The following is a 70,714-nucleotide window of genomic DNA, read 5'->3' on the forward strand; positions in this document are numbered from 1 at the left end:
ACTCTTGTTTCAGGTTATTTGAAAATAAATTCCATATTGTACTTCTATCTTCTTGCCTTTCTGTCTTTTTATTCTCTGCATGGATCATCAGCAGGTGTTTCCTGTTGATCACCTCAGACAGGTGAGACACTTTAGCAGCTGAATTCTGAGTCCTCAGGTTATTTTCTGCACACAAATGTTCATATTTAAGCACCAAAATCCTCCATGTGACTGACAGCAGCATCCATGCAGTGAAATATTCCCTCAGATTTATCATCTAATAGGTTTTTATAACACGCTGCTGTTCCTATTATTGTGGTGCATCAGTGGGAGATGCTAACGCAGACAAATAAAGAGGATCCTGGTATTTTTATTTTATTTTATTATATTATATTTTATCTGACCTTCTAGGCTTTGGTCAGATAGCAGCAGATAAATAAAGAGGATCCTGGTATTTTATTGTATTTTATCTGATCTTCTAGGCTTTGGTCAGATAGCAGCAGATAAATAAAGAGGATCCTGGTATTTTATTGTATTTTATCTGATCTTCTAGGCTTTGGTCTGTGTGGGTGTGAAGCTGCAGATAAAGAGGTTGTTGTGGATAAGTGCAGGGTGGAGGGTCTACAGGGGACAGATGTTTATGGAACACCACTAATCTCTCTTATTATCTGCAGCACCACTCCTTACCACACCATTAACTCAAACTGCATCGTCATAGCAACCAGCCAACCTGGATGGATGTGACCTTATATGGTCCATTCTGACTGCAGCGTTTATCTTCTTCATTCAGTTTATCACTGCTCCCTGTTTGACTCATTTAGATAATGAAAGAAAAATATTCATTTCCCTTTTTCTGGACCAGTTTAAACTCAGATATCAGAGAATGAAGCGTTTTCTCGTCTGTGATTGAACCGACTGGTTTTAAATGACAGTTAAATGAAAGTATGAGCGCTTCGTTTTGTCGGTTCTTTCCTCCAGTCTGTGTTTGTCTCAGAAAGTGGAGCTTTATTTCTGATGGGTGTTGGATCTGCAAACAGGAAGTCACTCTGGCAGGAAATGCTGCAGCTCAACGTGACATTTGAGGGAAATTCAGCCACAAAAATCATTTCAGAACATCCTGGTTTCCTCAGCTACAAACAGAAAATATGTGCACCATATTTACTGAACAGATGAGTTTAAATCCTCCGGATAAAACAGGACACCTGCAGTGGAACTAAACCCAATAAATCACTTCCTGGACAGACCTTCATGCACAGAGACATTCAGATCTAAAGTTTATTTTATTTTCAGCATTAAATGGATGACATGAGGACGGACCCGCTGGTTTAGGTTTCTTTAAGCATTAAAAACATTTAAACGGTTTTAAACTGAAGCTTCACTGCTTTCATTGTTTTAATATTTCTGGTTTTAACGAAGCATCAGGAGTCGGATTCTAATAAAGTAATTAATAAGGAGAGGAAAGTTTTCTTTCTGCTGTGAAGTCTGTAAGTTTATCAGGTTTCCTTCAGTGCAAAACATTAATTCCAACACTGAACTGAGATAAATAATAATAATAAAGCAAGCAGACATCAGCTGCAGGAAGCATTCAGGGCAGTTTAAAATAAAAAATAAACCATGACACAGAAATCTAATTCACATGAAAAAGGCTTTTTTTAAAATAAATTATTAAGTTCAGAATCCGTGTGAGGAAAACTTTTACAGGCTCTGGAAGCTGTTGATGATATATTTATTCACATTTATTAACAGTTATTAATCTTTATTATTGATTCTTGTCTGTTCTATGTGAGCACTGGACGTATTTAACGTCTTAAAATATTTAAGACCACAGAAATTTAAGCTGAGAAGGACTTGAGGAGTAATAAAATAACGTCTGTACAGATGTTTGAGTCCACTTCCAGGGTGTAATAAAATAAATTAACTCATTCTTTCTGCTGTATTTGGCCTCACATCAGTGTTTTTTAGTTTTTCTGTAGTTTCAGCTGATTTAAACACAAACTGATCTGAAGATGGTTTACAGGAGAATTCCCAGAAAATGGAGCTGAACAATGAATTCAGAACAAAACGCCTGTTTAGCATTTAAATGGACTGAAACCTGAGACTGTGGACCGACAGTACATAAATATTAAATATGATATTAAATATCAAGTACTTACTATTCAAAATGTAATATTAAATCCATGTTAAATATGAACCGTGTGTCTGATAACAGTTGAATAAATCTGTGTTTTCTGAGCAGAAACTCTGCATTGAACCGCCAGCAGCTTCTCCCTGCTCACCAGAGGGGGCAGTAGAGCGCATGATCCAATAGGAGAAGAAGAAGGAGGCGGACCGGGTTTATACCAACGAAGAAGAAGCTGTTGTTGTCGGTGAGAGTGAGATCTAGGATTAAAACTTTAAATTCCGGATTTAAACTCCACATTCTGTCCAACAGCGGAGGTAATAAATCCTCACAATGCTGCGTTTTAACCGCGGCTGCGTTTCTGTGTTTTTAGAATGTGACTTGATAAATATTTAACATTAGCGGCTAACGTTAGCATCCAGCTAACCACTGTTTGTTTCCGTCCAGGTTCTCCTTAAACCAGCCGCTACATGACCCGCCACGGGAAGAACTGCACGGCTGGAGCTGTGTACACCTACCACGAGAAGAAGAAGGACACAGGTGAGACCAGGAACCTCCTTCAGAACATACAGCTGATCCACCTCACTGGAGCTTCAGGTTCCTCCAGCAGAACCCTGCTGTTTTCTTCAGTCTGTCCAGTGGTTCTGGTCCTTCAGACTGAGGTCACATTAAGGTTCTTCCAGCACCTTCAGACCAGAACCCGGTGCTGCAGTAGAACCCGGTATTGATCAGTGATTAATTAAACGTTAGAAACTAACAGCAGCCAATCGGAGTCCAGAAAACCAACAGTTTACCTCTGATTCCATGGAGAGTTCTGTGTTTAACTGCAGCTGGTAAAGAGTTAATAAACAGTTAATAAACAGCTGGTGAACAGCTAATAAACAGTTAATAAACGGCTAATAAACAGCTGGTGAACAGCTGACCTGTCTGAGGTGACCAGATGTTCCAGCAGCTGTTAGTTGGATCGTTGATACTCAGGCTGATCAGTGAAGTTATTTTTAGTGTTTTTCTTTAATTTGTTTCTTTAATTTATTTGAAAGCAGAATGAAGTTATTGTTCAGTATTTAGTAATTTATTACTTTTAAATTAAAAAGCAGCCGCTCCGTTTGGATCCTCCAGATGTTAAAGTGCTGGAAGAACCAAACTTCAGCTCCTGTAAACATCTGAGAGAAGAAACTTTTCTTTATCTTCTCTTCCTGATGGTAGTAGAGTCATTTTTGGGGGTTTCGTGACCAACCTCTCCGAACCTTTTTTTTTCTTTATTATGGATTTGGCATTCTAGACCATTTTGAAGGAAAATTAGCTCCTATATACCTGCCAAAAATGACGGCTAACATTTCTACAGCCCAAAATTCAAAATGACCGCCAAAGTCGCTGTCACTGCCTATATCTCAGTAACTAATTGAGCTAGGAGGTTGATTTTGGTGTCTAGACATAGATTTTTGGGGTCAAGCATTCCAGTACTACCATTGCTTTACTTGTAAAACATGTCCATTACAGCGAAATCCAATATGGCCGCCAATATGGCCACCGATATACATTTTTTTTGTTTCTCGACTACCATGTGGCCTAGAAAGCTGTTGTTGGAATCAAAACAGAGGTTTTGGGGCTCAAGCTATCTTTTCATGTCAATTGTAGTCTGTTAAACTGATTACATAATCAAGAAATCCAAGATGGCCGCTGGCTGCTATTTTCAAATGCAATGAAATTCATCATATCTGGCTCCAAATGAGCTAAAATGACCTGTGAGGTGTCATTTCTTGCTATTCTCACCCTGATATGAATCCGTAGTGGCCATTACTGTCCAGATCAACATCAATTTTGAAATGGCCACCGGCCGCCATCTTCTGGACCCTCCACTTTGCGGCTCTTGCTTCTCCAGGTGTCTTGCTTTTGGTATTACCAGCTGCAAAGACACCCTTCACCGATATACAGACTATAATTGACATGAAAAGATAGCTTGAGCCCCAAAACCTCTGTTTTGATTCCAACAACAGCTTTCTAGGCCACATGGTAGTCGAGAAACAAAAAAAAATGTATATCGGTGGCCATATTGGCGGCCATATTGGATTTCGCTGTAATGGACATGTTTTACAAGTAAAGCAATGGCAGTATTGGAATGCTTGACCCCAAAAACCTATGTCTAGACACCAAAATCAACCTCCTAGCTCAATTAGTTACTGAGATATAGGCAGTGGCATCGACTTTGGCGGTCATTTTGAATTTTGGGCTGTAAAAAAGTTAGCCGTCATTTTTGGCAGGTATATAGGAGCTAATTTTCCTTCAAAATGGTCTAGAATGCCAAATCCATAAAGAAAAAAAGGTTCGGAGAGGTTGGTGACAAAACCCCCAAAAATGACTCTCCTATGGTGCTGATGTTTGGAGCTCCTCTGCAGTGGTTAGGGGGTATGTTCTCCCAGTGTTACCCCAGCGTTTGTTATAACGTTAGCCGTCTATCAGTGAGTTAAATCCTGCCGATGAAGGTCCAGAGCTGTGAATGTGTTGAACTCAGTCCTCTGTTGGATTCAAGAAGAAGCTTTGATGTGAATGTAGGAGAGCAGGTGTACAGTTCCTTGTGAAAGTATTCGGCCCCCTTGAACTTTTCAACCTTTCGCCACATTTCAGGCTTCAAACATAAAGATATAAAATTTTAATTTTTTTGCCAAGAATCAACAACAATTGGGACATAATCGTGAAGTCGAATGAAATTTTTTGGATATTTTAAACTTTTTTAACAAATAAAAACCTGAAAAGTGGGGTGTGAAATATTATTCGGCCCCTTTACTTTCAGTGCAGCAAACTCACTCCAGAAGTTCAGTGAGGATCTCTGAATGATCCAATGTTGTCCTAAATGACTGATGATGATAAATAGAATCCACCTGTGTGTAATCAAGTCTCCGTATAAATGCACCTGCTCTGTGATAGTCTCAGGGTTCTGTTTAAAGTGCAGAGAGCATCATGAAGACCAAGGAACACACCAGGCAGGTCCCAGATACTGTTGTGGAGAAGTTTAAAGCCGGATTTGGATACAAAAAGATTTCCCAAGCTTTAAACATCTCAAGGAGCACTGTGCAAGCAATCATATTGAAATGGAAGGAGTATCAGACCACTGCAAATCTACCAAGACCCGGCCGTCCCTCTAAACTTTCACCTCCAACAAGGAGAAGACTGATCAGAGATGCAGCCAAGAGGCCCATGATCACTCTGGATGAACTGCAGAGATCTACAGCTGAGGTGGGAGAGTCTGTCCATAGGACAACAATCAGTCGTACACTGCACAAATCTGGCCTTTATGGAAGAGTGGCAAGAAGAAAGCCATTTCTCAAAGATATCCATAAAAAGTCTGGTTTGAAGTTTGCCACAAGCCACCTGGGAGACACACCAAACATGTGGAAGAAGGTGCTCTGGTCAGATGGAACCAAAATCCAACTTTTTGGCCACAATGCAAAACGATATGTTTGGCGTAAAAGCAACACAGCTCATCACCCTGAACACACCATCCCCACTGTCAAACATGGTGGTGGCAGCCTCATGGTTTGGGCCTGCTTTTCTTCAGCAGGGACAGGGAAGATGGTTCAAATTGATGGGAAGATGAATGGAGCCAAATACAGGAGCATTCTGGAAGAAAACCTGTTGGAGTCTGCAAAAGACCTGAGACTGGGACGGAGATTTATCTTCCAACAGGACAATGATCCAAAACATAAAGCCAAATCTACAATGGAATGGTTCACAAATAAACGTATCCAGGTGTTAGAATGGCCAAGTCAAAGTCCAGACCTGAATCCAATCCAGAATCTGTGGGCAGAGCTGAAGACTGCTGTTCACAAACGCTCTCCATCCAACCTCACTGAGCTCCAGCTGTTTTGCAGGAAGAATGGGCAAGAATTTCAGTCTCTGGATGTGCAAAACTGATAGAGACATACCCCAAGAGACTTGCAGCTGTAATTGCAGCAAAAGGTGGCGCTACAAAGTATTAATGCAAGGGGGCCGAATAATATTGGACGCCCCACTTTTCAGGTTTTTATTTGTTAAAAAAGTTTAAAATATCCAATACATTTCATTTCACTTCACGATTGTGTCCCACTTGTTGTTGATTCTTGACAAAAAATTAAAATTTTATATCTTTATGTTTGAAGCCTGAAATGTGGCGAAAGGTTGAAAAGTTCAAGGGGGCCAAATACTTTCACAAGGCACTGTAGATGTGGTGGAGGAGGAGGAGGTGATCTTGTGTCTAATCTCGTGTCGTTCTGCTCAGCGGCTTCTGGTTACGGGACTCAGAGCATCCGTCTGGGTAAAGATGCCATCAAAGACTTTGACTGCTGCTGTCTGTCGCTGCAGCCCTGCAAGGATCCTGTGGTGACGTAAGTTCAACCTCCAGAGGTCCATCAGGAGGGAGCAGATGAAGCTCCTCCTGATCCATCAGCTGGAGTACTTGATAGATAGATAGACTGTAGATAGATGGACATCTTCAATGTTGTCCTTTAAACATAAAACTTTTCTCCACACATTCAGGTCAGTTTATTTAGTGATTCTTGACTGTAGTAACATCAGTCCAGCTGCTCAGAGTTCCAGGTTTCATCAGAACATTCATGCATTCATACTCTGATAGACTTCATCACTTTGGGCTAAATAATTCAGGAAACTTGTAGAGTTAGAGTCCTGCTGTCCTTGAATATGACCATGTGTTTCTTCATCTGGAGCCTCCGACTGATCAGGTCCAGAGGAATGTTCACAAGTTTACTGTTTGTCTGTTAAACCTCTTCAGGGAGACTCCTGTTTCAGAAATAATCCTTCTGATGTGATCTTTGCTCTGTAGGATTCTTCTTCCTTCTGGAATTCTGCTCGTCCTGCTTCATTTCCAGTAGAACAAAACAGAACAGAACAGAACAGAACAGAACAGAACAGAACAGAACAGAATCAAATGTCTTTATTGTGGTCCTACATGAGGTCATGATGAAAATAAAAAACTAAAGCTTAATGTCGTGTTCAGGAAACCGCTGCTGTTGGTTCTGATTAATGATGAATATCTCACAGAGAATAGAGACGCGACAATGAAAGGCCGTCAGAAACAGCTGTGACGGTGCCACCATGTGGCCAATCATAAAACTACAGCGTGTGAAACTTGCTGCTGTCAGACATGAATCCTTCCAATGCTCAGTTGCAAAACTGATGAATCTCATGATTTAGGAGTCTTTATTTGTCTGACAGAAGGCTAGAAAAAAGAAGACATGCAGAGAAGTCCATCTGAAGCTTTCTGAAATGCTTTATTAATCCAGAGGGAACGTCAAGAGTCTTCTGTCACACAGTTTCCATTAATCTGATTCACAGTGAGAGGGTTCGGGCTCCATCTACTGGTCCTCAGATTAATATATCGTTCATCTAAACTCAGTTATTAATGATCAAACAGCCTACATAAATGAACTATAAATGATTTTAAATACTTATTATTGAACATTCTGTGTTTGTGTTCAGTCCAGACGGATTCCTGTATGAGAAACAGGCCATCCTGGAATATATTCTCCACCAGAAGACAGAAATCGCCAAAAAAATGAAGGTGAGGCTGTAGTTTCATGTGATAAGTTCTCTGTAATGTTTTTCCTCTTTCTCTGATGGATAATGTGATATTTCGGTGTTTTCCTGTCCTTCAGGCGTATGAGAAGCAGAAACAGGCCCAGAAGAGCAGCAGCCAGCTGGAGTCCAGGTCTGAGGAGAGAGAACGAGTGGAACGATTTAAAAGCAGAGAGAACAGCATTGTGTCCAAGCCCATCAACCCGTTCTCCTCTGGTCCGTTCCTCTCAGAAACACTCAGTACAACCAGATAACTGAAATCATACGTGTAGAATGTGACTGCAGCTCATTGGTCCAGTGAAGGAACCTCCATCTGTTGTTAGATCTTCATCAGGTCTTCTTCTGTCCAAAACACATCTGTGTAGTTTAAACCAACCAGTCTGTGGAGACAAACAGTTTGTTATTCTTCTGTTGAAGTTCCTTCAGGTTCAGGGGTTCTACCGTGGTTTCATGTTCTTTGCAGCAGCTCTTTGTGACGTAAAATCACTGCTGTTTGTGGCCTTCAGGACCCGGCAAAGAGGGCGAGAAGATCCAGACCCAGAGGAGCTCAGGAGAGCCTTCCACTGGCGGGTCGGCTTCCACGTCCAGCCAGAATCTGCCCAGTTTCTGGATCCCGTCTCTGACACCAGAGGCCAAACCCACCCTTCTCAAGAAACCGGTGAGTTCTCCTGCAAACACTCTGGACTTCATGGACCATAATGGAGCTCCTCTTAGACAGGAACCATGAAAGTCCTGCTCAGTGTAGAAGTCAGCATGAGTCCAGGTCTAAGGAGGAAGTTTCAGATCTTTAAATAACAGCTTGTTAGTTCATTAACTGCTCAATAAATCTGTGTTAAAGAACACAAACAGGAAGTTAAGATCAGCTGTTTAGAACCTCTGAGAACACTCAGAAACTGTTCCGTCACTGAGTAAGTCCATCATGACGTCTTCATGCTTTTCCTTCTTGGTTTGGAGACTTTCTAATCAGGGTTGGAGATGATAATGACCCCAGATCTTCATTTTATTTAAACAGAGCAGGTGTAGCTAACGTTCAGAGTTCATCTGGAGCTGCTGCCAGGCCCATCTGTTGACTCTGGAGGTCATCATGTTCTCTGTTTGTCTGTTGAAGGCAGGTTGACCTCAGATCCTTCCACTGCTGGATTCTGATGTTGGTCCTGGACAGACTTTCTCTAATAAATCTTCTTTCTCTGTGTTTCTGCGTCCATCAGAGTAAAGCCGTGTTGTGTCCGATGTCCGGTCGTCCCATCAAGATGAACGAGTTGATCTCCGTCCGCTTCACTCCTCTGGACTCCAGCCTGGACCGAGTGGCTCTTCTCAACCGCCAGGTAGGTTTACCGTCCAACTGTCCACTGTCCATCAGGTCAGTTTGTTGTCCATCAGGTCAGTTTGTTGTCCATCAGGTCAGCTTGTTGTCCATCAGATCAGTTTGTTGTCCATCAGGTCAGCTTGTTGTCCATCAGGTCAGCTTGTTGTCCATCAGGTCAGCTTGTTGTCCATCAGATCAGTTTGTTGTCCATCAGATCAGCTTGTTGTCCATCAGATCAGCTTGTTGTCCATCAGGTCAGCTTGTTGTCCATCAGGTCAGCTTGTTGTCCATCAGATCAGCTTGTTGTCCATCAGATCAGTTTGTTGTCCATCAGGTCAGTTTGTTGTCCATCAGGTCAGCTTGTTGTCCATCAGGTCAGCTTGTTGTCCATCAGGTCAGTTTGTTGTCCATCAGATCAGCTTGTTGTCCATCAGATCAGTTTGTTGTCCATCAGGTCAGTTTGTTGTCCATCAGATCAGCTTGTTGTCCATCAGATCAGCTTGTTGTCCATCAGGTCAGCTTGTTGTCCATCAGATCAATTTGTTGTCCATCAGATCAGCTTGTTGTCCATCAGTTCAGCTTGTTGTCCAACCATCAGATCAGTTTGTTGTCCATCAGGTCAGTTTGTTGTCCATCAGGTCAGTTTGTTGTCCATCAGGTCAGTTTGTTGTCCATCAGATCAGTTTGTTGTCCATCAGGTCAGCTTGTTGTCCAACCATCAGGTCAGTTTGTTGTCCATCAGGTCAGTTTGTTGTCCATCAGGTCAGCTTGTTGTCCATCAGGTCAGCTTGTTGTCCATCAGATCAGCTTGTTGTCCATCAGGTCAGCTTGTTGTCCATCAGGTCAGCTTGTTGTCCATCAGGTCAGCTTGTTGTCCAACCATCAGATCAGTTTGTTGTCCATCAGGTCAGTTTGTTGTCCATCAGGTCAGTTTGTTGTCCATCAGGTCAGTTTGTTGTCCATCAGGTCAGCTTGTTGTCCATCAGATCAGCTTGTTGTCCATCAGATCAGTTTGTTGTCCATCAGATCAGTTTGTTGTCCATCAGATCAGTTTGTTGTCCATCAGATCAGCTTGTTGTCCATCAGATCAGCTTGTTGTCCATCAGGTCAGCTTGTTGTCCATCAGATCAGCTTGTTGTCCATCAGTTCAGCTTGTTGTCCAACCATCAGATCAGTTTGTTGTCCATCAGGTCAGCTTGTTGTCCATCAGATCAGTTTGTTGTCCATCAGGTCAGTTTGTTGTCCAACCATCAGATCAGTTTGTTGTCCATCAGGTCAGTTTGTTGTCCAACCATCAGATCAGTTTGTTGTCCAACCATCAGATCAGTTTGTTGTCCAACCATCAGGTCAATTTGTTGTCCATCAGGTCAGCTTGTTGTCCATCAGGTCAGCTTGTTGTCCATCAGGTCAGCTTGTTGTCCATCAGATCAGCTTGTTGTCCATCAGATCAGCTTGTTGTCCATCAGGTCAGCTTGTTGTCCAACCATCAGGTCAATTTGTTGTCCATCAGGTCAATTTGTTGTCCATCAGGTCAGCTTGTTGTCCATCAGATCAGCTTGTTGTCCATCAGGTCAGCTTGTTGTCCATCAGGTCAGCTTGTTGTCCATCAGGTCAGCTTGTTGTCCATCAGGTCAGCTTGTTGTCCAACCATCAGGTCAGTTTGTTGTCCATCAGGTCAGTTTGTTGTCCATCAGGTCAGTTTGTTGTCCATCAGGTCAGCTTGTTGTCCATCAGGTCAGCTTGTTGTCCATCAGATCAGCTTGTTGTCCATCAGATCAGTTTGTTGTCCATCAGATCAGTTTGTTGTCCATCAGATCAGCTTGTTGTCCATCAGGTCAGCTTGTTGTCCAACCATCAGATCAGCTTGTTGTCCAACCATCAGATCAGCTTGTTGTCCATCAGATCAGTTTGTTGTCCATCAGATCAGTTTGTTGTCCATCAGATCAGCTTGTTGTCCATCAGATCAGCTTGTTGTCCATCAGATCAGCTTGTTGTCCATCAGATCAGCTTGTTGTCCATCAGATCAGTTTGTTGTCCATCAGGTCAGTTTGTTGTCCATCAGGTCAGCTTGTTGTCCATCAGGTCAGCTTGTTGTCCATCAGATCAGCTTGTTGTCCATCAGATCAGCTTGTTGTCCAACCATCAGATCAGTTTGTTGTCCATCAGATCAGCTTGTTGTCCATCAGGTCAGCTTGTTGTCCATCAGATCAGTTTGTTGTCCATCAGATCAGCTTGTTGTCCATCAGGTCAGCTTGTCCAACCATCAGATCAGTTTGTCCGTCCATCAGGTCAGTTTGTTGTCCATCAGATCAGCTTGTTGTCCAACCATCAGATCAGTTTGTTGTCCATCAGATCAGTTTGTTGTCCATCAGATCAGCTTGTTGTCCATCAGGTCAGCTTGTTGTCCAACCATCAGATCAGTTTGTTGTCCATCAGGTCAGTTTGTTGTCCATCAGGTCAGTTTGTTGTCCATCAGGTCAGTTTGTTGTCCATCAGGTCAGCAGCTGGAATGTGATATCAGAACAGCAGGATTCATGTTGGTTGTAAAAACTTTTCTTTGGTCAATTTATTTTTGGCTTTTTGGACTAAATCTACAGAAAAGACTGTTTGGTGTGAAACTGAAAGCAGATTCCTGTGAAGTTAGTAGGTGACAGTAAACCAGGTCCAGTTCTGAACATGCAGCTTTGATCTGATTCAGTGATTAATGTGGAATAAAAGCAGCTTCGTTTCACTTTAACGTGTGTCTCTGATGATCTCTGGAGGTCTGTCAGCTTCAGTTCATCACATCTGGGAGGTTTCAGTTGGTCTTTGTTGAGTTGGTGCAGCTGATCAACCCTGAAGATCAGTCACCTGCAGCTCTATGTGAAGACCAGTGAGGAGCTCTGTAGAGCAGATAGAAGTTTACTATTAGAACTCTTTACCTTCAGGATGTTGATTTCTAGTGAAGAACTGCAGCATGAAGCATTTATTCTGCTGAAAGGGAGAAAATAACTAAAACCTGATGGAACCTGATATCTGCTGTGGTTACTGATGGACTCAGTGAGCAGATGAACGGTGACCTTCTCCAGGATCTTCAGCTGTGTTCAAGGTCCTGTGTTCTCCTCAGGACAGATACGTCTGTGCCGTTACCAGAGATGTTCTAGGAAACAGCGTTCCTTGTGCTGTTCTCAGACCTTCGTGAGTTTCAGCCTCAACTTCTCATCCAGATGTTAGATATTGGTGTTCCTCTGCTGCTCTCTAACTCTGAATGTTCTTCAGAGGGACGGTGGTCACTCAGGAGTGTGTGGAGAAGCTGATCAAGAAGGACATGATGGATCCAGAGACCGGAGACCAGCTGACGGAAAGAGACATCATCCCACTGCAGAGGGTCAGTAGATGGATGGATGGATGGATAGATAGGTAGACTATAGGATGGATGGATGGATGGATGGATGGATGGATAGGTAGACTATAGGATGGATGGATGGATGGATGGATGGATAGGTAGACTATAGGATGGATGGATGGATGGATGGATGGATGGATGGATGGATAGATAGGTAGACTATAGTATGGATGTATGGATGGATGGATGGATAGATAGGTAGACTATAGGATGGATGGATGGATAGATAGGTAGACTATAGGATGGATGGATGGATGGATGGATGGATGGATGGATAGATAGGTAGACTATAGTATGGATGTATGGATAGATAGGTAGACTATAGTATGGATGGATGGATGGATAGATAGGTAGACTATAGTATGGATGTATGGATAGATAGGTAGACTATAGTATGGATGGATGGATAGATAGGTAGACTATAGGATGGATGGATGGATGGATGGATAGGTAGACTATAGGATGGATGGATGGATAGATAGGTAGACTATAGGATGGATGGATGGATGGATAGATAGGTAGACTATAGGATGGATGGATGGATGGATAGATAGGTAGACTATAGGATGGATGGATGGATGGATAGATAGGTAGACTATAGGATGGATGGATGGATGGATAGATAGGTAGACTATAGGATGGATGGATGGATGGATAGATAGGTAGACTATAGGATGGATGGATGGATAGATAGGTAGACTATAGGATGGATGGATGGATAGATAGGTAGACTATAGGATGGATGGATGGATGGATAGATAGGTAGACTATAGGATGGATGGATGGATGGATAGATAGGTAGACTATAGGATGGATGGATGGATGGATAGATAGGTAGACTATAGGATGGATGGATGGATGGATAGATAGGTAGACTGATGGATGGATGGATGGATGGATAGATAGGTAGACTATAGGATGGATGGATGGATGGATGGATAGATAGGTAGACTATAGGATGGATGGATGGATGGATGGATAGATAGGTAGACTATAGGATGGATGGATGGATGGATGGATAGATAGGTAGACTATAGGATGGATGGATGGATGGATGGATAGATAGGTAGACTATAGGATGGATGGATGGATGGATGGATAGATAGGTAGACTATAGGATGGATGGATGGATAGATAGGTAGACTATAGTATGGATGGATGGATAGATAGGTAGACTATAGTATGGATGGATGGATGGATAGGTAGACTATAGTATGGATGGATGGATGGATAGATAGATAGGTAGACTATAGGATGGATGGATGGATGGATAGATAGATAGGTAGACTATAGGATGGATGGAGCGATGGATAGATAGGTAGACTATAGGATGGATGGAGCGATGGATAGATAGGTAGACTATAGTATGGAAGGATGGATAGATAGGTAGACTATAGCATGGATGGATGGATGGATAGGTAGACTATAGGATGGATGGAGCGATGGATAGATAGGTAGACTATAGGATGGATGGAGCGATGGATAGACAGGTAGACTATAGTATGGAAGGATGGATAGATAGGTAGACTATAGCATGGATGGATGGATGGATAGGTAGACTATAGGATGGATGGATGGATGGATAGGTAGACTATAGGATGGATGGATGGATGGATGGATAGATAGGGAGACTATAGGATGGATGGATGGATGGATGGATGGATAGATAGGGAGATGATTTTATGGTTTTGTGGTTCAAAGTGGGGCTGCACAGTGGTGCAGTGGTTAGCATTTTGGCCTTGCAGCAAGAAGATCCCCGGTTCAAATCCCGGCCTGGGATCTTTCTGCATGGAGTTTGCATGTTCTCCCTGTGCATGCGTGGGTTTTCTCCGGGTACTCCGGCTTCCTCCCACAGTCCAAAAACATGCTGAGGTTAATTGGTTACTCTAAATTGTCCGTAGGTGTGAATGTGAGTGTGATTGTGTGTCTGTATATGTAGCCCTGTGACAGACTGGTGACCTGTCCAGGGTGTCCCCTGCCTTCACCAGAGTCAGCTGGGATAGACTCCAGCACCCCCCATGACCCTAGTGAGGATAAAGCGGTGGATAGAGAATGGATGGATGGATGTAAATAAAGATTTCGACACAGAAATAATCATAAACGTAAAGTGTCCTCTTACACATGTGGACTAAATTATTGGCAGCCCTCGGTTAATGAAAGAAAAACCCACAGTGGTCACAGAAATAATTTTGAATCTGACAAAAGTCAAAAAAAATTCTATGAAAATTAACCAGTGAAAGTCAGACATTGCTTTTGAACCGTGGTTCAACAGAATTTTAAACAATAAACTCTTTCATGTGAACTCTTCCATAAACTGGGTTCATGGTAATAAAACGGAATGGCCTGCTTGATATGAAATTCAGTTGATGAACTTTCATTTGTATTTTGTTAAAGAATTATTGAATAAATATATTTTATGAAGGATTTTTGAATTGTTGCTAGTTTTAATATATATATTTTTTAAATCTCATGTACCCCCATTTGAGAACCGCTGGTATACTGTGGCGTTTTTTTTGGACAAAATTCATGATGATTTTTATTTTCAAAGAAAACTGCTCTACAGTGTTTTTCACTGCCTACTTTACATTATTTCATCATATGGCATGTTTTTACCACATGTTGAAAAAATGGCATTTTTTTCGACATACACTGCTCAAAAAAATTAAAGGAACACTTTGAAAATACATCATATTTCAATACGGGGAAAAAACAAACTGGATATTTACATTGATATGGACTGGATAATGTGTTAGGAATGAAAAGTGCCACATTGTTTGATGGAAATGAAAATGATCAACCCCCCAGGAGGGCTAAATTCAAGACACCCCAAAATCAAAGTGAAAAACTGATGTGGCAGGCTGGTCCATCTTTCTGAAATTCCTTGGCAGCAGCTCAAAATGGTATTCAGTAGTTTGTATGGCCTCCATGTGCTTGTATGCATGACTGACGATGTCAGGATAAGCTCTGAATGAGACGATGGATGGTGTCCTGAGGTATCTCCTCCCAGAACTGGACCAGGGCATCGCTGAGCTCCTGGACAGTCTGAGGAGCAACCTGATGGTGTCTGATGGAACAAAACATAATGTTCCAAAGGTGTTCTATTGGATTCAGGTCAGGTGAGCATGGGGGCCAGCTAATGGTATCAGTTCCTTCATCCTCCAGGAACTGCATGAGTTCTCTTACCACATAAGACTGGGCATTGTCTACACCAGAAGGAATCCAGGACCACTGCACCAATGTAGGGTCTGACAATGGATCCAAGGATTTCATCCTGATACCTAAAGCCAGTCAGAATGCCATTGTCCAGCCTGTAGAGGTCTGTGCGTCCCTCCATGGATATGCCTCCCCACACCATCACTGACCCACCACCAAACCGGTCACACTGAACAATGTTACAGGCAGCATAACGTTCTCCACGGCTTCTCCAGACCCTTTCATGTCTGTCACATGTGCTCAGGGTGAACCTGCTCTCATCTGTGAAAAGCACAGGGCACCAGTGGTGGACCTGCAGATTCCTGTGTTCTATGGCAAATGCCAGCCGAGCTCCACGGTGCCGGTCAGCGAGCACAGCGGGCACTAGAGGACGCTGGGCCCTCAGACCACTCTCATTACATCTCTTTCTGATTGTTTGATCAGAGACATTCACACCAGTGGTCTGCTGGAGGTCATTTTGTAGAGCTGTTGCAGTGCTCATCCTGGTCCTCCTTGCACAAAGGAGCAGATACCTGTCCTGCTGATGGGTTGAGGACCTTCTACAGTCCTGTCCAGCTCTCCCAGACTAACTGCCTGTCTCCTGGAATCTCCTCCATGTGCTTGAGAATGTGCTGGGAGACACAGCAAACCTTCTGGTGATGGCACGCATTGATGTTTCATCCTGGAGGAGTTGGACTGTCTGTGGAACCTCTGTAGGGTCCAGGTATCGCCTCATGCTACCAGAAGTGACTCTGACCCTAGCCAAATGCAAAACTAGTGAAAAACAGTCAGAAAACATTAGGAAGGAAGAAATGTCAGTGGCCTTCACCTGTAAACTCATTCCTGTTTTGGGGGTTGTCTCATTGTTACCCCTCTAGTGCATCTGTTGTTAATTTTATGAACACCAAAGCAGCTGAAACTGACTAAAAAAACCTCCTCAGTTACTTACCTAACCTGATCAGTATCCCACATGTTTGACTGATTTGATGCTGTACTTAGATTAAAAAGTGTTCCTTTAATTTTTTGAGCAGTGTAGTAAATGGTAAATATAGTATAGTATGGATAGATAGATAGATAGATAGACAGCCAGACTATAGGTACTTTATCTATGGAAGTAGGAAAGCTTCCATGTTTATTATAAGGTTCAAATAGTCAGAGGAGCTCCATCAGAATGATGACATCATCAGTATGTTCTAACCAAGAAACCAGTCATCAGAGTAGATGATGATGTCATCAACATGTTCTAACCATGAACCAATCATCATGTAGACCTCCAACACATTCTGAGCTCTAATTAAAACCTCAACACAGAGCTGCTTTAAAGATTTCAGTTTGATTAAAAAGGAACTGGATCATCTTCAGCTGAGAATTTCAGACCAGCCAGATGTTTCTGAGCTGAGATGTTCCTCAGGTTTCTACAGACAGAGGGAAGCTGGTACATCAAAACCAAAACAACCAAAGAACCAGAAATCGATTTAAAGAATGTTAGTGTTTAATATGTGTTGGTTCATTGATGAGCAAACTGATGGAGATCATAGGAGGAGCTCAGACAGAACCTGGACCTTCTCTGGTTCAGGACCAGGATTCTCTGCTTTCTTCTGTTTTGTACTGTGATAATTCTGAAGTGGTTCTGACAGACTCTGGTTCTGACAGGGTGGAACCGGGTTTGCAGCTTCTGGAGTGGACCTCAGCGCTAAAGAAGCTCGTCCAGTGATGCAGGTGTAGCTGGAGGCTGCAGGTCTTCAGGAGATCTTCTGTTAAAGCTCATTCATTCTCTAATTGTTCCCACTGATTGATGAGATGAATGTCTAAAAGCTTTAAACTGTTTTGTTTTTTCATTCTGAATAAATTTAAACTCTTCACATGCTGGTGGTGTTCACTGAGTGTTTCTAGAACCAACAGAACATTTCAGGCTGAGATGATAAATCTGATCCCACACGTTAAAATCCAGAAACCACTTTATTCTGATGAGAACAGAACATCAACTGGTAGCCACCATCTATACAGGAAACAGAACCTGTTCTCCTGCAGCTCCTACCAGGCCCGGGGTGGCTAATCGGGAGGACCGGGACAGTTCCCGGTGGGCCGGTCTGATGTTTGGGCCGTGAGGTCCGGTCTTCAGTCATGGCTCTGGGTTGATCATTCTGCTGCTGCCGCTGTTCCTGGACCGTCTCCACTGGCCTCTCTCTCTTTTTTTGGTTTGTTTTTGCAGACGTAACACGTCCGTGCACACGGTCAGAGGTGTTTGAAAGATGAAAACAGGAAGAGCAAGGATGGTGAGGGGGGCTGAATCCCAAACCCCCCCTACACACTCCCCCTCCACTACCGAGTGTCACTCCAAAAGAAGTCACACTCACAGCTGTGGAGGGCACCTATTATTGAAGGGGGAGGGTATAAATACGATCGTCAGGAATGGGACGCCCTGTCGCCTCACCGGAAATAAAATGCCTCTAAAATCCACATATCTATTGTGTATTTTGGCAGAATTATGATTCATATTACAGGAAATCTCCTAGTTTCCTTTTTTTCTTTCGTGTTTAATTGACATCATGTAATTCAAAATCAGTTTTGTCGTATACTGCTCAAATTCATTGCAGTATACGAATTGCAGTTAATTCATTGCAATTTTAGAGGCATTTTATTTTGAAATGCCACATCAGATTGACCCCAAATTGAGTGGGGGTCTTCCTGGGGTGGTCTACTACAAGACTGAGGTGGAATGAGTCTGTGGAAACTAGCAGTTTTCCCGCAGTTCTATATTACCGTAATGTCAAGTATAGACAGGCTCCCCTAAATACGAGCGATTGCTCACTTCACACCTTTCTCGGTGATGGTGGACTGCTTCACACCAGTAAAATTTGAACACAATTGACAGAATTAATTTATTTATTCATTTGTTGGATCTGAAATGCCAGATAATAGGATTGGAAAACATGTGAGTGAAAAAAAGTGGGACGCTTTCGTCTTCTGGAAGCAGCAGCGATCCTTGTTAGTTGCAACCTGTGCCACAGCGCTACAGCCATGACAGTAGGCGTCTTTGTGTTACCATGGCGATGACGTCTTCCGTTTTCCGGTAAGGCGACAGGGCGTCCCATTCCTGACGATCGTATTTATACCCTCCCCCTTCAATAATAGGTGCCCTCCACAGCTGTGAGTGTGACTTCTTTTGGAGTGACACTCGGTAGTGGAGGGGTGTGTGTAGGGGGCGGTTTGGGATTCAGCCGAGAAGTCAGAAATTGAAGTCATATTGTGCAGAAACTGGAAACTTTTTCACTAAAGCTCGCGGTTTGAAACTACAAATGAGGCCGAGGAAACGGATACGGACTTTGTTGAACTTTGCAAACCACCGTTCCAGTTAATTATCAAATCAATTAGTTGTGTGTCATTATGGCGTAAAACATAACTTTATATAATGTAAATAATAGTATGATGGGACCACATAACTGGCAAACTTTCTGCAGCCCCTCAGTCAGAAGAAAGATCCAGAACCAAGCAGCAGCCAAGAGCCACAAGTCCAGAGTGGGAGGTAGGATTGTTCATGGAGTGAATATTATTAGAATGAATCAAATGAAGAGTCTGGTGTAGAGCTGCTCTATGTGAGAAGATGATTCAGCTCTACATTCATGAAACGGACCTGACGGCTTTGTAAAAAGGGGAGATTTGTGCTGAGAGTTTTGACCATTTTAAAAATGTGATTTCGTGTCAGAGGCAGAGCCAGCAGTGATGAGAGGATTACTGCTGTAGTATGAAGGAACAGGTGAGCTGTTGGAACAGAGTGAACAAGCAAACATTAGTTCCAATACTTTCTATGCCCAAACCATAGTAGTGATCCATTTTATTTTTATCATTAAAAGATAATAAATACAGGTTTTCAAGATGGCGGCGTGAAGTAAGGTCGGGCTCGGGAGTGTCAGCATAGAATTTTATTTTTTAATTAATTAATTTTATTTTTGCTCTTAAAACCCACTGATTTGCAGCAAGGCTGGCATTTCCACTGCTTAGCTCACAATGAGCCTTAATAACTACTTTTTAAGGCAGTCTGATGGCAGGGTATGCAATAAAAGTCCTGCATCAGATACGGCTGAAGCTTCCAATAGCGAAGGTACCAGTGAGGCTACTAGCATCCTTGCTAGCGACACCGAAGCAATGACACCAGCCCTTCAGGAGGTGATTCGTGCTGTAACGGCCAATCTCACTAAAGTTTTTGAAGACAAACTTGAGCCGATTAACCAGTTCCTATAATCTCAACAAGAACAGCTGCAGAGACCCGCATCAACGAAGCAGAGACACGGATCTCAGCCATAGAAGACGCCTCAGCGCCTACGCACGCCAAGCTTAAGTTGCTAGAGAAAAGGTGGCACAGCTCGAGGAATACGTTGATGGTCTGGAGAATCGAGGCAGACGCAAGAACATCGGCATTCTCAATCTCCCAGAGCGGGCGGAAAATGGTGGTGACCCCACGCTTTGTTTTTGAGAGGTGGCTCCCCAAACTTTTGAACATTGAGACGAAGTCAGAGCGCACCGCACAGGTTTGCTCACAACTCGTGACCAGAGACCGCGACCCGTCCTCGTGAGGCTTCATAATTACCAAGATAAGCAAAGGATTATGGCTGCATCGTGGGAGAAAAACAAGAAGAACCAGCCACTGAAACATGGTGATGCAACAGTGATGATCTTTCAAGATTTCTCCGCTGCTGTGATCCGTAAGCGTAAAAGCTTCAACGCTGTGAAGAAGCGCCTGAAGTGCGTGGGAGCTGTGTACAGAAAGCTGTACCCCGCCCTGCTTAAAGTCACTCACCGCGGGACCACCGAGGTGTACTCTGATCCGGTCGACGTGGATAAATACTTGGAGTCGGTGGGACAGTCTGAAGAGGAGAACTGTCCGGATTGAAGCCTGCCCTTATGACGCCCATGAGCCAATACTTTCATGTCTCTGAGCAGCAGCCTGCTGCACACTGACGTTTTCATTCATAATATGGCTGAAACAGGTTTAATATAGTCACAAACTTTTGTTTATAAGTAGTGGTGTTTTTTTTTTATTATTATTGTTACTATTTTACATTTTCCTCAAGCTTCACCACTCCTTCCTGTTAGTTAGGTTTTCATTAATTTCTTATTTCTGCAAGAGCTTACTCAGGAAACCCTTTCACTTGCGCTCCTACAGGTTAGGAGATGAAAAGTGTTTTCTGTTCTTTGCCAGTTTTAGGCAGGGTTTATTTCTTTTTTATTTGTCATGTTTGTAATATGTTTTTCCGGCCGGTTTTGTTGAATAGTTTGACAGATAGATGTAATTATGGGAACATTATACGTGAATAAGTAATACCATGTTGACATTAAACATGTACTTGGATGAATGGGATTCACACACCAATTAAACGGAGAAAGGTCTTGAATTATATTCAGAGGGAACAGGTTCATATTGCCTTATTACAAGAAACACACTTAAATGATCAAGAACATGCTAAATTACAACAGGGTGTCTTTAACTATGTCTATTTCTCCTCTTTCTCATCCCAAAGTAGAGGAGTGGCAATTGTAGTCAGGAAAAATGTGCCTTTTGTACTGGTGGGCTGTATTAAGGACACAGGAGGACGCTATGTGACTGTGAGAGGCATCTTATATGGAGAGGAAATTGCATTTATGAGTCTGTACTGCCCCCTCCCCCGGGCTGCCGGGAGACTACGTGACTTCAGCTTTCACAAAATTAGTGAATCTTAATATTAAAAATGTAGTTGTTGGAGGAGATTTTAATTGTCATTTAAACCCACTCATAGACAAATCCCCGGTAGGTAGACAACAGTTACTACCCCGAGCCAAATTAATCACGACGCTGTGAAGAGCTGGCATTTGTAGATGTGTGGAGGACACAACACCTGACGGAGAAGGAATTTACCTTTTTTCAAAGGTACATAAATGTTATACTCGGATTGACTATTTTTTTGTTCCTAAAACGCTACAACCATCCATCACATCAAGCTCTATTGGTAATATAGTCATATCGGACCACGCTGTGGTCTTTATTAGATGTGGCATTGGGAGTATGGCTAATCGGGTCAAAAGGTGGCATTTTGATTCTTCTGTATAATATGATCAAAAATTTGTGTCATACTTCATAGAGGAATTCAAACAGTTCTTTTCAATAAACGAAGCTTCCACAGATAACCCATCATTATTATGGGAGACATCTAAAGCTTATTCTAGAGGTATAATCACCTCCTACACTAAAAGTAAACGGCGAAGACAAGCAGAACAGAGAGCCATATTAGAATCCAAATTGAAAAAAGCTGAGCAAGACTACATTACTAAATCTTCAAATAAGAAACTCAAAGAAATTACTGCGCTAGACTGTATGTTAACAAATGAAGCAGAATGTAAAATGAGATTCGCTAAACAAAAATTATATGAACATGGTGATAAGCCAGGCAAATATTTGGCTTATCTTACGAAAAGGAAGCCAGATTCTCAAAACATTTCTTCAATTAAAGACGTGAATGGCATGCTTTTTTTTGACACTGCAAAAATCAATGACACATTTAGAAGTTTCTACGAGACACTATACGATTCACAGGTGTACACCAATACTTCTGGTTTAATGGACAGCTTTTTCTCACATCTTGACCTTCCTAGTTTGTCGGATGATCAAAGATCTAACTTAAATTCCCCTATATCTAGGAAAGGCGTTTTGGAGGCTATAAAAGGGTTGCAGTCCGGAAAAGCGGCAGGACCTGACGGACTTAGTTCCGAATTCTATAAAGAATTCTCAGAAATATTAGTAGATCCACTTCTAAATATGTATAATGATTCATTTGCGAAAGGTCTTCTGCCTTCATCTTTGAGAGAAGTCAATATTTCATTGATTCTTAAAAAAGAAAAACCGCCTGAAGACTGTGCTTCATATCGGCCAAGTTCTTTATTAAATGTTGATTTGAAAATTCTCTCTAAGGTACTAGCAAAACGTCTTGAAGGTCTGCTCCCTCTGCTCATTAACCAAAACCAAACTGGTTTCGTTAAAGGCCACAATTCATACAATAACATGGGTAGACTGCTTAATGTAATACAAGTATTTAAAAAAAATCAATGCAGGGTCTGGTCGCTTCTCTCGATGCTGAAAAGGCATTCGACCGTGTTGAATGGCCTTATCTCTTTTACACTCTACACAAATTTGGTTTGGGTAACACCTTTATAAACTGGATTAAGCTTCTCTATAGTAGCCCTTGTTCGGCGGTTCTAACAAATGGTTTGCGATCCCCCAGCTTTCAGGTTCGACGGGGTACACGCCAAGGTTGTCCCCTCTCCCCACCGCTCTTTGCCTTAGCCATCGAGCCCTTAGCAGAAGCAGTACGAGTCAATAAAGACATACATGGTCTGACTGTTGGTGAGAGGCATCAGAAGATTACTTTATACGCTGATGACATCCTTATTTTCTTGACTGAACCTGAGGTATCCATTGCCACTCTAATCGAGACTATTAGCAGATTCAGCGTCATCTCAGGCTACAAAATTAATTTGGAGAAATCAGAGGTAATGCCTTTGGGCACTTTTAAAGAAAAACCTAAAGCTCCCTCCCCATTCCCTTTCAGATGGTCTCCAGAAGGATTGAAATATCTGGGAATAAATGTAACACCCAGTTTTGACAAAATGTACAGATGTAATTTCATCCCTCTTTTTGATTGTATTAAGATAGACCTTGAGAGATGGAAGAATTTAGCTCTCTCCTGGTTGGGCCGTGTATCACTCCTGAAGATGAATGTCCTCCCCGACTATTATACCCACTTCAAATGATCCCAATTATTTTTACGCACAAAACAATAAAAATCTTAAACGGTTGGATGAGTTCATTCATCTGGGCTGGAAGGAAACCTCGTTTAAAAAACTCCACATTGTGCCTCCCATCTCCAAAGAGAGGCCTTGACCTCCCAGACATAAGAGAATACCAGCTCGGTGCTCATATGCGCGCTGTAGTTGACTGGGTTCAAAATCCTGTCTCTCTCTGGCTCGATATAGAGGGTTCTATGTCTAAAATCCCTTTGAAAAATTTATTATTTCTTAAAAAGTTGAAGCATTTGAAATTGTTGTGCAGTAATCCGCTCCCAATTCTCACTGTGAAGGCGTGGAATATAGTTCAAAAGTTGGAAGGGCGATCCCTACTGACTTCATCATTTACACCTCTGTGTGATAACCCCCTTTTTCCTCCTGGAATGACAGATCCTGGATTTCGTGTTTGGGTGTCCAGAGGGATCTTTACTCTGTCAGATTTAATGAATGGACCCTCGATGTGGTCCTCTGATCAAATGATTGATAAACATCAAATAAAGAGACAGGATTTTTTCTGCTACTTACAAGTGAGAGATTATGTTCAAAGAAAAACAACATTACTTTCGGATCAATCCATCTCTGATTTTGAAAGGCAAATATTCTTACCCAAAGCCAAAGCCACTATTAAGTCATCTTATAATTCACTTAGAGAATATCCAAACACCACCAATCCCCATTTGCGAGGACTATGGGAAAAAGAATTGGGAATGGAAATCAGTAATGAGGACTGGGACATGGAGTAATGCTAACTCCCTAAGTGTATGCAACCGGGTAAAAGCTCTACAACTTAAAATTTTACATCGTGCTCATATTTCCCCATCCCAGCGTCATAAATTTAATTCTGACCTCTCTCCATTATGTCTCAAGTGTAAAACTGAACTGGACACCCTTACACATTGTTATTGGTCATGTGAAAAAATGAAATATTTCTGGTATGATGTACAATGTGAATTAGGTAAAATGATGTTACAGTGTGTAATCCATTGACTATGCTACTTGGAATAACTGATGTTACCATTGCTGGTAAATATGAAAGACGACTTTATAGAATGCTTAAACTTTGTGCGAGGAAATGTGTTCTTGTGAACTGGATTTCAGATAAAGTACCATGTAAAAGTCAGTGGCATCGGAGAATATTAGAATATGTCTCTCTGGACTATCTAACCTGCAAACTGCATGGTAAAGATGATCATTTTCGCAAAATCTGGGACCCCTTTATGTCATACGTTGGTATGGACATCTCAGCCTTTTTTTTATAGAGGTTCTTTGTAAACCTCTCAAACCTCTACTGCAGGCATGTCCAAAGTCCGGCCCGGGGTCCAATCACGGCCCGCGGTAGGATTTCATACGGCCCGCAACTTCGGTCTTATAATGTATTGTTTATGGCCCGCTAGCACTGTCTAACAGAATAAATAAATCACAAAACTTTAAAATGTAATTCCTCCTTTCACCACATGGTGGCAGCACCACTTTAATGTTATCTGGCTCTGCATCCTTGGCAAACCCTTCTCTGATCATTGCTGCAATGGCGACTGCAAAGAAAAAGAGGAAAGTTGACAGTGAGGGCTGCCGCTTTCAGGAAAGATGGGAATTACAGTACTTCTTCACTGAAGATCGAGGCAATTGCATTTGTCTTATTTGTGAAGAGACTGTTGCCTTGTTTAAAGATTTTAACATAAAGAGACACAACCAAACTAAACATGCTAACACATACGACAAGCTAACAGGGAGTGACCGCGCTGAAAAAGTGAACCAACTCCAAGCTGCTCTGGCATCACAACAGCGATTCTTCATGCGGGTCTGTGAGTCAACGGAAAGTATCACCAAAGCAAGCTACGAAGTGACCATGTTAATAGCTAAACATGGGAAACCTTTTACTGAAGGTACATTTATTAAAGACTGTGTCATGAAAATGGTGGAGAATGTTTGCCCCGAGAAGAAGCAAGAATTTATGAACGTTTGTCTGGCACTTTACACTGTGGCACGGAGAGTCGAGGACATATCACCAGATATTCAGAGACAACTGGGGGAAAGGGGAGTGGCTTTTGATTATTTCTCATTAGCCTGCGATGAAAGCACCGATGCATCTGACACTGCACAGCTCTTGATTTTTTTAAGAGGAGTTGATGACAACATGAGCGTAACAGAGGAGCTGCTTGACCTCCAAAGCCTTAAAGGCCAAACCAGAGGAACGGATTTTTTCCTTTCTGTTTGTGAAGCTGTTGATGATCTGAAACTACCGTGGAGTAAAGTTTCTGGGATCATTACCGACGGTGCGCCTGCCATGGCTGGTGAGCGAAGTGGATTGTCCACACTGATCTGCAATAAAGTCAGCGAAGAAGGAGGTAACGCTATTAAACTTCACTGTATAATTCACCAGCAGGCTCTCTGCGCCAAACATCTCAAATTTGATCACGTTATGAAACCAGTGGTAAAGGCAATCAGTTCTATTCGCTCTAAAGCTCTACACCACCGACAGTTTCTGCAGTTCTTGCTTGACATTCAGGCTGAATACGGAGACGTAATATATCACAGCGATGTGAGGGTGGATCAGTCGGGGGTCCGCAGTGCAGCGATTTTTCTCTCTCAGAGAGGAAATTGGACTTTTTTTGGGTGAAAAGGGGCAACCGATGGAAGAACTGTCCGATCCTGTATGGCTGGCAGATTTGGCTTTTGTGGTTGACATGACGAAGCATCTGAATGCGCTGAATGTTAATCTGCAAGGACAAGATGCAGTGGTGAGCCAGCTGTACGCTCACATCAAGGCCTTTGGAACCAAGCTGCAACTTTTCCAGAGACACTAGTCCCAAACGGAGCCCTGCACCATTCCAGCTTTGAAAGAGGTCATCGACAGTTTCCCACAGGACAACATCGGTGCGCAAATGATGAGTTATGCAACAGCTATTGCATCTCTTTCTATGGAATTTAACAAACCCTTTCGGGATTTTGCAGTTATTGAAAAGGACATGTGGCTTTTCTCTTCTCCCTTCTCCGTAGACCCTGATGATTCTCCTCCACAGCTGCAGCTGGAGCTCATTGAGCTGCAGGGTGATGATGAGCGGCAGGTAAACACCAGCAGCTTTCTCTTGTTGACTTTTATGGGCAGCTGGATAAAGGCAGGTTTCCAGAAATGCGAACATTTCCCAAGAAAATGCTGAGCCTATTCGGCTCCACATCTTTGTGTGACCTCGTCATGAACTTAAACAAGAACAGACTGAGGTCAAGACTACGTGACTCCCACTTACGGGACATTTTACGCATCTCAACCGCTTCCCTCAAACCAGACCTGGCCTCTTTACTGAAATCCAAATCTCAGTACCACTCTTCTCATAAGTGTCAGCAAGTTATTGGTTTCTTGTTCAATCTGAAACTGAATGTTTTGAACGGTAACATCTGTCACTATTAACAGTGAAAAGCCAAAAGCATACTTATGCACTTGGACTAATGGCACCTTTTTTTATTACACATCTTGAATAAGATTTGTTTAAACTGTTGATGTTGTGTACCTGTAGATGTGACACAAACTATTACTCTCTGAAAGATCTTGTAAAAGACAGGAGAAAAATTCACTTGTTTTAAACTTTAATGATAACAGGCAACTTTGCATTACATAGAACTCCTGTTTAAAATGTTCATGAGGAAAAGATGTTTATCAAACTCATGGAAATTTAAAGTATTCCTACAGTTCAATGTTATCTGACTCTCCAGATATGAATTAAAGGCAGAATTGTGTTTGTAGAGTTGTTCATGTCTGCTTGAGTGGCTTATATTTGGTTACACTGCCATTTGAACAATAAAGAGAATTGTGACAATGAAAATTGTTTTATAATAGTGTACATTTGCATAGAACTTTTGTGCTTTAAAAAACATCAGAAGGAAGTACTGGCCCCCAGGCATCTTCACTTTATCAAATCTGGCCCTCTTTGCAAAAAGTTTGGACACCCCTGCTCTACTGTCCGTTTGTATATCTACTCTATTTGCTTAGACCTCTTGTCTGTCTAAACTGTGCCGGAATGTTGTGTTGTGTTCTGTTTTGGTTTTCTTTGTAATGAAAAAAAATCCAATAAATATATCTTGAAAAAAAAGATAATAAATACACAAAGCCCACAATTGAAAGGGAACAGGATGAGATAAAAACATTTACTTTCATTACTGATGTCCAGTTTTAATAAAGTTCATGCTACTTTTATAAAATGATGAAAGTGAATAAATTGTATTTGTGTGATCTGTGTTTGATTTCTGTCTTTTCTCCTCATCCAGATGTTCAGAGGAGCTGATGCCACATCTGGTCCAGCCGATGGAAGGTCCTGAAGTTCTCTGACTGAAGATGGTCCTCTGACTGGATTTAAGGTTCAGATGCTCAGGAACAAACTCCACCAATGAGCCAACAGGGAAGCTTTAGGTTTATTAAATGTTGCTATGAAGCAGGAAGACTAAACTCTCCACAGTGATCCAAAAGAAGTTGGACTTCTACATGAGAGCTTTAATTATTCTTCATCTACTTCCTGAAAAGTTTGGTCAATAAAAAAGACAAAAACTAATATTTTCAGCTGAACTAAAGACAGACTTTGTGATTTTTCTGCTCACATGTTGTGTTGTTCTAAACTTACTCTATCAACCCCCTGAAACCAGCGTTTGTCCTGTTTTTGCTCCTTAGTGACCCTAGACAGCCGGTCATAATGTTTTCTGATCAACACACCATACTGTGATGTTTTTACAGTGAAGGTTCTACTATGGAACCAGTTTGACATGTTCAGGTGTTCTTTGTGTGAAAACTCAGAGATTTCAGGGATCAGAAGGTGGTTTTCAACTTTCTCTGTTAACTTTCTGCTTCAACTTTAAACTAAATTTCCTTCACTAAGCAGCCCTCTGGACTTCCAGTAAGCTGTGTTCCTATTGGCTGTCCAGGTGGCTGCTTGGTGTCATCAGGAACACCTGAGCAGCTCAGTGTCTTCCTGCTTTATGTCTGCAGTCAAACATTTCCTCTGCTTCTCTTCACTGAACCAGGTTTGGCTCCGTTGCTTTAGTTTGTTCTTTAGGCGTTGGCTTGCAGCTTCCAGCAGTAAAATCCTCTTTAATGTGTTTCTTGGTGTGTTTTAGGGCTTTGTACTGGATAGTTGTCTTGGTAAATGTGGTTCTTTAGCCACAGTTAGCACATGGTGCTAATGTGTGCAGTGATTAGTGGGTTTGGTGCAGCTGAGTTGTGTCTTTATCTTGGCTGTAGTGAGTCTTTAGAGGTTTTTGGTTGTTTGGGAACCAACGTTGGTTGTCCAGAAGGTCAGAGTTCCTGTCCTGATTCTGTTTAAAGAGCTTCTCTGGTAGGCTGCAGGAGACTTTAGCGTTTGGGTTGTGCTAGTTTGGTTTTTGTACGGTTTCATTTGGACGACTATCTTGAGGCCCCTCCATGTGGTTTAGTGAGGTTTTCTGGAACAGTTCTACAAAGCAACCTGCAGCAGAAGAGACTTTGAGAGTTTTTAGGAAGTTCTGGAGAGCAGACTTTAGAGCAGCACAAACATTTGTCAGCAGTTTGAGCAGGAGAAGGTGAGCTTCAGAGTAGAAATGAGAAGGAAACCTTGTTGACCCGTGTGGTGAGGTCCTGTACCAAGAGTTTGAGCAGGTTGTGAAGAGTCTGTAGTTCTTTGGTCTGAAAGCACCAGAAGAGTCGAGTCCTTAAAGGAGAAAACAGGAGATATTGTTGGTTCTTCTGTCGCTCTGCAGTTTCCTTAGACTGAATATCAAGTTTCTATTTTGAATGATTTACTGTGTGAGCCCAAGAAGACTTCAATAAACTCCCTCCATCCCCTGAACAATTCAATTCAATTTTATTTATATAGCGTCAATTACAGTCAAATCGTCTCAAGACGCTTTACAGAACCCAAATGCCTGACCCCCAGAGCAGCCCAAAGGAGACAGTGGCAGGAAAACACCCTTTTAACAGGGAAGAAACCTCGAGCAGAACCCGGCTCTATATAGGGGGGACCCATCTGCCTGCTGGCCGGGGGGGTTGAGAAGGACAGAAGAGGGCAAGGGGGAGGGATGGGAGAAGAGGGAGGGGTGGGAAAGCAAGGAAAACACAACACACATTTGGATACATGTATGACAGGATATGTGACACAGACAAAGTATAAGCTAACATTGAAAACTGACTCATAGTTTACTCTGATGATGTACGGCTCTGACATTAAACATACTCCATATATAGCTAGCAGTAAAATTCAAACAGTATGTAAGTTAGCATAACAGTATAGTGAAGGCGATGCAGAGTTGACTGGTGGAAAAAGGGAGTTGGAAGCAGAGGGCTGGAGGAAGGTCAGCAGCAGCATCCCACAGTGGACATGATGGAGACTGGACCAGCTGGTGGAACATCAACCACAGATCTGAAGCATCCAGCTCTGGGACCAGGGACACTCGGAGAAATAGCACAGGGGGAAACAGAGTGAATGTACTGCAATAACGGTATACATATTAAATGTAAAGGTAGATAGAGAAGGGCTCAGTGCGTCAAGAGAAGTCCCCCAGCAGCCTATAGGCCTATAGCAGCATGACTAGAGGCAGAACGAAGGGACGACCAAGAGGGAGTCAGCTGTGCAATGAAGACACAAGCCGAACCCCTGTGGGTCACCCAGTCAGCCCCAACTATAAGATTTGTCAAAAAGGAAGGTTTTAAGCCTGGTCTTAAAAATAGAGAGGGTGTCTGCCTCCAGAACCCAAACTGGGAGCAGGTTCCACAGGAGAGGAGCTGATAACTGAAGGCTCTGCCTCCCATTCTACTTTTAGAAATTCTAGGAACAACAAGTAAGCCTGCAGCTTGAGAGCGAAGAGTTCTACTAGGATAATAAGGTACTATCAGATCTTTAAGATATGATGGAGATTGGTTATTAAGAGCTTTATATGTCAGAAGAAGGATTTTAAATTCTATTCTGGATTTAACAGGAAGCCAGTGAAGAGAAGCAAGTATAGGGGAAATATGATCTCTTTTGCTAACTCCTGTCAGTACTCTCGCAGCAGCGTTTTGGATCAACTGTAGATGTTTGAGAGAACTATTTGGACAACCCGATAATAAGGAATTGCAATAGTCAAGCCTGGAAGTAACAAAAGCATGAACTAATTTTTCTGCATCACTCTGAGACAGAATGTTCCTGATTTTTACAATATTACGCAGGTGAAAAAAGGAAGTCCTACAGACTTGCTTTATGTGTGAGTTAAAGGACATGTCCTGGTCAAAAATAACTCCAAGATTCCTCACAGTAGTACTGGAGGCCAATGTGATGCCATCCAGAGTAACTATTTGCTTTGAAAGCGAGTTTCTAAGATGTTTGGGGCCAAATACAATGACTTCAGTTTTGTCTGAATTTAGCAGTAGGAAGTTAAAAGTCATCCAGGTTTTAATGTCCTTAAGACAATCTTGCAGTCTAGCTAACTGATCAGTTTCATCTGGCTTCATAGATAAATACAATTGTGTGTCATCTGCATAACAATGGAAGTTAATACAATGCTTCCTAATAATATTGCCTAAAGGAAGCATGTATAATGTGAAAAGTATCGGTCCTAAGACAGAACCCTGAGGAACTCCATGGTTAACTTTCGTATGCTCAGAAGAGTTATTGTTGACATGCACAAACTGGAACCTATCTGATAAGTAGGATTTAAACCAGTCCAGTGCTGTCCCTTTAATGCCAATTGAATGTTCTGGACGCTGTAATAAAATGTTGTGGTCGATTGTGTCAAACGCTGCACTAAGATCTAACAAAACAAGTATAGAGACTAGTCCATTATCTGATGCTATGAGAAGGTCATTAGTAACTTTCACCAGAGCTGTTTCTGTGCTATGATGCACTCTGAAGCCTGACTGAAACATTTCAAACAAATTATTCCTTTGTAAGTGTTCACATAATTGATTTGCAACTGTTCTTTCCAGAATTTTAGAGAGAAATGGTAGGTTGGATATCGGTCTATAGTTAGCTAACACATCTGGATCTAAAGTGGGCTTTTTAAGCAAAGGTTTGATGACAGCAACCTTAAAAGCCTGTGGTACATAGCCTGTTACTAGAGAGAGATTAATCAGATCTAACATTGAAGAATTAATTAAAGGTAAAATCTCCTTGAAGAGTCTAGTTGGGATAGGATCTAAAAGACATGTTGATGGTTTGGATGTACACAACACATTTTATTACCATAAGTCTTTTTAAATGTTTTTGAGTTTGAATCATGTTTTTTCTCTTTGCTTGTTTAGTTTTGTCGTCTGTGTGAAAGGTGCTAAACAAATAAAGTTGAATTGATAAACTGAATAAGTGACTAACTCATGATTGTGACAACAGAAGTATTTTATTAGAAGTATTTTATTGTGATTTAAGGGTTTGTTTCATTTTTAAGGTTGGGATTAAAATCTTGGCAGAAAAAACATTAAAGAAATAAACTACATTTAAAAAAAGCAATGAAATCAAAGGAAAAAACATTTAATACAATAAAACTTTTAAAAAGAAAATGAATCATTAAATACAATTAAATTATAATAAACAAAATATTTAATTAGATAAACAGAAGATACAAAACATGTAATTATGAAATTAAACATTTTCAGACAAAAATATTAAACATTAAAAATGAAATATTTTAGATAATTAAACATTCAAAAAATACAATTTGACATAAATAATTAGAAAATAAATATTAAAGACTAAATAGGAATTAAACAGAAAATACAATGAAGCATTTAAAAATAAAATTAAACAATAAAAGGTGGTAAAACATTTAGAAAGTAAAACCTTAAAGATTTATTTAAAAAATTAAACGTTGGGAAAGAAAAGTAAATTTTTCAAACAAACCGATAAAACATTGGAAAAAAAACAATTAAACATTAAAAAGACAAAACATTTGAAAATCAAATCAGACATTAGAAAAGAATAAAAGGTGAGAAAAAAGCAAAACTAAACATTTAAGAAGAATCAAACTAAAGACAAACATTTGAAAAGACACCAGTTAGACTTTAGAAGATCAAATTAAACAGAAGAGACGATAAAACGATGAAAAAGAGCAAAAACAGATAAAGGTCACACACACACACCTCCCTCCACTGCCCCCCCTCTACTCTACCACACCTTCCCCCGCCCGACGAATTTTTTGAAAATCCGAGTCTTGACGGGTTTTCCCAAATTTCTGGAGTTTCCACCAGGTTGGAGGCAGAACAAGTTGTCATGAAGAGGAGTTTTTACAGCGACTAGAAGGAAGACGACGAGAAGAGCAGGGGCCTCATTTAAACAGCTTGCGCACGCACAAAACAGGGCTAGAAACTTTCTATGCAAAGGTTGTGATTTCTAAAAACAAACTTAGTGTGAGAATGTGCACACCGGTGCTCCAACTTTGATGCTTGCTTAAGCACATTTTGGAGACAGAGGGAACGGCAGTGCCGGAGGATGAAGTGGTGAATTGAACCCAGATTGATCTCAAACCTTTATTGTTATCACATATTAGACTTGTAGAGCCGATAATCATAAACCCTCACTGTTGTAGATGTTCATATAGTGCGTCATTCGGCCTACGACTGTATTTGCAGAACTATGTTCATATATCAAACTTCCATCTTCAAATGATACAGAGCGGTGAGTGGCACTGATTGATTACTGATTTGGAAAAGGCCTGTGACAATCAGTCCAGTCGCTGATCAAGTGGATAAATAGCGGGTCACAGCTGTGTGTAATGTGGCACAATGGATGCGCTGGCATTGCTGGAAGATCACGTTAAGAATGGAGAAAGATTTTAGGGTCACGGGGATTTCCTGGACGATGACTGGCTAATAAGCAGATTCAGATTCCCTAGAGCAGTACTCTTGGATCTTTGTGCTGAACTGGGCCGTCTTAGACAGACCCCCCCCCCACCCAAGCCATCCCGGTACAGACACAGAAGCTGACGACTCGGGGGTTTCTGGTGACACCGGCTCCTTCCAGCGTTAAGTGGCCGACAGGTCTGTGTTTTATATGAAGAATATATGAGGTTACATTTGTTGTCTAAATCCTATCTGGGTCTGATATACAGTTAAATGATGTCCTTTAGGTCTGGAATATCACAACCATCCCTCAGTGCAATAATGCCAGCTGTTTGGATGACATTATAAACATGACCAGTCAGTACATCAGGTTTCCTTACACTGTGGGTGAACAGGCCAACATTAAACGGCAATTTGCAGCAATGTCCGGTTTCCCAAATGTAATCGGCGTAACTGACTGCACTCATGTTGCTGTAAGGGCTCCAAGTGAAAATGAATTTGTCCATGTGAACCGAAAAAATGTACATTCAATCAGTGTACAAATTATTTGTACATCGGACATGATCATAAGAAATTTAGTGTCAGGGTGTCCTGGGTCAACACATGATTCATTCATCCTGATGCACAGCAGTGAAAAGACTGCAGGGGGCGCTGTGTGAAATGCCGTGGATCAGCAGCTTATTTATATACAGATACATTCATGAGTTACTTTGCATTGACCATTCATGGTAAAATGTGGGTGTGTTGTGGGGGGGATGTGAGGTGGATCCAGCTGTGCAATCTTCCAGCTGGTGTGTGTTTATAAAGAAATTGTGTGCAGCTGTGCTTACGCACAGTTTTATAAATCAGGGGCCAAGGGCATACGTCCATTTCAGATTTTCGGCGTACGCAAACTTTTAATATGGATCCTACGCAAAGTTTTATAAATGAGGCCCCTGGACTTTAAGCAGCATCCCTAAAATCCATGGAGCTCCAGAGAAATGAAGGGAGGTCAACTTTTATCAGCCTCCATCCAGATGTTACACTTGATATCTTTACTTTGACATTTTTAGCTCCACAAACCTTTATTATCACACTTTATGATCATCGCCTTCACTATACTGTTATGCTAACTTACATACTGTTTGAATTTTACTGCTAGCTATATATGGAGTATGTTTTATGTCAGAGCCGTACATCATAAGAGTAAACTATGAGTCAGTTTTCAATGTTAGCTTATACTTTGTGTCACATATCCTGTCATGCATGTATCCAAATGTGTGTTGTGTTTTCCTTGCTTTCCCACCCCTCCCTCTTCTCCCATCCCTCCCCCTTGCCCTCCTCTGTCCCTCTCAACCCCCCGGCCAGCAGGCAGATGGGTCCCCCCTATATAGAGCCGGGTTCTGCTCGAGGTTTCTTCCCTGTTAAAAGGGTGTTTTCTTGCCACTGTCTCCTTTGGGCTGCTCTGGGGGTCAGGCATATGGGTTCTGTAAAGCGTCTTGAGACGATTTGACTGTAATTGATGCTATATAAATAAAATTGAATTGAAGTTATTAGGACTTTAATGGAATCCAGCAGCAGATTTAGTTTTTGTTCACAAACTTTATTCTTGTCGTCGTGGGACTGCAGGATTTAAAACTGTTCCTTCTATTTGACCTCATGTTTATTAGTTTTAATGGAGAAAGTTATTTTAATCGTCCATTAATATTTTAATATAACAATATAATTTAATATTTTAATATTATTTTAATAGTCTCTTAAAAACCAAATAATAAATTAGTCAAGAGGTTTAAATTTCTTACTTTGTTATATTTTAAATATGACAAAATATAAAAATAAAGCGTCTTGAGACAGTTTGACCTGTAATTGGTGTTCTATAAATAAAATGTAATTTAAATTGTGAGTATCTTGTAATGTTGGAGGAATTCAGCCATAGATGCTGGAAAACACATTTTCTTTGTCCATTAATCTGCTGATTGTTTTCTCCACTAATTCATTTCTTGTTTTGGTTTATAAAATGTCAAACCCAAATATATTCAGTTTATTGTCATAAAAACCAAACAGATTTACATTCATGATGCAGGAATCAGACAGTTTTTCACGTTTTATCTTCGTTTAGTCACAAAGATAGTTGATAATGTGTGAACTGTTGCAGCTTGTGATCCGTAGAAGGTTTTAATGTTTGGGGCCGAGTGTCAGAAAACATTTAGAAACCAACATCAACAAAATAAAGATTTGAACATCATTAAAGGGAAATCCAACTTTTGCATGACAATGTCTAATTAAAGGACATTTATTTCCAACATAAATGTGTGATCTTCATCCTCTGGAGCTTCTCTTCTCATCGTCTTCCACCTGGACTGGTTTGGTCGGGAGCATGAGCAACAAACATGAAAAACTGCACTTTAACATCAATGAATGACACTGAAGTTTAATCTCTACATAAATGAGTCTGGATGTGCTGCTCTGTCATTAACTCCTAAGTTTAGAGAAAGTTCAAACTAAAGAGGACAGTTCAGATCAGACTTGACAATGAGCTGATTCTGAACAAACATCTCAGACTTTCTGAGCTTCAGCACCTCTGCCATTATCTGCTTCTCTAACATATATTAGTGTGTGTGTGTTTACAGTGTTTGCAAAATACCTGTCTACAGTCGAGCTTAATATCAGAATATTCTATTACTGTTAATCCCGCTATGAATATTAAAATACGCCGAACCATTTGTCCTGTATCATAGCTACATGTATGACGTTTGCAGCAAAACATAAAAATAAAAACGCATGAAAATCAGTTTAATATTCAGAGTTACGATGGATTAAATGCGCTGTCAAACAGCGCTGAGTGGAGCGGATGACCAGACCAAGATGGCGGCCGTATTTCTCACTGCTCAGCAGCCCGAGCGTCCACTCTGTTGTGCGAGCAAAGCACATTGGGAAATGTGTACCAATAATAGCTAAATTAGAGTTATTATTCTAACCCTGTTATCTGTTTTGTCCATTTTCCAATTGTGCACAAAATCGGAAAAAAGATTCGTTATCCGTTTTTTCGTTTTGGGTCTGGAAACAAATATTGAAAAAAACGAGTCGTTATTTCGTTTTTTTGGTTTTGGTTTTATTTTGAAAAACTAATGAATGAATGATACACGGATTCCTGTCGACTGTTGTGACAGGGGGACATAAACAATAATGTGGCTGGAGTTGCCGCCGTACAGGTGCAGTTTGCTGTGTATGTAGTTCTCCACTTTGTTGATCACCCATGCCTCATACATCGTAGGCTTCTGCCCTTTGGCTGGGTAGGATTTCAGACATCAAAACACAAAACTCTTAGTCAGTGTCCTTGTATAAATTGCATAATCAAAGACCTCTATAGATTTGTATGCTCGCAGCTTCTCTCTAGTGTACATGCTAGGTTTTTCAACTAAATATAAATAAATATCAGGCCACTGAATATTGGGCCACTTACTAACGTCATAGTCCCATTTGGTAAGTGTACAGGGATGTGGGAGCCTCTTGCCATTTGTTAAAGTGAGTTTTTTGAAGTATTTTTCACGATCTTTTACTGATAATGCACCCACATGGCTTGACAAGCCACTGCGAGCCGCCATACTTCTGGCTCCAGGGTGAGCAGCCCTCTTTATTTACCAACAGTAAATGGGTCTATCAGAGTCCATTCAGCGTCTGCTGGTAGAATCAGCTGAAGGGAGAAAACTGGTTAAAACAAGCCAAGAAAAACTGTTTGTGGAAGAGGTTCTGCTGCTCCACCGATAAATAAACCAACAGTTATTCAGGGTTCTCGCCAGCGCATTTCAGCGTAACGGCCCGTAGCGTAACGAGTCGTTACACTGTCGTAACGGGCCGTTACGCTGTCGGTTTAAAAGATTACGCTGTGATTAGTTCCGCTGCGCTGTTATTTTGACAGATAACGCCATGTGCGTTTGTTTTTATTGACTGGGTGCCTATCTTGGTTAATTTATGTCTCCCCACCTCAGCCGTACTTTCCTGTCGATTGACCCGTTCCCGTCTAAAATTAAGAGTCGCTTCCAAACTCGGGGTTACAGTTAGCATGTCTTGGTTGTTTCCGTGATGCCATGTTTGGTGAATAGTGACCTAAATCATGAGCATTTGGAGCATCTGCGTGACGCTCATTGGCTGACATCTGGGCCGGCCGCTTGTGAGATTTAATGAAGGCTATTGCGCATGCGGGAGGACCTTCCGTTACGCTGTAAAAAAATCCTGGTGAGAACCCTGAACAGTCTCTACTGCCTCCTCCATAGGACCTGTCAATCAAGTAGCCCCGGCCCCTGGCTCCGCAAAAACTTTAACAATCTATAAAAAATTCAATATTGATTTATTTTAAGATCAGCCACCTGATCTCTCATTTTGACCATGAAAACTAACGAAAAATGTGCACACAGTCTCTGCACCGTACTCTGTTCGGCTGATGATCACTTCTGGTCTCAGAAAATGAAAAAACTGACCTTTTTTCATTTCTGTCTCTTACTGATTTAATTTTCTTGTTGTAAATATAAAATGAAAATCACAGCATTTTAAAAATTTCATTAGCAAGTTATGTTATACTGTGAATAACAAACTTGCAGACAACAGGTCAATAATTATTCCTTATTCATGGTGATTAGATATCTGTGAACACTGATTTGCTTGATATTTGATATTGCATTGTGATGTTGTAAAGAACAGTGCTGGAGATCAGCCCTTTAACTGATGTTCTCATGTTTGTGAAATCTAATTTGTGATGGAACTGTTTCCTTGCAGAGGAAAAAGAGATGATAGTGTTGTTAGTGTATTTTTTATTTTATTTCATTTTTAAGGTTTGGATGTCCTATTTGAGCAGAATGTAGATTCTGATATTGTTGTAAAGAATAATGTTGGAGATGTGCACTCATGTTGGAATAAATGCTCATTGTAAAGCAACCCTTACTGCACTGAATTGGAAACATTTTAGAAAAACACACTGAATTACAAGACAAGGCTAGAATTACATGACTTTAATAGTAATAGGTCGTGATCTAAAGTGGGCCGGTCTGAGACATGAAAGTCCAGGGCTGAAAATGAGTCCCACTCCGGCCCTGGCTCCTACTGACCCCTTCCATCCATCAGACTCACTAACAGGAGTCACAGCTCATCATGGTCCTCCACCTTCATCCCTCCGTAGTCTGTGATGCTGCTGATGCTGATGTTCTCCATGTGGTCCAGCATCTCCAAGAGGGTCAGACGTCCGTCCTGAAGAATGCAGAAGATTCAGATATCTCAGAGTAAAAGTACAGCTGAGGGGTAAAAGTACTCTGATTACTTGGTCTACTGTGAGGCTCCTAACCAGGACCAGGTTCTCCTGCTGGTGGTTTTTAGAGCTCCAGCAGCTTTCTGATAGAACATCACTGCTTTAAAGTAATAATACCTCATTTAATCTGGACCAATCAGACGCTGTAGAACTGTCAGGTTAAATATAGTTAAATCTGGTTAAACTGAACTTGAGGCTGGAACAGAAACGGGAAGTAAAATACTGGAACAACTGAAGAATCTGAGAGGCTTTGATGTAGTTCAGAAGTTAGAACATCCCAGAACTATAGATCTGGGGTCTGTTTCACGAAGCAGGTTCATTGAAAACTCTGAGTTCTTAACCCTGAAATGAGGGAAACTCAGAGTTTTCCGTTTCATGAAGCGAGGTAACTTAACCCTGAGACAGAGGGGTAACTCTAGCCTGTTTCACAAAGAGGGGTAACTTCAACTCTCGGTCAGTTACCGCAGTAACAGACTCTATGACTCTAACCTGGTCACCAGCAGGTTTATCTGAGAAAACCTCCAGTTTCTCTCTGTCTCCGCCCTCTTTCAGCCACACGCTGTTTCATTTCCTCATTCATTCAGTCAGTAAGCGAGCGAGTTTTGGCGTAGAACAGCTTTTATTAACGATCCAGTGGATAAAGGAGCAGCATTACTGCACAGATCATTAAATATTCGTCGGTAGATTGTTATCAGACCGAGCATAAATGTTCTCGCATTTCCGGACAATTATCGGTTTGAGCGGCACCGTTTCGTAATCGTTTCAAGTCCATAATCTACATAAACAACCTAATCCGTCCTTACATTTACATTACCAACCAGTCATGCTCTCACATCCAGCAGATATTGTGTGTTGCGCTGCGGTTCTTTGCAAATGAAAGTTTTTATATGATGTCAGAGATGCAGAGTAAGACAACTGTATGGAGGACAGTCAGAAAAGTTTTCCTGGCTCTGAAACAACTTTTACTCGTCATTGTGGACATAAACCTGTCAGAGCATCAAGGAGGATCCACAGGATTACAGGTGAATGATGCAGAGATCTGTTACATTCATTTTAAGTCATATTCTGTTCATGACATTGTGCTGCAGCCTCAGACTGGGATCAGTCATTTTAATTTCTTTTAGGATTTCCCAGTGTGATTGGCTGCATAGATGCACACACATCCCCATCACAGCTCCCTCACATCATGAACAGGAAGTCCATTCACAGCATAAATGTGCAGGTAGGCTACAGGTAGACTGACTACTGTTTCTAAATGTTAAAGACTGCATCATAGTTCAACATCTGTCATTCTCTGCACTGTCCAGATCATATGTGATGCTGCATACATCATTTCTAATGTGGAGGCCACGTGGTCTGGGTCTGTTCATGACTCCAGGATTTATGGAGAGTCTAACCTGAGCAACAGACTGCAGCGTGGTCAGCAGCATAAAGATTTTCACAATAGAATTCTCTTGTCTCCCTCCTTTAATATGCTCTGATGTATCCACTATACATTACAGGAGAGTTTGATGGCCTTCTGCTGGGTGACAGGGGTTACCATGGCAACCCAGGCTGATGACCTCATACCCTGACCCTGAACCAGGCCCCCAACAGAACTTCAACCGGACTCACTGCAGGACCAGAGCCCGGATGGAGATGACCATAGGCCTGCTGAAAGCCCGTTTCCAGAGCCTACGTCTCCTCAGGGTGACCCCTGAGAGGGCCTGTGATATTACTGTGGCATGTGTTGTTCTTCATAATATTACCACTATTAGAGGAGAGCAACACCCTGCCCTACAAACTGAAGACCCAGATGATGAGCCCATCCACCTGCAGCTATCCAGGACAGCAGAGCAGTCAGAGACACCGTATGCAAGAATCACTTTAGAGTTTAAGTCTCCATCATCACCACCACAGCAAATAAAGACATGAGACACATTTCATTTGCTCTTCTTTATTTCCTACAAATAAAAGATAGTTCAGTTCATGTTCCAGTAGTTAACATAATTCACCTGTGACCATCACCACCTCTAACTTGTGCTCCAGTATTTCAGTTTCCAGATCTGCCCTCCTAATCTGTTTTTTGGATTTTTCTCAGCAAATGCAGTTTGTAAATCTGTTTTACTGATAACTGGGAATACATAGAGGACATTAAATGATACAGTTGCACATGAATTCCACAGAATGAAGCTCTGGTGTTTCCTGAACATCCATCTCACTGTGTCAGTCTGTGCAGTGGAAGCTGAGGAACCATCCTGCTGCTGTCCAGCCATGCTCTGTTAAAAAGGATGAGAATGTGCAACACTTCAGTGTAGGCTAAATGTCACACTCTATATTCCACCCAAAATGTGAATGAGAAGAGAACTATCAGTAACATAGCTCTGTATGCCTTTCTGGATCCCCCTCTGTAAAGGCAGCAGACACAGTTTCATCCTCTTCATCCTAGATCAGTGACATGTTTCAGTAAACTTAAACTACCATTTGGAGAAATCTGTGGAGTGTTGCCTACTTACAGTTACAAGGTCTGTGCTGTGAAGGAGCCAAAAGACAAAAAAAAAGACACCTAAGAGAACTAAATAATCATATATATATATATATATATATATATATATATATATATATATATATATATATATATATATATATATATATATATATATATGCATCTTTTATTCCACCGTTTTACAGACATCTGCTTTCTTTCTGTTGGCTGAGCAGAAGTCTATGTTAGTTTAAATAGGCTTAATTATTTAACAGGACATGATATGGATGCAGACATTTAGGCTGTGTGTGGATAAAACAACTGCAGTCAAACAGCCACTTAATATTTAGGCTACTTTACAATGTAAAACATGATCAACATGAAGTACCTCCATGAGATAATGCCGAGGTCTGACCTGTTTGAACAATGTTTTTATATTTCATCTTAAGCTTCTCCCCCGTGAGATTTCCCCTAAATGAAATAACTTAATATTCTACCATTCAGACAGTTATTCCCTGTAATATTATTACGATTACAAAGGACTACATTTAAACTTACGCATTGATCCGGGCTGTTCTCCACGCCGTCTCTCTCTCTTTTACAGCTGCAGCGGTGTTGCACTTCTTTCTAAAAACGTGTTCAAACTCGCCATATGAGCGCGTTAAAAACTTCCATTTCAAAAACGCAGCCTTTCACTTCCCCGTTTCCATGGTGACTCGTTGAATCGGGGTTCCATTGATGCTGTCTTTTCAGAGTTGCGGTGCACGCGCGTAACTCCGGGTCAAACTACTCCGAGTTAATTAAACCAACTCACATCAGCCGTTGTGAAACCGAGAACTCAGAGTTTTCTATCTCAGAGTACATCGACTCAGAGTTGTGGAAGAAACTCAGAGTTTGTTGAACCTGCTTCGTGAAAAAGGCCCCTGATGAAGAATTTATTAATCAGTGGTTAGAACCTGATGGAGGTCTGTCCAAGGAAGACCAGCTGATCTAGTGAAGCTCTTGAAAAAACTAATGTGATGTTCTATGGAGACGGCGTGATGTTCTATGGAGACGGCGTGATGTTCTATGGAGACGGCGTGATGTTCTATGGAGACGACGTGATGTTCTATGGAGACGACGTGATGTTCTATGGAGACGACGTGATGTTCTATGGAGACGGCGACATGTTCTATGGAGACGACGTGATGTTCTATGGAGACGATGTGATGTTCTATGGAGACGGCGACATGTTCTATGGAGACGGCGTGATGTTCTATGGAGACGGCGACATGTTCTATGGAGACGGCGTGATGTTCTATGGAGACGGCGACATGTTCTATGGAGACGGCGTGATGTTCTATGGAGACGGCGACATGTTCTATGGAGACGGCGTGATGTTCTATGGAGACGACGTGATGTTCTATGGAGACAGCGAGATGTTCTATGGAGACGATGTGATGTTCTATGGAGACGGCGACATGTTCTATGGAGACGGCGTGATGTTCTATGGAGACGGCGAGATGTTCTATGGAGACGATGTGATGTTCTATGGAGACGGCGACATGTTCTATGGAGACGGCGTGATGTTCTATGGAGACGACATGATGTTCTATGGAGACGGCGTGATGTTCTATGGAGACGACGTGATGTTCTATGGAGACGATGTGATGTTCTATGGAGACGGCGTGATGTTCTATGGAGACGACGTGATGTTCTATGGAGACGGCGTGATGTTCTATGGAGACGACGTGATGTTCTATGGAGACGACGTGATGTTCTATGGAGACGGCGACATGTTCTATGGAGACGACGTGATGTTCTATGGAGACGGCGTGATGTTCTATGGAGACGACGTGATGTTCTATGGAGACGGCGTGATGTTCTATGGAGACGACGTGATGTTCTATGGAGACGACATGATGTTCTATGGAGACGACGTGATGTTCTATGGAGACGGCGACATGTTCTATGGAGACGACGTGATGTTCTATGGAGACGATGTGATGTTCTATGGAGACGGCGACATGTTCTATGGAGACGGCGTGATGTTCTATGGAGACGGCGACATGTTCTATGGAGACGGCGTGATGTTCTATGGAGACGGCGACATGTTCTATGGAGACGGCGTGATGTTCTATGGAGACGGCGACATGTTCTATGGAGACGGCGTGATGTTCTATGGAGACGACGTGATGTTCTATGGAGACAGCGAGATGTTCTATGGAGACGATGTGATGTTCTATGGAGACGGCGACATGTTCTATGGAGACGGCGTGATGTTCTATGGAGACGGCGAGATGTTCTATGGAGACGATGTGATGTTCTATGGAGACGGCGACATGTTCTATGGAGACGGCGAGATGTTCTATGGAGACGATGTGATGTTCTATGGAGACGGCGACATGTTCTATGGAGACGGTGTGATGTTCTATGGAGACGGCGACATGTCCTATGGAGACAATGTGATGTTCTATGGAGATGATGTGATGTTCTATGGAGACGGCGACATGTTCTATGGAGACGGCGTGATGTTCTATGGAGACGGCGTGATGTTCTATGGAGACGATGTGATGTTCTATGGAGACGGCGACATGTTCTATGGAGACGATGTGATGTTCTATGGAGACGGCGACATGTTCTATGGAGACGGCGAGATGTTCTATGGAGACGATGTGATGTTCTATGGAGACGGCGACATGTTCTATGGAGACGACGTGATGTTCTATGGAGAAGGAGAGATGTTCTATGGAGACGGCGACATGTTCTATGGAGACGGCGTGATGTTCTATGGAGACGACGTGATGTTCTATGGAGACGGCGTGATGTTCTATGGAGACGACGTGATGTTCTATGGAGACGGCGTGATGTTCTATGGAGACGGCGTGATGTTCTATGGAGACGACGTGATGTTCTATGGAGACGATGTGATGTTCTATGGAGACGGCGACATGTTCTATGGAGACGATGTGATGTTCTATGGAGACGGCGACATGTTCTATGGAGACGATGTGATGTTCTATGGAGACGGCGACATGTTCTATGGAGACGATGTGATGTTCTATGGAGACGGCGACATGTTCTATGGAGACGATGTGATGTTCTATGGAGATGGAGAGATGTTCTATGGAGACGGCGACATGTTCTATGGAGACGGCGTGATGTTCTATGGAGACGACGTGATGTTCTATGGAGACGGCGTGATGTTCTATGGAGACGACGTGATGTTCTATGGAGACGGCGTGATGTTCTATGGAGACGGCGTGATGTTCTATGGAGACGACGTGATGTTCTATGGAGACGACGTGATGTTCTATGGAGACGACGTGATGTTCTATGGAGACGGCGACATGTTCTATGGAGACGACGTGATGTTCTAAGGAGACGGCGTGATGTTCTACGGAGACGACGTGATGTTCTACGGAGACGGCGTGATGTTCTATGGAGACGACGTGATGTTCTATGGAGACGACGTGATGTTCTATGGAGACGACGTGATGTTCTATGGAGACGGCGACATGTTCTATGGAGACGACGTGATGTTCTATGGAGACGACGTGATGTTCTATGGAGACGGCGTGATGTTCTATGGAGACGGCGTGATGTTCTATGGAGACGGCGTGATGTTCTATGGAGACGGCGACATGTTCTATGGAGACGGCGTGATGTTCTATGGAGACGGCGTGATGTTCTATGGAGACGACGTAATGTTCTATGGAGACGGCGACATGTTCTATGGAGACGGCGTGATGTTCTATGGAGACGGCGTGATGTTCTATGGAGACGGCGTGATGTTCTATGGAGACGACGTAATGTTCTATGGAGACGGCGACATGTTCTATGGAGACGGCGTGATGTTCTATGGAGACGGCGTGATGTTCTATGGAGACGACGTAATGTTCTATGGAGACGGCGACATGTTCTATGGAGACGGCGTGATGTTCTATGGAGACGGCGTGATGTTCTATGGAGACGACGTGATGTTCTATGGAGATGGCGACATGTTCTATGGAGACGATGTGATGTTCTATGGAGACGGCGTGATGTTCTATGGAGACGGCGTGATGTTCTATGGAGACGGCGAGATGTTCTATGGAGACGATGTGATGTTCTATGGAGACGGCGACATGTTCTATGGAGACGGCGTGATGTTCTATGGAGACGGCGTGATGTTCTATGGAGACGGCGTGATGTTCTATGGAGACGGCGTGATGTTCTATGGAGACGGCGAGATGTTCTATGGAGACGGCGTGATGTTCTATGGAGACGGCGAGATGTTCTATGGAGACGATGTGATGTTCTATGGAGACGGCGACATGTTCTATGGAGACGGTGTGATGTTCTTCTATTGAGACGGCGACATGTTCTATGGAGACTTGATGGCAACACCTTTGACCAATCGCACTTGAAGCACTTTTTGCACTTACTACAGGTTTTTCCTTCTGTCTGAATTCTTGCTTGTGTTGTACGTCGCTTTGGACAAAAGTGTCTGCTAAATGAATTTGTAGAATTGTAGAACTGTAATCCCAGTCTGCAGAGGTGCCAGGTATATACACAGTGATAAGACAGTCATTCCCTTTCCTTCCCCATAAAATATTTAATTAATACGAAAGACGAGGAAAAGCGAACCATCACGCCATCAAATAATCCTGGGTGAGAAATGAGAAGGAAATCCTGGGTCAGATCTGGACCTACAGTCTGTCTGGATTTAAAGTCGTGGCTGATTGGTGGACGTTTAGCCAGAAACCCTCCCAGTTAGACTCATAGATCTGATCAACTCCTTAAGTCTGGTTGTTCCTTCCATGTTTCTGGTCCTTCCTGATCTTCTATCATATATCTACTTTTGGTCTTTCTCTGCTCATTTCTGTCACTGTTTGTGGGAAATGTTGGTGTTAACATTCAGCAGGTAGAACTTTACTAATCCTTAATGTTTCTCTCCACTCTGACCACAGCTGAGCAGTTTAAGCTGCTGGAGATGTGATGGAGGATGTCCAGTTCATGAAGGTTTCTGCAGCTTCTTCTCTGATCACAGCAGCTCATGTTCTCGCCATACGAACACAGATCAACTACTCTTTAGCTATTTTGCATCATTTGCAAATTTAGAAACTTCCAAGAAGAAAACCAGAGGACTGGAGAGGAAGATCTGATGGATCCTCAACCTGCTGTAGAACACCTGAGGAGCTACTGAAGTAACAGAAGTCCACTAGAAAACAGCTGATCGGAGGCGTTCAAGTGCTTTTTTCTAATTTAATAGACAGGAAGTCTGTGCTCTGTTGGTTTATAAATCGTTTCACCTGTTCTGATAAAAACTGATCAACTTCTATAAAACATTAAATCATTCTTCAACACCTGAAGAAGCTCTGGGAGGACTGAACCCTCATACTCTGATAAACATCAGATCTTCTGGTACCAGTTGTTGGACTAAAGGTTCTAATTTAGAGCAGAAACCAGAGAAAATCTATAGAGTTTTGTCTCCAGATGATGAACATCCAGAATCTGTTTTAAACGGTTTGATTCCTGCAAGTGATCTCAGACACACCTGCTCTGCTCTCACCTGGCAGGAAGATTAAATCAGATAGAACATGTATATATATATTAGATTTAATACGGGATTAATATTTTAGAGTTAACACAGATTAATATTTTAGAGTTAATACAGGAATAACATCAGCATGTTTTAGAGTTAATACAGTATTTATATATTTTGGAGTTATTAAGGGTTTCTATCCATCCTGTTTCGTCCAATGAACCTTCAGTGGAAACTGATGCGTTTATTTTTGCAATCTTATAAAGGTCAGATCAGAACAAAGCGGCTCTCGTTTTCTAGAGCATGAATCCAAATGTTGTATATGATGTTCTTATTAATTAAAGACAGCAGTAGCTGTGAATAGTCTATAAAAAAAGAGATGTGTTCATAAATGCTGGCATAAGATGTTTACCTGAAGCTCTGACGGTGGATTATTAACGCTTTAGTCCCTCCAGCTGCTGCTCAGAATCCTTCACAGTAAAACCGTCTACAATCAAATCAGCATCACAACATTCTGACCTGATGAATATTTAAAATGATAATCATAAACTGTAATAACCTCAGACCAAAGTTTCCATGATTAAAACAGTTGGATGAATTCTGAAACGTCGTGTTCGAGTCGTCAGCATTCAGAATGAAGATTTGAACAAAATAAAATCCATTAGTAGAAAAAACAGCTTTAATGTTAAACAGAGCTCTGATCAGCGACAGCTTTCCTTCTCACTAACATGATCACAGCTTCTCCTAGGAGAACGTCCTGGTCCAGCTGGTTGTTAGAACGTTTCAGATCCGTTCATCAGGAACCCGTCCTCACATACACAGTATGGATTACCGGGTCAGAACCCAAACCCAGAACCACCAGAAGCCAGTAAAACAACACAAATATGAACCATCTGAGCTTCTTCTGGAACATCAAAGCTCATCGTGTCTCCTCGTTAAATCTTCACCATAATTAGTGGCTTGGCTGCCGACAAACATGTTCCAGTTGGCCAGAACCTCCTTCTTGGTTATTTTCTCATCCTGTTGATTGATCACCAGATTCCATTTCATAATAGAAGGAGGAAGAGGAAGAGGAAGACAGAGATGAAAACAGAGAGAGGCGTGTTATTAATTAACCCAGAATTAATCAGATCATTTTAATCACTGATAAAAGCAGCTAGAGCACAGTTTGAATGGAATATTACAGTTAATGTAGAGTGCTGTTCTACCTCCAGCTCCTTTAATTCTATTTATTTAGCATTTTGTTTCTGGTTTCTGTACTTCAGGATCCATGTTGTGTTTCTGGTTAAAGTAACTGAAATAATTAAACTAATGAATTAATCTTCAATGAGTCAAAGTAAAACACTTTAAACTGACGTCAGGTTTTAATCAGCTTCTACCTGATAAACTGAGAGATAAAAGGTGGAACTGGTGGACTTCTTTGTCTTATTGTTCATCTTTCAGTTCTTTCTGACTGCAACACATGTGATGTTTCTCTAGAATAAACTTCTATTAATTTAAACTTTGTTGGTTTATTCTCTGAGCTTTGCTGCTTCACTTCCTGCTGCTCTCCTTTAGACGAATGTTTTACAGCTCTGTGGGTTTTCCTGTAGAAACATTAGAAACCTTCAAACTGAGAGCAGCTTCAGTTCTGCTTCTCTACCTTATCGGTGTCCGTCTCATGGATCAGGTGTTTGGCTTCGTTGTCAGCGTGATCCACTTCTCCTGGGAGGATCCAGTGGGCCACTTCAGAACCATCCAGGTACCCGTCCTGCAGAATACAAAGGTACTGATGGACTCTACAGAGCTCCAGATAACATCCACACCTGAGCAGCTCAGCATGGCTTGTTCCTTGTAAATCTGCTGTAAATCTGATTTAAATCTACTGTAAATCTGATTTAAATCTGATTTAAATCTACTGTAAATCTACTATAAATCTGATTTAAATCTACTGTAAATCTGATTTAAATCTGCTGTAAATCTGATTTAAATCTGATTTAAATCTACTGTAAATCTGATTTAAATCTGATTTAAATCTACTGTAAATCTACTGTAAATCTGATGTAAATCTGATTTAAATCTACTGTAAATCTGATTTAAATCTGCTGTAAATCTGATTTAAATCTGCTGTAAATCTGATATAAAATCTACTGTAAATCTGATTTAAATCTGATTTAAATCTGCTGTAAATCTGATTTAAATCTGCTGTAAATCTGATTTAAATCTGCTGTAAATCTGATTTAAATCTGATTTAAATCTACTATAAATCTGATTTAAATCTACTGTAAATCTGATTTAAATCTGATTTAAATCTGCTGTAAATCTGATATAAAATCTACTGTAAATCTGATTTAAATCTGATTTAAATCTACTGTAGATCTGATTTAAATCTGCTGTAAATCTGATTTAAATCTGATTTAAATCTACTATAAATCTGATTTAAATCTACTGTAAATCTGATTTAAATCTGCTGTAAATCTGATTTAAATCTGCTGTAAATCTACTGTAAATCTGATTTAAATCTGCTGTAAATCTGATTTAAATCTGATTTAAATCTGCTGTAAATCTGATTTAAATCTGCTGTAAATCTGATTTAAATCTGATTTAAATCTACTGTAGATCTACTGTAAATCTGATTTAAATCTGATTTAAATCTACTATAAATCTGATTTAAATCTACTGTAAATCTGATTTAAATCTACTGTAAATCTGATGTAAATCTGATGTAAATCTGATGTAAATTTGATTTAAATCTGCTGTAACTCCTCAGAAGATGCTCCACTTCAACCGTTTGCTATAGTTTCTGCCACATTGAACACATTAGAGTCTGAAATCATCGACTGCTTGAAGCTCCTCAGAACTATAAAGTTCAGATTGTCGTCTTCTCTCGGTGGATTAATTTTAATAAACTGCTGTCGCTTAATTAAACTATATCAGATCAATGGCAGAAAACCGGTCAGGTCTTCAGTAGTAAATTTATATTAAACAGATTTAAAAACGAATGAAAGAAAATATATTGTTGTTTGTCTGCTTCCATTAAAGACATCAAAGCTAGTTATTTGTTTAACGTAATATTTTTCCCCATAATTTGTGTATTTATGTCGTGTCTGCTACCATGTCAATAAATTACACGAATAGAAAAACATAACACTGTAATATAAATAATATAGAAATATCTATCGCTATCTGTCAGAAATCTGTGGAAATCCCACCGATCTTTCACTGACTCCTCAGCTGCATCATCACCAGCTGTCATGGTGTATTTGGGCTCTATTATGGGATGTACAGCAGCTGCTAACATCAGATTTTTACCTTGTTGGTGTCTCTGAACTCTGAGAAATGTTTCCTCTCCGTCTGGACCCAGTCAGGTTCACTTTCTCCATCCTCAGGTGAGAACATGTCACCTGTGGACAGACGGTCAGATCAGCTGCAGGGTTCAGGGTCTGGGGTCTAGGTCTAGGGTTAGGGTCTAGGTCTAGGGTCTGACCTAAAGAAAGCATTTGATACAATAGACCATTCCATATTATTGTCAAAGTTGGAAACGTTTGGTGTGAGAGGGATAGTATAAGATTGGATGAGGAGCTATTTGCAAGATAGAGAACAGTTTGTGGAGATTGGTTGCAGTAAATCTGAACACAGGCAGATTGTCTGTGGAATCCCGCAGGGTTCTGTGTTGGGACCAAAATTGTTTATTCTTTATGTTAATGATATATGTGAGGTGTCAAAGTTATTGAAATTTGTTTTATTTGCTGATGACACCAATTTATATATTTCTGGATCTGATATAAAAGCTTTGATAAATATCGTTGAACAGGAACTGGTTAAAATCAAGACATGGTTTGAAGACAATAAATTATCATTAAATGTAAAAAAGACAAAATTTATGATTTTTGGTAATAGAAAAAAAAAAAGGAAGAAAATGTTGTATTGTCCATAGATGGAATTAAAATAGAAAGGGTCAATGAACTCTGCTTTTTGGGAGTAACATTAGATGATGGTCTAACTTGGAAAGCCCACATTGCACATGTAAGGAAAAAATGTCAAAAAGTATTTTTATTTTAAATAAGGTAAAGCACATATTAGATTTTAGGACAATGAGGACACTGTATTGTGCACTTATATTGCCCTATATTAGTTACTGTGTGGAAGTTTGGGGAAACACTTACAAAAGTAACACCAAACCACTGTACCTCCTACAGAAGAGAGCCATCAGGATTATTCATAGAGCAGATTATCAGGAGCACACAAATACGCCCTTTTTATTCTAGATTACTGAAGTGGCAGGAATCACTTCAGTTACATACATTATTAGTTATGTTCAAAGTCAAAAACAAAGTTTTACCAAGAGCAATACAAAATTTATTTGTCTGTACTTCAGAGGAGATTGAGCATAGAAGGAAAGGTCACTTTAAACAGCCATATGCACGGACCACATTAAAACGGATGAGTGTGGCAGTAGTGGGTGTTAAACTTTGGAACTCTCTTTATGATGAATTCAAGGATTGTACAAATATATTTTATCTAAAGAAAGTCTTTAAAGACAGAACAGTGAGATTATATACTAGAGCATAGGTGTCATGTGTGATCTGTTGATTTTTATTTTGTGCCTAATTTTGGACTGTTCATTCAGGGCCGGTACCAATGACTAGAAAAAGAAAAGATGTCCTGTACAGTTTTGTAAGCTTACAGCGTATGTGTTGTGTTTGTTTTGTATTTCATGGAAGGTTGTGGAAGGGTAATTTTGTTTATTTGTGTTTTCTTCTTCTTTCTTATTATCTTTGAATGTATTTTGTGTGGATTGTTTGAATATGTTTACTTGTCATGTGAGCCATCCAGTGAGGCTATCTTTAGTTGATAAGGGGCAGGAAATATACGATTTTCTTCAACCTGCTCCTTTTCGAGCAGGGGTGTGTATCACATAACGTGTAAGACTGGTCATCTGATGATCTTAAAATGTGCATTTCTGTGCTACACATCCTTGACGAAATAAATAACTTTGAATTGAAAAATAAATAAATAAAGGGTCTAGGTCTAGACCAGGGATGTCAAACTCATTCCACAAAGGGCCGGTGTGGCTGCAGGTTTTTGTTCCAACTAAGCAGCATCACACCAGACCTGACTCATTTAATCAACCGATCTCAGTCTGCAGACAGGTGATTGGTCAGACTGTGTGCTCTAGGCTACAGCATTTAGTTCCTACATATCTACAGCACACAGTCTGACCAATCACCTGTCTGCAGACTGAGATCGGTTGATTAATTGAGTCAGGTCTGGTGTGATGCTGCTTAGTTGGAACAAAAACCTGCAGCCACACCGGCCCTTTGTGGAATGAGTTTGACATCCCTGGTCTAGGGTCTGGGGTCTAGGTCTAGGGTAAGGGTCTACGGTAAGGGTCTAGGTCTAGGGTCTTGGTCTAGGGATAGGGTCTAGGTCTAGGGTCTTGGTCTAGGGATAGGGTCTAGGTCTAGGGTCTGGGGTCTAAGGTCTAGGGTTAAGGTCTAGACCTAGAAGACCCTGGTCTAGATTCTAGGGTCAGAGCTGAAGGACAGAACCTACCGATGTACTCGTTCAGGTTGATCTTTCCGTCTCCGTCCTTGTCGATGTCTTCCATAGTTTCCTAAAAGAGGAAGGATTCATGAATCAGCTGTTAGAGTTCAACTGTTTGACTATTAATAATAACTGTATATAATAATGATTATATATAATAATAATTGTAAATAATAATAACTGTATATAATAACTGTATATAATAATATCCACAGCTGTTTAACAGGAAACTCAGGAGTTCTGAAGTTCAGTTCAAACTGATGACGTTTCTCCATGAAAACATGTTTTCTGTCTGTAATATACTCTGGGTGTGAATCCTGATGTTTTTATTTCTGGTGTTTTAGTCTGACAACAGATCAGTTCTGGTGTCTAAACCAGATTCCTTCAGTTGAGGCTGTTGATCAAAGTAAAGTTCTATCTGTCCCTAAAGACTCAGAGAGTCCTCCATGCCTTCTTCTCATCAAGACTGGATGACTATAAACCTCTAGATGTGGTCTGGATCAGACTCTCTTCTGGTCCTAAACCCTACTGCTGGGTTCTAACAGGAACTAAGAAACGGGAGAACATCGACAGCTCCACCGGCTTCCTGTTTGCTTCAGGATTGTTAACATTGTATTGTTTGTTTTTAAGGTGTCAAATGGGTCGGAACCTTCTTATTTATCTGAGCTGAACTGTCCATGGTCCAGTTGTATCGCTGAGGTTGACCAATCAGATGGTCCTGAAAGGTCCCAGATCCAGATCCAGAATCAGAATCAGAGGGGACCGAGTCTGTCCGGTGGAACCTCTCACCTGTTTTAATGCCTGGATACCTTCATCCCCCTACTGAAGACACACATGTCCTCTGGTTTTCAGCTGAAGCTGATCTTTGACTCTGTTCTACGTCATTGTCTTTTTCAGTTTGTTTCCTCACAGATCATGTTCAGTATTTAGATCTCTAAAGTGTTTTGGTTGTTTTTAAATGTTCTCTATCAATGAAGCTGACTGTAGCTGAGATGAAGCTGGTAGAAATATATAGTTTTTTATATATAGTTATATATAACTTATATATAAAGTATATATAGTTGGTAAAGAACAGCTCCTACCTGGACCACCACGTCTCTCATGTGGTCGAACTCCTCGGGGTGGAGGAAGGCGGTGAACTCCTCCCGGGTGGCGACGCCGTCTCCGTCTCGGTCGGCCGCCTTGAAGCGTCTCTCGTCCCGAGTCAGCATGGACTTATAGGTGGCCTTGTCCTCCACGTCATCAAACTCCTCACCTGGAGGGACAGGTAAACTTTTCAGCACCGTTCTAGCTGAACTTCCTGCTGTTCTACCTGAAACATTCTGACTAAATCCTCAGCAGCTCCTACAACAGAACCTTTGAGGACAATTAAATGTTCTGCTGCTGATACCAGATCCAGACCAGCTGCTGGAGACTCTGGATGTTCTGCATTTCAGAACATGCTTCAGTTCTCAGCTTCAAACAGCCTGATCTTTGTTTCTAAACCTAATATCTGGCGACATTAAAATCATTTAGTCAGACATGAAGGATATGAAACTAGTCACAGGATGAAGATTAAACTGGTGGTAAAGAAGTTCTAGTTCTACCCAGGTAGTATCCATAGGTGGTATTCTTGTACTCCTCCCAGCCAATTCGGTCATCTTGGTTCTTGTCGTAGTCGTGCCAGTGCTTGTTGACATTCTCTTCGATGTACCTCCTCTGCCGGTGTCGGATCCAGTAGTGCAGCTCTGCATGGCTGATGTATCCGTCTTTATCAGTGTCAATCCGATCCACGATCTTCCTGCGGACATAGAAACAAATATTACCGGTTCCTCGAAGTTCTCCTCTCAGCACGACTCTTCTGGTATTCAGATTAAACAGAGTTCTATCAGCCCTCCATCTCCATCTAGAACATCAGGAAAGCCTACGCTAGTCTGGCTTTGCTCTCCTCAGGGCTCAGCTGGTCGAAGGTCTTGGCCTCCTCTTTTCCCAGGAAGGCCTCGTGGTCGTACTGGAAGCCGTGAGCGTCGTCGTGGGCACGGTCGCTCAGGTCGGCCTGGTGATGGATTCTCTTCTCCTGAGCAGGAACAGCGACGGCAGCAGCCAGGAGGCAGAACCAGATGAAGGACGGCAGCATCGTGATGGAGTTCTGGAGCCCAGTGGAAACTCTGGAGGAAGAAAACGCAGAAAACATCTCAGAAAGCATCTCAGAAAACCCCAGGAGAGCAGCAGAGAACTTTACAGACCTTTAATGCATCGATTCATAATTCACTGAGTGACAACATTTAATAGCAACATCAAACAACGACCTCACTAACTACCTGTTTAACTAAATAACTCACTAACAGATCTCAGCATGAAGTCTGCCTGTTCTTCCTTCTGTCCACTGAACAGTTCGAGTTTTTTGATGATATTAGTTCAAATAATCAGATTGAGCTCCACTGATCAATATTAGAGAACTAAACTGTGATCAGAGGTTTTCCTTCTCTACAGATAATATTTTGTACATTACATCATTAAATCAGAAACAGTGAACTTATTTAACTCCAGTCTAGATGATCTGACAGAATCAAACTCTTCCATCGTCCACCATCGTCCTTCAGACCTAAAGGCTCAGAGAAGGAGAACATCTGGTTCCGTCATATTAATTATTCTTCATAATTATAAGAATCTGGAAGGAGAAGAAACTAAAGCTTGTGTTTCAAAGAGTTCAGAACCAGAACCAGAACCAGAACCTGAACTAGAACGACAACCTGAACTAGAACCAGAACCAGAACTTCAACCAGAACCAGAACTTCAACCAGAACTTCAACGAGCACCAGAACCAGAACTTGAACCAGAACCAGAAGTAGAACCAGAACCAGCACCAGAACCAGAACTTGAACCAGCACCAGCACCAGAACCAGAACTAGAACCAGAACCTTAAACTAGAACCAGCATCAGAACCAAAACCAGAACTAGAACCAGAACCAGAACCAGAATCAGAACTAGAACCAGCACCAGAACCAGAACTAGAACCAGAACCAGAACCAACAGTCCTGCTGGGTTCATTTCGTTCCTCTGACAGCAGATTCAGGTGAAAAGTCAATAAAAGTTCAATAAAAGCAACAGCAGGAATCTGATCAGCAAGAAAACAGAAAATAAAATGAAGAGCCGCTTTCCTTCAGAGACTCCAATAAAACCATTAAAAAAACATTGAAAACACCAATAAACACATTAAAGAGCATAAAACAGCCTTAAACATCTTTTAAAAACAGCATTAAAAACCATTAAAACCATTAAATACCTTCTAAAACACCGTTAAACATCTTTTAAAAACAGCATTAAAAACCGTTAAAACCATTAAATACCTTCTAAAACACCGTTAAACATCTTTTAAAAACAGCATTAAAAACCGTTAAAACCATTAAATACCTTCTAAAACACCGTTAAACATCTTTTAAAAACAGCATTAAAAACCGTTAAAACCATTAAATACCTTCTAAAACACCGTTAAACATCTTTTAAAAGCTTCAGAAGCGTTGAACACTAATAAACACATTAAACACATCAGACATCGTTAAACACCTTAAAAACCGTTAAATCTCGTTAAAACACCAATGAACACCAGTAAAAAAAAACACATTTTAAAGCGACATTGATCAGAGATTTGACGGTTTGTGCCTCTAAACTCCGTTAAACCTGATTAGACGATGCTTCCTCTCCTACCTTCTCCTGCAGATCTTTGGTCCGCGTTGGCACTCCGGCCTTTAAATACTGGGAGTCTGGGGGGCGGGACTTACTGCCCAGCTGTCCAATCAGAGGCCTCCTATAGCAGAGAATGACTAATAGGAAGAGAGATGCTGGAGTTCTACCCTCCACATTGAGTTCCTATTGGCTGCTAATCGCCACGTTGTCACCGCTTCGTTTCTTGCTGAATTTATCCTGACGTTTCCTCTAGTTTTCCTAAACTGAGGTTTGCTCTCCATGCAGGTGAAGGTTCACCTGAGTCTCCATCATCTACCTGCTGTGGAAAGCTGCTGGAACTCATGAAACGCAGCCTTTTCTATATAAAACCCAAAAGTAATAAATAACTGATGATAAATCAACAGTTTCTCCTCTTAGACCTGAAATCATCAAAAACATTTTAATGAAACTTTCAAACCAACAGAAACAAGTTCCACTAAATAAACAGGAACCGTAGAAACCTCATACTTTAATTAACCTCCTGAAACAACTTATTTGACCTCCATAATAATAACAATGATGAAGTTTTATTATTTTATGTTATTTCTAGTGTTATAGATCATTACTGTCTTCAAATGGATCATTAAAGTTTATTAAATCTGCATTGATCAGCTTCAGTTCACCAAAAATGTTAAAGATAAGCTTCTCAGAGCCAAACTGGATGCTGGATTACTTCACCAACCGGCCACAGTTTGTGAGGGCAGAGCCCTGTGTCTGACACTGTGGTCTGCAGTACAGGGGCCCCACAGGGGACTGTCCTTGCCCCCTTTCTTTTCATCCTCTACACTGCATACTTCTCCCATCACACCACAAACTGCCATCTACAGAAGTTCTCTGACGACTCTGCCATCGTCGGCCTCATTACGGACGGAGATGAGGAGGAGGACAGAGAACTTAACCGGGACTTTGTGGACTGGTTCCTGCTGAACAGCCTCCAGATCAATGCGGTGAAAACCAAGGAACTGGTGGTGGACTTTAGCAGGAACAGACACACTTCTCCTACACCAGTGAACATCCAGGGAACGGACATTGAGATTGTGGACTCCTACAGGTACCTGGGTGTTCACTGAACAAGAACCTGGACTGGACTACTAACACCAGCGCACTTTACAAGAAAGGTCAGAGCAGACTCCACTGCTCAGAAAACTGAGGTCCTTCGGGGTGCAGGGAGCACTTCTGAAGACCTTTTATGATTCTGTGGTGGCATCAGCCATCATGTATGGAGTGGTCTGCTGGAGCAGCAGCATCACGGCTGCAGACAGGAGGAGACTAAACAAACTGGTAAAGAAAGCCAGTTCTGTCCTGGGCTGCCCCCTTGATCCTGTGGAGGTGGTGGAGACAGGAGGATGATGACAAAGCTGTTGTCTATCATGGAGGACACCTCCCACCCCCTGCAGGAAACAGTAAGATCAGTGGGCAGCTCCTTCAGTGGCAGACTGCTTCACCCGCGGTGTCTAAAGCAGAGATACCACAGCTCCTTCCTTCCTGCTGCAGTCACACTTTACAATCAAGCTCCCAGTAGTTTCTGTTCACCCATTTACAAACTGTGCAATAGGAAGTGTAAATAATGATGCTGTGCAATTTAAAAAAAATCTTGCTGTAAATAAGTGTTTTATTTGCTGCTGTACAATGTAAATTTCCCTGCTGTGGGATCAATAAAGGTTTAATCTATCTATCTATCTATCTATCTATCTATCTATCTAAACAGGAAGTCAGCTGTTCTAAACTTCCTGTTTGAATCCATTTACAGACGAACATCTGCTCAGTTCCTCTGAAGACTGATGTGATGAAACTTCTCAGAACTGAGACTTTTCCTTGATGTTTTTGTAGAATTTCATTATTTTACCATGAACATGGAAACTGTTGTAAATCTAAAGGTTCTGTCAAAGAGTTCCTAAAGAGTCGACTGTTCTTCCTGAGTTATAAAACTTCTGGACCCCCAACAACCTTCTACATCTCCAGTAGAACCAGATGAGGTTGGCTCAGGCTAACCCTGACCCTTCATCTCCAGGACATTACTGGGATGAATCTTCTCTTCATTTAGCAGGAACCAGACAGAGTTGATGTTCCACAGACTTTATTTCATGGACGATGCCAACAGATGAACACAGATACATGAATAGAAAACATCTGAACCTGACCTACAGTAGTGAAGCTAACCATTAGCCCTATAGCTGGGACATCTGATGGAGACACTTCAACACGAGATGAACGGTGGAGGATACAAGGTTAATAAGGAGGACCAGGATGACCATCTGACAGCTCGTCTCTCACCATGTTCTACCAGACAGAAACCAGGGAGGAGAAAACCCTAACCTACAGCATCGCTCCATGAGAAGCTCAGATAGCAGCTGCTGGAGGCTACTTTGGTTTGGTGCTTCCTTCTACGTTCTGCCTCCACTGGAACAGAAGAGTCAGAAGGGCTGGATGGAGGTGGATGGAGGTCTGAGCTTCTAACCCCTGGACTCCAGAGACCTGCAGCAACATGAAGACATGAAGATCTAGTAGACCTGCCCTGGATGGAACCAGCTGATGGTGGAACATTTCATGAAGACTTTACCACAGATGAACAAGAACAACCATTCTCTGATTCTCTGTCCTGCTGTGGATCACAGTTAAAGCTGTTAATGGTTAAACTGGGTTCATGAAGGTTCCAGTAACTGGTCCTTTAGATCCACCTGTTTTTAACATGAGATTTGTGTGTAGAAACCAAAGAATGATGCAGATTTATCACATGCAGAAATCACTGGAATAAATAAATAAACATATATAGAATATAACAAGACATGGAGCCAGACTGCATGTTTTACTGTGTCAGTCTTTGTGTGTTTTTCTGTGTTTTTGTGTGTCTTTGACCACATACTATTCTACGATGTTTCTGTCATGTTTGAAGTACATTTTAGGCCTTTGTTGGTTTTATTGACAGGAGATCAGGGAGATGACTTCTGGAAGGACCTGAATCTGGAACCCTGGTCTGGAATCAGACCTCTGGGTTACAGACTGCTGCTCCTGTTTATGAGTCACTCCAACCTGTGGATCTACTGGGGAAGCCTGTATCTGTGAGTTTTGAAGACATACTGTACTAGTACATTTACTACACATATTAACCCAATGACGGAACCTTCATGGGGTTCTCCAGAGAAAGGCGGAGAAACACAACTTCTCCAGTAAAGAGCAGCTCAGTAAAACAGAAGAATGTGAGAAGATGTGAGCAGAAATGAGTGGACTCTGGTCTCCTCCATGAGGAGGAACCAGAGAACCTCTCTGTAGTTCCACTGAGTTCCTGCTGTGGATCCGGAATCTGCAGATTCTAACATCGGAACCAGTGAAGTCCTGTTTACTTCAGTAACATGATTGTTAGTAATAGTAATAATAATTTAATAAAAGTCAATAAAGATCTTGAATCTATTACGCTGCTTCCTCATGATATATTTTCTACATTTAAGCTTGTTCTGTTTCTACTACTGTTGATATTTCACAACTTGTTTTTCTACTTCTGTTCTTATATTGTGTTCTTGTTGTGTTTCTGAGCCTCTGACTGGGAGCAGCAGGAACAGAAGTATTCCTGATTAACGACATGAACTGGATCTTTGTTCGTGTGATGTCAGGAACTCACGAGTAGCTGGTGTGCTGCTGTCGCCTCCGAGCACTCCTCATCTTCTCAAAACGAGCCTCCATCTCCTCCAGGACCTTGGGGGTGTAGCGGACCACCAGCTTGACGGAGCTCTGGGCGGCCTTCAGCAGCTCCACGGCCTTCTCATGGTGCTCCCCCTCCACGCTCTGCAGACACACATTCACTGTCTGCAGGGGTTCACAGGCAGGAAGTGACCTGAGTGAAGGTGCAGCTTCTCACCACTCCATTGACGGACAGCAGCTGGTCTCCTCTCTTCAGCCCTCCCTGGCGGTCGGCCACTCCTCCTGGAATAACTCTGGAGATGTAGATGGGCGAGTTCTGCTCTTTGCCCCCCATAATGTTGAAGCCCAGACCCTCCTCCGTCTTGGGCAGCTCCACCACCCTGGGGTGAGCGTGACCTTCGCTGGCTGCAAATGCTGCCACCGTGGCCTACCAGGACAGAAACCAGAGGGTTAGAGGAGGCCTTCCAGACCATGAAGCTCAGGAACACACAGCTGAAGGTTAAAATACTCCATCTAACACTGAGTCAGTGAGGCTCCTGGTGGTACCTTCGCTGTGGCCTGGGCTCGAACCTCTGGTCCTCCAACGATGTCCAGAGTGTCGTAGAGCTGCTCGTAAACCTGCAGCACACCAGATGAACAGTAAACATCCCAGAATAAAGCTTTAGTTCCCCCACAGTCCCACAGGATGTTAATCTGATCTGAAAGAGCTTCACAGGTGAAGTCTTCTTCTACAGGCTTCCAGGAGAGATCAGAAGCAGTTTTTAGTCAGCTAGGTCAACACTTACTAATCCTTCATCTGCTATTACCTCCGCCAAGGAGGTTATGTGACACCCGGCGTTGGTGTGTCTGTCTGTCTGTCTGTTAGCAAGATAACTCAAAAACGCCTGGGCAGATTCACATGAAACTTTGAGGGGATGTAGACTATGGTTAGAGGAAGAGCTGATTTAATTTTGGTGGAAATCCGGAAAGGATCCTGGATTCTGGATCACTTTGAATTTTTTAGTATGTTTTAGTATGTGGTCCAAAATATGACAAAAACATCATAGGTTAGTATGTCGTCCAACAAATTGGAGCAAAGTGTCCAGATAGCTCAACTGGTTAAGAAGGTGCTTCATAAACAGAACTGTGTCAGAGACGCAGGTTCCATCCCAGCTCATGATCCTTTACTGCATGGGTTTCCTGTTTTCCTCTCTATCCTTGGAGGAGGTCTGCACTCTCTGAGTGCTTTTCTAGTTTAGTTTATTCTTCAATTGTGTGTCTGTATATGTAGCCCTGTGACAGACTGGTGACCTGTCCAGGGTGTCCCCTGCCTTCACCAGAGTCAGCTGGGATAGACTCCAGCACCCCCTGCGACCCTAGTGAGGATAAAGCGGTGTATAGAGGATGGATGGATGGAGAGTTTATTCTTCAGTTAAATGAATGAACTACTGATGAATTATTGACAGAATGCTAATGAATGTTGAATGTTTCTGGTCATTTTCAGTCTGTAGAAGCTGAAGAACGTGCAGTTAGTGAACATCTGGTTTTATTTAGGAGCTTCAACAACCACGAGGCTTTTCACTGTCAGGAGCTGATCATCTGCTGAACGTCCAGTTTCCACCGAATGAACAGAAGCAGCTGCTCTAGAAGGTCAAACTGAACCCGTCCTTCAGCTTCATAAGAACTTTCAGAAGGTTTATCATTTTTTCAAGTAACCAGAAGAACAGAAGAAGATCCTCCTACCTCTCTGATGGCAGCACAGAATTTACTCTGCAGGACTCTCTGCAGGGCCTGGAGTTTGGGAGGAGGCAGCTCTCCGGTCCGCTGCAGTCGGTCCAGCAGCTCGATCACCCTGCAAACATCTGAGCCAAAACCCTCGAGTTACTGAAGGACACATTTACAGACGCATGAGTTCTACACCTGAGGACAGGTAACCTTGATCAGCTGACAGTCTGCTTCCTCTCAGACTAAAACCTCATTTATGGTTCTGCCATAAATCTACGCTTTGACTTCCATCAGGATCATCTCAGTTCACTGGTCTGAGTCTCGTCATCCTGAAGTTAGGAGATCGGGTGTTAAAGATCTTAATCAATCTTCAGGATGGAATGGAAGTTACTGCAGATAGCAGCTGATCAGAATGAACTTTCCAGAGCCAGATCTCAGCAGGGAGGATGCAGAACCAGACAGAACCAGACGGAACCTGAGAGAACCAGATGGAACCAGATGGAACCAGACAGGACGAGACAGGACGAGACAGAACCAGACGGAACCAGTGAGATACTGCTGCTAGAACCTCTAGTCTGGGTGGAGTTGATGTGATTGGAGCTAACTGAGGAAAACACCTGAGGAAGGTCCAGGTGAAGGAACCAGATTGATGGATGTTCTCATGTGGTTCTGGAGAACCCAGAATGGTGCTGAGAGGCTGGAACTTCAACTGCCCGAACAGTCTGAAGTCATCCATCCATTCATCATCCAACTATCTATCCAAATACCCATCCATCGATCATCCATCCACCTATTTATCCATCATTCAAATATTCATTCATCCATACATCATTCATCATTCAAATATTCATTCATTCATCCATCATTCAAATATTCATCCATCCATCCTTCAAATATTCATCCATCCATACATCATTCAAATAATCATCCATTCATCCATCATTCAAATATTCATCCATCCATCCTTCAAATATTCATCCATCCATACATCATTTAAATATTCATCCATCCATACATCATCCATCCATCATTCAAATATTCATCCATCCATACATCATCCATCCATCATTCAAATAATCATCCATCCATACATCATCCATCCATCATTCAAATATTCATCCATCCATACATCATCCATCCATCATTCAAATATTCATCCATCCCTCTACTGCTATTTTCTATCATGTTTACGTGAGGAATTCTAATAATGGAGAGTAATGTTCCTTAATATACTAAATAAAGCCGTGAGAACAATGAGACGTTATTCCGCCGTTGTTCTGCCGTTATTCGTTTGAGCAACATGGACACTAAGGGCTCCGGCCTCCGCTTACCTCTCTCTAGGCACAGCGGCTCTGTCATGGCCGCCATGTCCGCCTCCTTGGCCGGGTGGTAGTAAGAAGACATCATGGTGGTCTGACCGAGCTCCGCAACGCAGTCCGCCGGGAAACCTTCACAGCGCGGCGGCCTCCATGAGTCCGCGGGTCGGTAGTACGGAGGACCGAGGAGGACCGGGTGAGGAACCGGGAGGCTCCACCTGCTTCAGACGTGATGATCAGCTGAGCTCTGTTCACGTTCAGACCAGAGAATCAGACACAGCAGATCTGCTCCTTTATTAGAGGATCTACCAGCAGAGGAACATTATTAACTTCATCTGAGCTTTCATTCCTCTTATCACACCTCCAGGAGCAGAACATGAGTGGATGAGCTGTTAGTGTTTTTATTAATTACTGCTGTTACACATGAAGACGTCATGAAATAATAATAAATCCACGCTGGAGCCACTCTAGTTTTATTTCACATCTTTATTAAAAGGACCCTGCCAGCCTAACATACAAACAGCAGATTGAATTAAAAAATGACTTCAGATTGAATAACAGAACAGCTTTAAACTGTCAACACTTCATTCCTTCAGTCTCACATGAATTTAGAACCGGGTCCAGGAGACGTACGATCTAACCGCTGACAGATCTGGAAATAAAAGACAACACAACCTACTATGTCCAAATAAAGCCCCTTTAAAGTTCATTCCAAGTAAAAAAAAAACAAACCTATGATTAGGGTGGAACACATTTAGTGGCACGGATTATTGGGCGATGCAGGGAAACTCCCACTGGGTCAAATTAACTTGTTAGATGCATCAACTGTGCGTGCAATGATACCAAATGGAATATTTAACAGACGTACAGGAAGCTAGCTAGATGTCTGGACCTCAGGATGCCCAGACATCGTCCCCTCGGCAGTTGGGCCCAGAACACGATCAAACTACGGATTTATTGGTGGAGTCGTGTCAGTACTCGTCTCCCGGAGCCTCCATCTTGTAGCCGTTCTCACTGGAGGCGTAGCAGTCGGCAGACGGGACGGACTGCTGGTCCATCATCATCCCGTCCTGACTGTACTCTTCCAGGCTCTGTGGAGGAGCCCCGTCCTCCTCGGGGCCCAGCTCGTCCTGGGGCCCCATGTCGTCTCGTCCGGCCCCGTGGCGCTCCTCCCTGCGCTCCCCCCGGTCTCTGTCTCCACGCTCCCTCTTGTGTTCTCGGTCTCTGTCGCGGTCTCCTCGGCGCCGGTCTCTGTCCCTGTGGCTCCTCCTCCTGTCCCTGTCCCGGTCTCTGTCCCTGCGCTCCTCTTGGCCCTCACCTACCTCTGCTTCGTGCTCCTCCAGGATCCTGTTCTCAGCTTCCGGAGCTCCGTCTCCCTGGCCCAGCTCCTCCCCGTCCAGCCCCTTTCCTCTCTCCCTGTCCCTCTTACGATCTCTGCTCCTGCTCCTCCTCTTTCGGTCTCGACTCCTCTCCCTACTCCTACTGTCTCCTCCCGTCGCCCCTCCTCGTTCCCTCTCTCTTTCCCTCCGCCGGTTGCCTCCTCCTCCTCCACCACCTCCTCCTCCTCCTCCTCCTCCACCATCCTCTCCTGCTCCCACCTGTCTGTCCCTCTCCCTCTCTCGCTCACGTGACCGAGTGCGGCGGCGGCGTTCGCGGGATCTGGACCTCCGGCGCTCCCGATCTTTGTCCCGGTCGCGTTCCCGGCTGCGTTCCCTCCGGTCTCCACGTTCTCGATCGCTGAGGACAGAACACAGTGAGCCGGTTATCAGGATCATCTACCAGCGGTCTGACTGTCATTAAATCATCTACCAGCAGTCTGAAGGTCAGTAGGATCATCTACCAGCGGTCTGAAGGTCAGTAGGATCATCTACCAGCGGTCTGAAGGTCAGTAGGATCATCTACCAGCGGTCTGAAGGTCAGTAGGATCATCTACCAGCGGTCTGAAGGTCAGTAGGATCATCTACCAGTGGTCTGATGGTCAGTAGGATCATCTACCAGTGGTCTGATGGTCAGTAGGATCATCTACCAGTGGTCTGATGGTCAGTAGGATCATCTACCAGTGGTCTGATGGTCAGTAGGATCATTTACCAGCGGTCTGACAGGGAGTAGGATCATCTACCAGCGGTCTGACGGTCAGTAGGATCATCTACCAGCGGTCTGATGGTCAGTAGGATCATCTACCAGTGGTCTGATGGTCAGTAGGATCATTTACCAGCGGTCTGACAGGGAGTAGGATCATCTACCAGCGGTCTGACGGTCAGTAGGATCATCTACCAGCGGTCTGACGGTCAGTAGGATCATCTACCAGCGGTCTGACGGTCAGTAGGATCATCTACCAGCGGTCTGACGGTCAGTAGGATCATCTACCAGCGGTCTGACGGTCAATAGGATCATCTACCAGCGGTCTGACGGTCAATAGGATCATCTACCAGCGGTCTGACGGTACTCACCTGCCCAGCGGACGCTCGTCGTAACGGGACGCATCATCACGCCCAGAGTGCTTGATGTTGACGTCAGCGCCGCCTCTCCTGGTGCCTCCCAGCCCACCGCCTGTACAGGAAACACCAACATTTAGACCTGAACCGGTAGCAGAGTGGATGCGTTGCTATACTAACCTGAAAGTTAGCCAGCAGTTCATAGTCCTGTGATGCTTCATACGGGCCTGTATGAACATATTTAACCTGCTGAGCTGAAAATGGACTGAACTTAAACTCTTTTCTACCTCCACAGTGCTCAAAGGGCTTCACATTTTTAGAAACAACAGAGAACTGAACTTCGTAATTCTGCAGTCAGTAACTTGTTTTTAACGAGATGCTGTTAAAATTTTACACTATTAAATTCTATCTGATGCTTAAAAGGCATTAAAGGTAAAACAAGATTCTGGTTGGCAGTTACAGGAGCTGCTCTGGAGGAAGATTTTTATGAATCAGAGTAAATACAAATTCAACTTTGAGGCCTGTTTTCCTCCTTCCATGAGAACATAAAACAGCTGACCCAGCCTGCGAGGATGCCATCCTTTGACCGTTCGTCCTCGTTCCACGTCCACCAACACTCTCCTCCCGTCAATCTTCTTCCCATCTGCATGCTTGTAGGCGGCTAGAGAGGAGGAAGGGGAGAAGGTAGACAGGTGAGATGGAGTCCACCTGCAGCACTGTGGCCAAGGAAACAGACAGAGGTTTGTTATACTGACCAGGAGCACGCGAGGCCGAGATGGCTGCTCTCTGGGTAAAACCCGAGGATAATGGAGTAGACTTCCTTCCACCCGGTGACTCATACGCTACACTTATAACTGCATCTTTTAAACAGTCAGTTTCTTTCGAGGTCTGCATTCATTACCAGGTTATAAAGGGTACTGAAGCCATTTTCAGTTGTCCAGATTGTCTTTAAACATGTTAATTTAACTTCCATTTCCCTGAGATCTCTCTAAATTTATTCATTACAACTGAAGAAGCAAAACTTCTGCCTCAATCTGATAAAAACACATTGGACTGAGAAAAACTTAAGTTCTCCAACAGTAGATCTTTAATCTGTATTTTCTTTACGTTTTTTCTGACAAACCCAACCAGCTGAGAACATTGACCATTTAGTCTTTTACAAATAAAGGCAATGTGGTTGGATGTTTATACCTCATCTTAACGTTTGCTGTTTGACTAACAGTTACAGTTTGTATGAATCAGACCTCCAATATCTACATAAATCGGTGATCAGGCAGGCTCTGTTTGTCTTTGTCAGAAGCACTAGTGTGTTCCATTATAGTCTTTAGTCCACTGAAACTTTCAACAAGCTTAAGGAGAGACAACATGAATGGAATCAACAGGAAGGAACTTTCAACAGGGATGTACATTCAGACTTGGTCCAACACCTCGGCCCTTGATAGCACACAACAGTCTTGGTTCCATCTGGGGTGATGGAAGGACTTGGCAAGTTTCAGGAGTCCATCCTGACTGCTACCCTGGTCTGCTGTGGTGATGATCCCAGAGGGTAAAACTTTACATCCAAGAGGGCCTTACCCAACCCCGTCCGTCCTACAGAGGGCCTTATCCAACCCCGTCCGTCCTACAGAGGGCCTTACCCAACCCCGTCCGTACTACAGAGGGCCTTACCAGACTCCCTCACTCAAACTATCCACTGGATGTCTGCCCAGTCTAAAGCCTTACCAACCACCTCCACACCAGAGGAATGGCACAACACCTCAACTGGGGCCTTACCAGAACCCCTCCACTTCCTTTTTGACTAAAGATGACAACAACCCCTCCATTGACAGGGCCTTACCAAACCCCCACTAGTCCTATCCAACAGACTGACTGGAAAAAACAAACAAAAGGAAAAAGAAAAACAAACAAAAACGGAGCTACCTTCATTGAAAGAGTTGAAACATCCCAACCCAGGAAATATTTACTAAAATATCATTACAGTCATGTTCCTAACTCTGACATAGCTAGAGTGGCCTGAAACATCACATTGTTCACTGATTTACTTACTGATATGGAATAAGCTGAAACTGTAAGAACTAATACTCTAAAAATCATGACCTTACTGGTGTTATGGTCTAATCTGCAAAGCTGCATTAATGAGTATCTACCTAGTTGTGTAGTAAACAGATAATGTATGAACAGCCCATTTAGTAGAATTTCCAAGACAGTTGCCCTCATCAGCCTTTTCTATTAAAGCCAGCTCAGATTGAATGTACTTGCTTCCTAAATCAGGCTGTGGACTGCTTCAACTCATTACATCCTGTTTACTGTGTAATTACTGATATTTAGTAGGTACTGGACCCTGACAGGAACAAGGTGAAAGGATCTTCTAAATGATAGCGTTATTTATCTGCACAGAAAAGAAGTTTGAAAGTGTCAAGATGCTAACAAACAAACCACATTTGTTTCTGAATTCCTGACAAAAAAATAAGTGTATAAACTAAACTCTGCTCCAGTCTTTATTTTTTCATGTATTAAAAATAAATATCTGATCATTTGCTCATTCTTCAGACGACTGACTTCCTGGAAACTGTTTAACACATGACTGAATATTACAGTAAGAAGAGTGGAACTCCTGCTGCCACCAGTTCAGTCGATCTTCACGCTGCTAATAAACTCTGGCTGCTAAGAGATTATCTGGATTCTGCTGTGGTCGCTGCCCTCATGACTTCAGTCTCTGCTGCAGCAAACATGAGGTGGCTTTAACAGAAAGGCCAGAATCACCAGGCAACATTTCACAGACTAGTGGTCAGGGGTGCGTTCAATGGTCAAAGCCTAAGATCCAAGGAGCAGGAATTCACCAAAAAGCTTTTTAGGGCCTTCAAGAAGACGCTTTACCCATTGAACGTAGCTCCTCTTCCCTATGTAGGAGATGGAGGGTGGAAAGAAATCTTACCCATCATACAAACCCATTATACCAACCATATACTGAGCTGTGGTAGTAGGGTGTAGATGTATCATAACCATCATCATCTGCCAGCCAGCTCTGGCCAATAGCCATCACAGATTGGCGGCTGCAGTGGCAATGAGAACAACACACAGTTAATATACTGTTTAGCCCCACATCGCCCCTCAGTTCACCCCCTGCTTACTACTGACTGTGATTCAGCAACTCTGGTCTTGAAGAGCCGATTGGTATTTTGGTGCTAGATGTCCAAAGAGACAGGATTCACTGTGGCATCACCACTAGCTTGAAAGCTCTCTCTCTACTGTGGTGAAGATGAACTAATCTCACCATGACCAGGGTTGGAGACCACCGATAAGAACATGAACAACCTCAGTTGTTCACAGATGGTTTCATGTCTGGTAAAACCCACTGAATGCTTGGTGACCAGTCTGACCTTGTGCTTACCATCAGTCCAACCAGGAGAGCTGCCCTTCCAGAGCTACAACGCCTAACAGTTAAAAGACAATGTGCCCTTTGACAGGCGAGATGTTCAGGTTCACAGATGAAACACACTTCTACTTCTTAGTCATCTCACTTTCCCCCAATGAATGAGCGGATCCCCTCCTAAACCAGACCGTTAGTCAGCTGCTGACATTCACACCAGACCTCAACATGCAGACTGGAGAACACGTCTGTAAAGAACTGACTGCATGATGCCATAAGCACCGCTGTTCTCATTAGGTAGGTAGAAGAGCTGTGACTCCAGTATCACTCATACGGTAAAGAGAGAATGAGTTCATGATTCTATCAGAGGTTTGGGTTGTGCTTGTGTCGGTACTCACAGTGCATGTCTCGCTCATGCTCATACTCAATGAAAGCATAGCCGCGAGGCTTCCCCGTCCTCTTGTTGTACACTATGTAAATCTGGAACAAAGCACACAGAGACACAGAAACAAACATAAATCACAGCTTCATGACGAAAAACCATCGACTTTTTAAACCAGGAAACAAACCGGATAGAAGCTCTGTGGAAAGTGTACGATAGAAGCAGCTCTGCATTTATAATCACCTCTAGGGCTGAAACAACTAATTGATATAATCGATTAAAATCAATTATTAAAATAGTCGTCAACTATTTTGTTCATCGATTAGTAGGTTAATAAGTCTATTTTTACTGTAAGCGGCATGTTTCGAGCATATTTTAAGCCAGCCTGTAATCACGGTGACCAGGTGTGGCAGTAATGAGCCAGTGTAGGTTTTACGCACTCAGAACTGCAGGAGAAGAAGCAAACAACCAATGGGTTGCCTTGCTTTAGGTCGCGTGATGTTCACTCAGCGTCATGGACTCACGCTCAGCGGCTGTGTACTCACTGGGAAAGTCCGACAGGAGGTCCTCACATACTTCGGTGAGAAGCCAGTTTCCAAGGGAGAAAATCCGTTACGGTGGTGGAAGTCAAATGAGGTGAAATACCCCTTTTTGTCAAGGTCAGCAAAGTCCTACCTCTGTATACCAAGCACTATTACTAGGGTTGCCACCAGTCCCTTAAAATCCGGAATCGTCCTTTATTTGACAATTAATTGTAGCGTTCCGTACTGATTCAATACGGGACGCTAATTGTTCTGTATTTTCATAAATGTCTCATACACGTCTGTCACACACGCATCAAAAGTGCATAATAAGCAAAATAAAAACAGGAAATATTAAGGGCAGCCAGTTTCATCCTCCTTAGACCTATGTAGCGAAGACCCGATGCAAGGTCCAGCAGGTCTGTTTGCCGGTTCTGCAGCGGGGTTCCTGGTTACAGACGTTGCTGCTCCCACGTGTTTAAAAATGTCTACACCCGAAACTCCACCACATCCAAAGAAGCAAAAACGTTTTCAAAAGCACAGACTGGAAGACTGGAACCCCTGGCAATAGGTACAAGGCAAACTGTGTTTTCTGTTGCTCATAGACAGGCTGAAGTACCGCAGCATCAGAAGACCAACACTGTGCTTGGACTAGGGAAAATTTGTCTCTAGCCACTGTGGCTGAAGTGCTAGAATTTTATTTAGCCACACTTTTTCAGTATCTGTACTGCGGCGCGCAAAGTTGTGGACAAAAGACAAGACAGTTGAGGACATCATCTTGGGCTTTGGGAAATACTGAAACAATATATTTTTCACCCTTTTCTGACAGTTTATAGAACAAATAATTAATCAGTCAATTGAGAAAGTAATGGACAGATTCAAAAACAATGAAATGACCAATTAATTGCCAGCCAAATAGCAGCTGAAGGGCTGAATAGCAATAATACAGGAAGAAAAAAACGCATGGGTTAACAAGCTGGGATGCACAAGGACCAGGGGATTGGGGATGAGGGAAGTGTATGTGCACGTGTGTCTGTGTGTGTGTGTAGCACTGATCTATAAATAAACCCTGGATGTTGCATCAGACTGAGCGGGCAGCTAAACTTTGAGGTAAGCGGGGCTGGGCTAGCAGCCATATAGGGGCCCCAATAAGCAGTAGTGCAGAGTCCCGGGCTTTGGCTTAAGCAGATAGTTTTATGTGAAGGCCTGCTTAATAACAGCCTCAACTATTATTTCTTGTAAATAAATTCTGCATGTCTTTAGCTTATTATAATTATGTCTATAATATAGAGGGGAGAATTAGAGAGGTCTTCAACTTTAGGCAAAAAAATTAAACTACTTAGACTATAAAAACCAGACACTTGCTTTAGTTCCAGTAATCAGGACTGTACAGTACTATATGCACAATGAAACTGTCTTCTGGTTATGCAAAATGAATAACAGAATTGTTTAAAATTCTAATATTTTATTTTTGTTATGCAATAAACTTAGTTTTAATATGTTCACAGTATTACAATAGTCCACAAACTACTTTATAAAGCTGCATATACTGTAGGTCTACATGTCCATGCATATGTGTGTGTGTGTGTGTATATATATATATATATATATTATGTAGATGTCTTGAAGGCATATTATAAACTGGATTTATTTTAATACTGTCATTTATTCTAACAACATTTTTATTTAATTATTACATAATGTAATATATACCATATTACAATATTAAACGAAGGTACTTTAC

The 70,714-nt window shown here is 42.2% G+C and overlaps 4 protein-coding genes and 2 long non-coding RNA genes across 22 annotated transcripts in view; 3 read left to right on the plus strand and 3 right to left on the minus strand.

Moving 5' to 3' along the window:
* Window positions 1-2,273: 2,273 nt before the first annotated feature.
* Window positions 2,274-17,411, plus strand: nosip (nitric oxide synthase interacting protein). Of its 13 annotated transcripts, none has more exons than XR_007938598.1 (14): window positions 2,274-2,415; window positions 2,546-2,638; window positions 6,354-6,459; window positions 7,571-7,652; window positions 7,747-7,882; window positions 8,173-8,324; window positions 8,875-9,486; window positions 9,571-10,078; window positions 10,119-10,202; window positions 10,295-10,462; window positions 10,523-11,034; window positions 11,199-11,218; window positions 11,305-12,149; window positions 12,231-12,369. XR_007938598.1 is itself a non-coding variant. In XM_051940913.1 (13 exons), the coding sequence occupies exons 2-13, from the start codon at window positions 2,569-2,571 to the stop codon at window positions 11,485-11,487; spliced, it is 2,673 nt and encodes an 890-aa protein (XP_051796873.1). In that variant the 5' UTR covers window positions 2,274-2,415; window positions 2,546-2,568; the 3' UTR covers window positions 11,488-11,589. The 13 variants fall into 13 exon arrangements, 5 of the variants coding, with proteins under 5 accessions (XP_051796873.1, XP_051796874.1, XP_051796875.1 ...); XR_007938603.1 differs by lacking the exon at window positions 11,199-11,218 and having other exon boundaries at window positions 10,523-10,706; window positions 11,015-11,054; window positions 11,325-12,149; XR_007938599.1 differs by lacking the exon at window positions 11,199-11,218 and having other exon boundaries at window positions 10,523-11,054; window positions 11,389-12,149.
* LOC127531507 (uncharacterized) lies at window positions 12,381-13,977 on the plus strand. Of its 3 annotated transcripts, none has more exons than XR_007938607.1 (5): window positions 12,381-12,455; window positions 12,508-12,555; window positions 12,876-12,911; window positions 13,304-13,743; window positions 13,848-13,977. It is a non-coding gene; the product is annotated as an uncharacterized LOC127531507 (long non-coding RNA). The 3 variants fall into 3 exon arrangements; XR_007938608.1 differs by lacking the exon at window positions 12,876-12,911 and adding an exon at window positions 12,912-12,947; XR_007938609.1 differs by lacking the exon at window positions 12,876-12,911 and adding an exon at window positions 12,912-12,947 and having other exon boundaries at window positions 13,344-13,743.
* A 20,686-nt stretch (window positions 17,412-38,097) lies between the features above and the next one.
* rcn3 (reticulocalbin 3, EF-hand calcium binding domain) lies at window positions 38,098-54,048 on the minus strand. Of its 2 annotated transcripts, none has more exons than XM_051940926.1 (7): window positions 53,809-54,048; window positions 53,488-53,681; window positions 52,984-53,156; window positions 51,911-51,971; window positions 49,667-49,758; window positions 48,018-48,125; window positions 38,098-38,347 (listed from the first exon to the last, which is right to left on the minus strand). In XM_051940926.1, exons 1-7 carry the CDS (start codon window positions 54,015-54,017, stop codon window positions 38,240-38,242), a joined length of 945 nt encoding a protein of 314 aa, XP_051796886.1. In that variant the 5' UTR covers window positions 54,018-54,048; the 3' UTR covers window positions 38,098-38,239. The 2 variants fall into 2 exon arrangements, with proteins under 2 accessions (XP_051796886.1, XP_022077809.1); XM_022222117.2 differs by lacking the exon at window positions 38,098-38,347 and adding an exon at window positions 47,033-47,395.
* LOC127531510 (uncharacterized) lies at window positions 38,361-40,325 on the plus strand. 2 transcript variants are annotated; one of them, XR_007938623.1, is made up of 3 exons: window positions 38,361-39,427; window positions 39,530-39,627; window positions 39,713-40,325. It is a non-coding gene; the product is annotated as an uncharacterized LOC127531510 (long non-coding RNA). The 2 variants fall into 2 exon arrangements; XR_007938622.1 differs by lacking the exon at window positions 38,361-39,427 and having other exon boundaries at window positions 39,445-39,627.
* A 3,618-nt stretch (window positions 54,049-57,666) lies between the features above and the next one.
* On the minus strand, window positions 57,667-62,576 carry lin7b (lin-7 homolog B (C. elegans)). The gene is made up of 6 exons (XM_022222118.2): window positions 62,278-62,576; window positions 60,965-61,083; window positions 59,789-59,860; window positions 59,460-59,669; window positions 59,223-59,386; window positions 57,667-58,081 (listed from the first exon to the last, which is right to left on the minus strand). The coding sequence occupies exons 1-6, from the start codon at window positions 62,351-62,353 to the stop codon at window positions 58,060-58,062; spliced, it is 663 nt and encodes a 220-aa protein (XP_022077810.1). The 5' UTR covers window positions 62,354-62,576; the 3' UTR covers window positions 57,667-58,059.
* A 154-nt stretch (window positions 62,577-62,730) lies between these two features.
* Window positions 62,731-70,714, minus strand: part of snrnp70 (small nuclear ribonucleoprotein 70 (U1)) — an 18,387-nt gene continuing 10,403 nt past the window's right edge. Inside the window, exons 7-10 of the mRNA XM_051940924.1 lie at window positions 68,466-68,547; window positions 65,257-65,358; window positions 64,713-64,812; window positions 62,731-63,999 (exon numbers count right to left, since the gene is read on the minus strand). Of these exons, the coding sequence (XP_051796884.1) occupies window positions 63,234-63,999; window positions 64,713-64,812; window positions 65,257-65,358; window positions 68,466-68,547 (1,050 nt within the window). The 3' untranslated portion in view covers window positions 62,731-63,233. The remainder of the gene's footprint in view (window positions 64,000-64,712; window positions 64,813-65,256; window positions 65,359-68,465; window positions 68,548-70,714) is intronic.

Source organism: Acanthochromis polyacanthus, chromosome 21 (genome assembly GCF_021347895.1).
Source record: "Acanthochromis polyacanthus isolate Apoly-LR-REF ecotype Palm Island chromosome 21, KAUST_Apoly_ChrSc, whole genome shotgun sequence".
Classification (NCBI taxonomy): Eukaryota; Metazoa; Chordata; class Actinopteri; family Pomacentridae; genus Acanthochromis; species Acanthochromis polyacanthus.

Coding starts and splice junctions, on each gene's coding strand:
- nosip (XM_051940913.1), top strand. CDS start 2,569: ATGACCCGCCACGGGAAGAACTGCACGGCTGGAGCTGTGTACACCTAC. Junction 2,639..6,353: donor CGAGAAGAAGAAGGACACAG/GTGAGACCAGGA, acceptor CGTTCTGCTCAG/CGGCTTCTGGTTACGGGACT. Junction 11,015..11,138: donor ATCAGTTTGTTGTCCATCAG/GTCAGTTTGTTG, acceptor GTTGTCCATCAG/ATCAGCTTGTTGTCCATCAG.
- rcn3 (XM_051940926.1), bottom strand. CDS start 54,017: ATGCTGCCGTCCTTCATCTGGTTCTGCCTCCTGGCTGCTGCCGTCGCT. Junction 51,972..52,983: donor TGAGAGACGTGGTGGTCCAG/GTAGGAGCTGTT, acceptor TTCCTCTTTTAG/GAAACTATGGAAGACATCGA. Junction 38,348..48,017: donor ATGAGACGGACACCGATAAG/GTAGAGAAGCAG, acceptor TGCATTCTTCAG/GACGGACGTCTGACCCTCTT.
- lin7b (XM_022222118.2), bottom strand. CDS start 62,353: ATGATGTCTTCTTACTACCACCCGGCCAAGGAGGCGGACATGGCGGCC. Junction 59,861..60,964: donor TCTGTGCTGCCATCAGAGAG/GTAGGAGGATCT, acceptor GGTGTGCTGCAG/GTTTACGAGCAGCTCTACGA. Junction 59,670..59,788: donor GAGCCCAGGCCACAGCGAAG/GTACCACCAGGA, acceptor CTGTCCTGGTAG/GCCACGGTGGCAGCATTTGC.